Source organism: Lytechinus variegatus, chromosome 9, assembly GCF_018143015.1.
Source record: "Lytechinus variegatus isolate NC3 chromosome 9, Lvar_3.0, whole genome shotgun sequence".
Taxonomy (NCBI): Eukaryota; Metazoa; Echinodermata; class Echinoidea; order Temnopleuroida; family Toxopneustidae; genus Lytechinus; species Lytechinus variegatus.
Window position 1 is genome coordinate 7,586,373 of NC_054748.1, and position 72,089 is coordinate 7,658,461.

At 36.4% G+C, this 72,089-nt stretch overlaps 2 protein-coding genes and 1 non-coding gene across 3 annotated transcripts; 2 read left to right on the top strand and 1 right to left on the bottom strand.

Annotated features, from left to right (window-relative positions):
- Positions 1-12,058: 12,058 nt before the first annotated feature.
- Positions 12,059-38,751, bottom strand: LOC121421415. The gene is made up of 4 exons (XM_041616112.1): positions 38,548-38,751; positions 33,395-33,518; positions 31,610-31,747; positions 12,059-19,378 (listed from the first exon to the last, which is right to left on the bottom strand). Exons 2-4 carry the CDS (start codon positions 33,479-33,481, stop codon positions 15,998-16,000), a joined length of 3,606 nt encoding a protein of 1,201 aa, XP_041472046.1. The 5' UTR covers positions 33,482-33,518; positions 38,548-38,751; the 3' UTR covers positions 12,059-15,997.
- A 2,711-nt stretch (positions 38,752-41,462) lies between these two features.
- Positions 41,463-56,657, top strand: LOC121421583. The gene is made up of 4 exons (XM_041616335.1): positions 41,463-41,771; positions 47,532-47,666; positions 48,450-48,587; positions 50,815-56,657. The coding sequence occupies exons 2-4, from the start codon at positions 47,580-47,582 to the stop codon at positions 54,205-54,207; spliced, it is 3,618 nt and encodes a 1,205-aa protein (XP_041472269.1). The 5' UTR covers positions 41,463-41,771; positions 47,532-47,579; the 3' UTR covers positions 54,208-56,657.
- Positions 56,658-66,836: 10,179 nt separating this feature from the next.
- Positions 66,837-66,908, top strand: TRNAR-UCU. The gene has a single exon. It is a non-coding gene; the product is annotated as a tRNA-Arg (tRNA).
- Positions 66,909-72,089: the final 5,181 nt, after the last annotated feature.

Genomic DNA, 72,089 nt, shown 5'->3' on the forward strand with positions numbered 1-72,089 from the left:
TCTTCCGCTTGGCGACAGCACGCAAATCCAGCTATTTGCGTGCTGTCGCCAAGCGGAAGACAAAGAAATCAAGATGGCGACGTAAACACGGAAGTAAGCTCTTTCCATCTTTTCAAACCAAATCTCTCGTTTTTTTAATGAATTCTTCTTTAAAAATGAAATCAATATCGCTGAAATGTTGGAAATGAAGTTGGACCCCATGTACATGTTTTAGGGCTAGATCTTTTAGAGGGAAAGTAGAATTCTCGGGGGCGAAAGTTTCTGGTTTTGTACCCGTATGTGGGGAAGTATAGGGAGGAAACCCAGGCGTAGTGGGGAGTGACTCCATACGTACAGTATATAACTTTCACTCCCCAAAACGCCCCAGGCTACCCTCTCCCTGGCCCAGGGCCGAGGTTAGCTCATGCCAGGCCAGGCCCAACCTGCGCAGCGCAGCGCATGCCGGAACACCACACCATGGCATGCATAGGCTATGCCATAGCGATTTTTACTCACGAGTGGAGCAAGGTTTGGTTTCGCTCAAAATCTTACCAAATATTATTGAGTCTCCAATGTCCTTGCAGAATCTTGTAATTGTCACCGATGCAAAGGTGCTTCTTTGATACAGGTTATCACTGCCCAGTCGTCAGATATTCGTGGAAGAATTCAATGTGAGGTAGATAAACAAATACCTGCCGAGGCAATTTCAACACATGTACAAATGTGTTGCATAAAATCTATCACGCGCTTGATGAACGGGCATGGGGGTACACGCCTCCCTTTTTGCAGGGGCAAAGGTGTACCCCACGATATAATACAGGTGGTGGTCGGTCTCGTCTGCCCTCACGGACATGATGGAGGGCTTAAACCACTTACCAGGGATTATAAACGAAACCCAGTTTGGTCAACTATATTTACTCTTGATACTTGGTAGGATAAAATAAAACCGGGCTCCATAAGGGAGGTGTAATAACCATTCAATTGGTCTGATTCTGTCATTATTCTTTATGAGGTTTTTTTTTGCTTGTCAAAAAATATTGCCATGTATTAAATATTAAAGAATATGTTCCATCAGCCTCCACACCCTTCAAATGAAACCCTGAATAACCCACATGGGGTGGGTACCGGTAGAGCACTGCTACATTACTACTGGATAACTAACCAACAGAATTTGATAGCCCTCCTAATTAACGTCTTAAACCATAATGACTAATGATAAAATTGTTTCAACATCTCTTCAGACTAGGCCTATTTCGGTACCCCCCCCCCACGGCCCCAGCAGAGTGTATAGTCATATCGTCAATTCATTATCACTGCGAAAATTTACAGCTCCTGGGTTATGTGATTTTTATTTCTATTTTTTTAATGCTGAATTAGTGGATGACTTTTAATTATTATTCTACCGCCGTAAAACATATTTTGGTCTGAATACTCAGAGGCCACGGAGCGGGGGGGGGCTGGAGGGCTTCAGCCCCCCCCCCCCCACACACTCTTTTCCAAAACCATAAAAACGTAAAAAATTATCATACAATTGTGATTTTTTGCATGCAGCCCCCCACTTTTGGTTCAGCCCCCCTTCCCCCACTTTGAAAACCGTTCCGCAGCCCCTGATACAAACCAAAATAATATTAAAAAAGAAGTTTTCAACAGATTACACAAGCAGGGTCAGAGGTGACCATGGCATACACAGAAATTTTTCGCTGGGGGCAGCATGTGCCACTTTTTCATTAAGAAAAAAAGCGAGGGAGCGAAGTGACCATGCTTGTCATTAGGGCGTTTTTGCATTTTGTAAAGTGAAATTGAAGGATTTGGTCCATATATATACTTCTGATGAATTTTGCGAAAATTTTCAGTAAAAAAAATGCAAGTTTCAAAAATTTCAAGGGGGGAACTACCCCCGCCCCCACTGCATACGGCCATGGAGGGGTCAACCACCCGTATTCCTTTCTGTCACTCTAATATTTCCACAGTGAACAAAAAACAAGCATATAAAATATGAAAGAGGAGAAAAAAGTAAGGGCAAAAAGTTAAAAGAAAAGCATATAATCTGACAAAGAGAAAGACAAGGTTTGGTCGTCTGCAGTAGAAAATTATGTTTTCATGCATTTTTTATTTTGCCACTCCCATTGTTGAAAAGTTGAAAAAAAACAATGCATGTAAATAAATAAATAAACAGATAGATAAGTAAATTAATAGATTACTTCTCTTATTCATTTTTCTATCGGTCCATTCATTCATTTGAATGGGTAAATTGGCATTTAATTGACAATAACAAAAACAAGGTTGGTCTCTTAGAACGCGTTTGTATTTCAAGTTTTGGTGGATAAAAGAAAAATAGATAAATGACAAATTTAACACATAAGTATGATTAACAAAATGTATTTATTCATTTTGGTACTCAAATAAAATGATAAGTGAATATGAATAGATGAATGGATAATTCCCCTTCAAAATGAATAAATAGATACAGGCCGACCCGTAAGCATAAGGCCCCACTCTAAAAACACTACGGGTCAACACTAAAAAAAATTGAGTAAAAATTACACAGTAGTGGGTATAAAAGAAACAATCGTGTTTGCTGTGAAAATTTTCCCCCATATTAGACAAAATGCAAGTGTAAAGGATGAATTTCAACGCAACATTCTGTAAAACTTACAACGTACACTGTTAGAAAAAATAAAAGAAGTTCCTGCAGCAGAGTCTCGAGAACACCTGTAATCTTACCGAATTGCGTAATCTTACAGGAAATTGGTATTTGATGTATGGAATCTTACAAATTTCCTTGAATAAAACACCCTTTTCCCCTTTTTAAACAGACCTGTTCTGTTAAATTGCAGAAAAATTCTTGTTTTATGAATTTACAGAATGATTCTGTTATTGCTTTCTACAAAATCTACTGTTTATTTTCTGTAAAATCACGGGTTTTTTACCAATTTCCTGTAAGATTACGCAATTCGGTAATACAGGTGTTCTCGAGACTCTGCTGCAGGAACTTCTTTTATTTTTTCTAACAGTGTATTCGGTATCATTTTACCCAGCAAGCATAACCTGTACATGTTCCCATTTTACCCAACAGTGGGTAAAGTGTGTTTAGAGTGAAAAGGGGAGGAGGAGTAAAAGCGCCCCCCCCCCACACACACACATACCCACCTTATTGAACATGCTGTCACTGTCACTCCTCGGCCCCTTCAATACCCCCTTTCAACCTTTTTTTTTTCATTTTAGAGTGCACTATATGCCTTACAAATAAATGAATAGATATAGAGTCCAACCAACCTACTGTCTGTTATTGAAACTAACGTAATGTATTCGGTTTGTCACGTGACTCAGGCCAATGGGGGCTGAAAAGAAACTGCGAAAGTGAGGGCTGAACATGAAGAAAAATACCAATAAGATGTATAGTTTTTGTCACTAAAAACACGTTTAGGTCTATTCCGAGGTCTTTTGGGAAAAAAAGAGGGAGTAAAGCCTTCCGTTCGCACCCCCTCCCGCGGTCCACGACCCTTGTGGCTATGGGCATGGCGGGCCGGTAGAAAATTAGGCCAAGGCCCAGCCCAATAGGTAAATTGCCAATTAGTCTACTGCCAACTCGTCCATTCACAACATGGTCTACCTTTATTTAGTCTATTGCCATTCCGTCCATCAATAGGCCTATCATCAATACAACCATTTGGTTGTCTCGTCTAATCACCACTTTGTCTATGACCATTTCGTCATATAACCAGTTCATTTCGTTTATTTCCATTTTCAACAATTACTGATTGTTTTGTACATTTTGACACATAAATAACAAAACATATTTCAAGTATCCCTGTACAAAAATCATATTCAATATTATTACATATCATATTATTACGAAGGTTGCAGTTAGCAGCCGAAAATTTCGAGGTAACTCTTCGTTATTTTCTGTTTTTTGTGTTGTGAACCAAAGTTCAACAAAATCGTTATTACATATCAGGTTGGAAATGGAGGAGGCTGCTAAAAATTAAGTGGAGCTTGTAGGGTGCAGCCTATTAATAAATATTCCTGTAGTTACATTGCATATGAAAATCAAAATAACAACTTGAGCATAAACCAGTTAAATTAAAAAGAAATGGGGAAAAGGAAATACGAAAACAAAGAGATGGACAAGTGTACGTCACATGATAATCATGTTTGATTTTTTGGAAAATACAAGAATTTGAGTGATGAAGAGTTAATTCAATGGTTCTCTTGGAGAAATTGTTTGAACTTGGTCTAATATCTGCTTTATTTTCATTCACTTCTCCCAATGAACACTAATTTTTAGTCCAATTAGACCAAATGATATATGGACTAGATGGCCATTGGACCAACTGGTTATTACACGAAATGGTGAGGGGACGAAAAGGCAATTAGACCATGGGCATAGTGGACGAACTGAACAAAATCACGAGTTGGTAATTGGACGAATTGGCATTAGACCAAATGAAAATACACGTCATCATTCACCCATCCCCGAAATAAAAATCTCATCCACTTGTCCTCATCAGGTCAGCTACTTATTTACCTTCTCTGAGACCGTTATAAGCAATCCGATTACGCGTTGTTTGCTCCTGTTGTAAGTTTAACAATAGGACGAAGTGGATTAAATCTAAACGACTTCTTTCAAGGGGAGGTACTAATCAATAAGTAAATCACGTCGATTTGTAGTCTGCAGGCACAGACCCTGATTGAAACTTTGATCAACAAGTGTGTCTCCACCCAAAGACTAGCACATACAAAACTTGAGAGGACCTTCAGCACACAAGGCATGAGTAGGCTGCAATTCAGACCCTTTGCTCGAGTGAAGGGTTTGCACATCAGGCTGGTCGATTTGCATGACGTCATTTATTGACATCCTCAACGTAGTCTGCAAAAACAAACTAAAAAATGAACACTAACGAATTATACCATGACAGGGACGTAGCCGGGGGGGGTTCCTGGGCTCCACGGAACCCCCCCTCTTGTCAACAGCATCAAAAAAGGGGAGAAAAGCTAGAAACGATGGAAAGGGGAAGGAGTGGAGGAAAGGAATAAGATAAGAAAAGTAAATGAAAATCGGGGGATAAAATAATCATGTCCGCTTTTTAGTCAATTTGAAAAGATTATTTTGCTTTCGATTACAAAAAAGTGCTGAATACTAAAAAAAATGTTCAGCGGGCGCTACGCGCTCGCATTATTAGCAAGATATATTTGCAATTCCTGAATTCCAACTAACAATATCTTTGAATGAATTTTCAGGTCAGACGTTTGTTGCACACACCATTCTGCCTATATGGGAATCAGTTTTAGTGAGTGGTCACTATGGGATATCCACTCCTCACGTGATCTAACTTCATTTAGTCCAATGCCATTCCGTCCATCAACGTTTTGTCTAAAAACCATTTGGTATAATAATCATTTGGTCCAATCATCTCTTCTTCTAATCACCAGTTCCTCTATAACCAGGCGTCTCATTACCGATTGGTCTAACATACATATCATTTTCATTCACTTTTTCGCCAAATGAAAACTGAGTCCAATAGATGAACTAAATAGATATTGGTCCAACTGCTTATTAGACGAAATGATGAGTGGACGAAATGGCAATTAGACCAAATTGATAGTGAACGAATTAATGGGAGTGGTGGTAGGGGGACAATTCCTGAAAACATCATCGTTTGCAGGGTCTAGTAAATAGGGTTACGTATCTTACTAATCAAACGGTGCGAGCGCGAACTGAATATCTTTCATACTCTAACTTGAAACGATATTTTTTGAAGGAGCAATCAGAGCTGAAAATAATTTATATCTAATAGAGTAAAATTCCCCGCGCTAAACGCTGAAAATTTCATAAAAATCTAAGTCATTGAAATTTAAAGATCGGCAATAATTTGTGAAAAGGTTATATGCACGCTGTCATGAATATTTATTAAGCAGTTTGAGTATGTCATGGCCCCACTAAACTTTTCTCTTGTCCTTTCATAAAACGCTCCCCAAGTAAAACAGAGCCTTCAATACATCTCAAATAGCCCAGTCGTTTTAGGGCTAAAAGTATCAAATTATTCTCGGGACCAAATGATCTAAATTTTGGAGGAAATTCCACCCCCCCCCCCCTCACTCTATCTCTCTCTTTCTCTTTACTTTGTTATTATTATTTTGCTTGTCTATTTTTTATAAAACAAATTTGTCCCCCCCCCCCTTGTGGAAAATCCTGTCCAGGATCTCTTATATTTCGCGTTTTCATCTAGTTTTACCTTTTCAGAGTCAATCGAAGGAAGTTGTAGTAGTAGAGGAAATGATGGCGCTCTTCAATCTTTTCAGAAATAGCGAGGATATTTTGAAGGAGGAAGGTGGCGCTCTTCGAATTTCTGAGAGGAACTCATTAAATTCGAAATCCTTAACATTTTGTTACTTGAACTCCAGACCGGTCGACGATGTTTCAATTTCAGTACTCAAAATCGAATGTGCAGTGGAATGTTTAACGATCAAGTTCACCCCAGAAAATGTCGATTTGAATCAATAATGAAAAATGAAGTAAGTATAAAGCAGAAAAAAAATCATTGAAATAAGAAATGCAATTTAAAATTTCGCTTATTTTTCACAAAACAGTTATATGCACAATTAAGTCAGATATACAATTGGAGAGTCAGTTGTGTCATTCACTATTTCTTTCAACAACTTGAATGACTAAACCACAAAACAATGAAACTATGAAAAAAAAATTATAACCTTTTTTTAAATTATTTTTTTTACTTGCACTATAGTTTAGTTTTGTTCAACTGCACCAAATTTGTATTTTATTATATGAAATACTAAATATTCTAATTTTCTCCCCATTGTCCTGTGAAACAAAGTTTTATTTCTCACTGAACATGTGGAACAACTATTGCTTGACATTTTATGGTTCAGTCAAGTTTGTCCTTATTGTCAAATCTGTAAAAAGTGAAATATTGCACAATTCAAACAATAAACAAAGAGAAATAGTGAGTGAGCGACATCATTGACTCTCTCATTTGCATGTAACTGACTCGTTCATATAATTATTCTGTGAAAAATAAGCAAAACTTTAAAATGTCATCACTTTCTTATTTTACATCCGATTTTGATAAAATTTTCAGCCTTATGCTTGTCTGATTTTTTTCTATTTATTCAAATCAATATTTTTCTGAGGTGGACTTGACCTTAAATTTGTTTATACTCCTCCTTACTTTATAATTCATTGTAAAACATGTGAAGTGAGACAAATTTTTAACTAAGTCAACCATCATAATCGTTATAAAAGACTGAAGAAGCGTCTACAACTTAAAAAAAAAATCATGATTATTATAATGGGGGGGGGGGGGGGGGGGGTGGTTCCTTCATCTAGGGCCTATTTCTGTTTTGATTAAAAAAAACATGAATCAAACCAAATTATGGTGGTCAAAATTTTCTGCCCCAAGGGGCGAGAGAAAGGAGAATATATGGAAGAGTGAAATTAGAAATGCTGTAACTCCCAATTCATTCCAATGAAATTTATAGTGGGGGTAGTAGACTCGGGCTTTAAACGTAGTCTTGAATAATAATACTCATGATACATGTATGTGGGATTCCCCGGGAGGAAACGATCTAAATCCACCTTTTCGAATGATTTTTGTTTACCTGATTACCTGGAGAGGTGGCGCACTGCCCCCCCCCCCTCATAATTATGGGATTCCCAATTCGAATTGATGGAATTTCCTTGAGGCCTATTCGATGGGCCTCGAACAATAGAGCTCTGAACCGGAATATTTGACATACAAAAAATGTATTTTTTAAATTAAGACCTTATTTTGTTATCCGAAACCTATTAGGTATACCTTTAATTGAAACATTATTATAATCATAATTATGAAATATGAATATGAATAAGAGGTGGCGCACTGTCTCCCCCTCATAATTATGGGATTCACAATTAGAATAAATGGAATTTCCTTGAGGCCTGTTCGATGGGCCTCGGGAAAACAATAGAGCTCTGAACCGGAATATGTTTGGACGGGTATAAAAGGAAAGAAAAAAATAATGCTTCATTGTGAACATGGATTTGACTTTTTTTTAATCTGAGCTTAAAGTTTACCACTTGTTACCTGTGTCTGTGTTACGTAATAACAAGAATGGTTCCCTTGAAAAATCGCACCCGAAAATTATTACAAAGTGTTTAAAAATGGGAAATGTAAAGTGACCGGAAAACCCATCTTGATTTTATCACATACACTAGTAAATGATGCTAATAGTCACAGATATATTAAAGTGTTTACACGATTTTTTCTTTTCCTGAGCGGTTTTTTTTTCATCCATATGAACAATATTTAACAGAAAATTTCTGTATTTTTTTTTATTAATACCTAATTTTGTTATCCGAAATGTATTGCCTTTAATTGAAACATTTTATAATACTAATAATGAAATATGAATATACAAAGGAATAAATGTATATGTGTATGCATGTTTGTTAACATCAGCACCAAGTGATGACAGTGTGATGATTAAATTTGTGAAAAAAATGAAAAAAAAGAGAAAGAGACCCCCCCCCCCCGAAAAAACATGAAGAGAGGAGGTTTTAGAAATACATTTTTTTATCCCAATGAGAAAAAAAACCGCCATCCTGAAATCGTCCCTCTTCCTATATTTATACGCATATCCCCCCTCACCCCAAGTCAGCCACATCCTTAAAGGAATGGTCCGGGATGGAAGTATTTATAGCAAAAATAGAGTAGAATTCACATCAAAATCGGATAACATAACAAAGTTATTGAATTTTAAAGCTAAGCAATATTTTGTGAAAACAGTCGTCATGGATATTCATTAGGTGGGCTGACGATGTCACATCCCCACTTGTTCTTTTGTATTTTATTAAATGAAATTTGGTTTATTCATTTTTTTCTCCAAGAACTAGAAAAAATGGATTGACAACTGATTTAGTGCATTAGATATTTATTGCTGCAACTTATTTCATTGTAAGGGAAACATATTATTCAGACAAGTATGAAATAATGAAAAGAATATTATTTTATGTAATAACATAAGAACACGACAAGTGGGGATGTGATATCATCATCCCACCCAATAAATACGAATGTTTTCACAAAATATTGCTGAACTTTGAACTTCAATAACTTTATTATTTGTTATCTGATTTTGATGAAAATTTCGGCATTTTGCTCCGTGCATTGTCTTTCTATGTATTCAGATATAAATAAATATTTCCAGCCCGGACCATCCCTTTAATATATACATTATTCGAAATGTTGTTCGTGAAATCAAAGGAGATTAATTCGAGAGAATAATAATTATTTTGTGACATATATTATGTTGATTACTGAATTATGCCCTGTGGAAAAAAATATATCATATTGATCTTAGATAAGGGAAGCTTGTGGCCGAAGGATAAAAAAGAAAAAAAATCATAAATGTGTTTGTTATGGAACCATGTTTATTCAAATTGCTGAGCTCTCGTTAATGTTTTTATTGTGATCTTACTGGGGAATTCCACATTCTGGGAAATTTTACATCCCCCAAAATGACTTAAACTCAGGTAAGCATGGACAGCCAATTGTTACATAATCTTTAGCAGTAGAGATATCATACTTCAGCTCATTCGGCTCTCAGTCATAATTGTGTAGGAAGTATAAATAGATGATTGTCACCATCGATGAATCAGAAAAGAGCAAAGTAAACATAAGAAACATACAACTTAATACATATTTTTATACTTTTGGCTTCCCATACTTAAACCACAACTTTTAACCTGAGTTTAAGTTAAACCTGACTTCAGAATACGGGCCACAAGGTTTAAATTTTCAGTCCGAACATTATTTCGATAGAACAAATTTCGTGATCACACGTGCGAATACTTCGGGAGCGAGAAGAATAAAAAATAAAAAAAAATGTATTTATTTGAAACCAGTTTGGTTAAAGAAAAAATCTCACGCTTGGTATGATACCATTTACCTTCTCTGTAACTACAATATGTGACTATTTATCAACAACATTATTAAGAAAAAGAAAAGAATTATTGTGCCAAATTATTCTATAAAAATGATAAACGACTGACAATTCGCGTGTTCGGAATAACGGAATCTTCGAAATAACGAAACTTCGAAATAACGAACCTTCGGAATAACAATCATTCTGGATAACTAGCGTTTATGTCGAAAGTGCAAAACCCTTTCCATCGACCCACCTTACGCTATCAGTGAAAATACCAAGGCCTTCATGTACAAAAAAAAAACAATTCATACCAGCATTTACGGTCCATTGCTTAAATTTTGTGAATGTTTGCTTAATGATAGAACCTTGTTTATTCAAATTTGCGATTTGCAAATATTGCGATTTATAAGAAATGTGTTGGTTGCAATCTCACCGGGGAATTCCACTCTCTGGGAAATTTTACCGGGGAATTTTAACAATGAACATCATAACAGATGTTGTCATGTCTCTTCCATTAACGAAAATACTCAAGGCTTGAAATCAATTAGTTTTTAACATCACGTCGGAAGAACAATTTTCGTGATAACGCGCGCGGATCCATCGGGGAAGAAATCCCCCCGCCCAAACCCATCCGCAGCAAAAAAGGGGGAGAAAGATAGAGACAGAAAGGGGGTGGAAGAGGGAATACAATGAAAAGGGGTGGAAGGAAAATCATAAGAGAAAAAGAGTCAGTACCGAAGTGTAAAAAATGTAATGCCCCCTCCCTCTCTCCCACCAGCGTACCTATGGGGGGCAGACTGCCCCCCTGACGAGTCACAACCCATGCAAAGGGCGTATCCCTGCCCCCCCTCTGACGAAGTTGTAGTCATTTTTTTTCCTTTTCTTTTTTGCTTGTCAATTTTTTTATGGTACGAAATTCTTTATTTGTGGTTGAAGATCTTTTTTTTTTTGGGGGGGGGGGGCTTGTCAAATTTTTTGGCGGACGATTCCCCCCCTGTGGAAAATCCTAGGTACGCTTCTGCTCTCTCCCCTCCCCCTCTCTATTTGTGTTGTAACATAATTTGTTTCTGTATTTTAATATTTTGTTGTGATATATCCCCTGAATACTTCAAGCATTTTGCCTGCAATGTATATTATATGCAAGAGAGCGTATATCGACATGGTGGAAAGATAAGATCATGTTTTACAATCTTATTGTTGAGAGACAGGAGAGTATAATAGAGTGCCAAATTTGGTACAGTACAACATGGGCAGAAATCTGTCCCCCAAGGTAGGGGAACCAGGGACTGGAAATTTAACAAGCCCCCCCCCAAAAAAAAAAATAAATAAATAAAAAGTTATCACCTAACATGTAAAGTCAATTTATCCCCAAAAATAGCAAGCACAAAAAAGGATATCACCCAAAATGTAATGGTCATTTAATCCCAGATAATTATGTGTATTATTTCGATTGTGAATGACATATTTTTCCTCCACCATAAAAGACCAAAAATAGATGGGGGCATTTCATATTGTGCCCCCTATTTTTGGTCGGGGGATACGCACCCCCCCCCCCTGGGATTTCCGCCCATACAGTACATCATGAGAATACTCACTATAAACTATACATTAGGCTCACATCGAATAAATCAATTGCAATTTTAGTTCTCCCGTTATTAATAAAACTTGAAGAAAAAAAAATATAGTTACAGCTCCCTTTTTCCAAGACTCATTTTATTGCTTTTATAATCTGCGTAAACTTGTCGACACCAACATGAATTGCACGTGTAAATTTCACCTCAGTCACACTTCCTCCTTGGCGGAGGTTCGGCGAGTCGAAAACAGCCGTTTTAATTTTTTTTTGTCCCAGCTACAGGTGGTTTGAATAACAATGAATAAAACGACCTTTTTCACGCGCCGTACGCCGCCAAAGGGTAAATGTAACTGCATCATAAAAACGGATCATTCGTTAGTCTTACACGTTACAAGGTCTTGCAGCTATTTGCAAGTTTTGATTTAGAATTATACGCGTACATGTAACTAGCTAGTCGTTTACTTTATTTTTTTATGTAACTTGTTTACAGCCATTAAGTTCTAAGTTACCCCTACACATACATTTAACTATGAATAACAACTAGTGAGTAAACTTTGAACACAACCGTTTACTTTGATTCATACAATCACATGAACGTTTTCTTTTGAACATGCTTACAACAAAGTCAATCCTTTAGAAAATGTGTCACAAATATTCGTAGTTCTTTTCACCTTCATTAAATATATCAAAGAGAATAAAACCACAAAATACATGGTAAATATATATGAAGTATATTTACAACAACCTACTACCAAAATAATAAACCAGAAGAGATATGCCGTATACGTGTTCGTTTGCATACACATTTAAAAAAAAATGGGTATAATGTTCTTACGTTTATAAAACAAACTAATCTAAACAGATATCATTAGCTTTCTTCAATGTTTAAACCTACTACCAAAAATAATAAACCAGGAGAGATATGCCGTGTACGTGTTCGTTTGCAAACACATTTTCAACAAAATGGGTATAATGTTCTTACGTTTAAAAAACAAAATAATCTAAGCAGATATCATTAGCTTTATGCAATGTTTAAACAAAATGAAACATGATTAATCCAGAAATTGTCTGCCTCGTCTTTTGAAAAGAAAAAATAATACATGGTGCAATGGTGAAAATAACTCATTATACTGCAAAATGGAAAGTAATGATGAAAACAAGCATACTTGAAATGTTAACACGTGAAATTGTCCTCATTGGCCTCCAGTCATTTACACGCCTCTTGTTCACCATGACATGTGTACGATCTAATATTACGATACATACTTTCTCTTATTTTGTTAAAGTAAACGCTGAAATACAAAATGAACGGTAAAAGGAAAAATGCTTTAAAAACACCAGAAGAACAAATGTATACAAAGCATTGAAAGATACAAGCTTGCTTCTCTTATAATTTTACTTTTAAAACTAAAAGAAAAAGATGCACAGATAATTCGTACGGTGACAATAGGCCAACAAGCATACAATATTCATTACTGTTTTCTTTTTGTGTGAGTTGAGGTAAAGTAAAACAAAAATAAAACATCCACAATAAATGAGAACAAGATACAAAGACACTACAGGGCATGTATACATTAAATAATGAATATCAGAAGAATCTTATAATAGTTATGTTTAAAGCGACATTAGTCAGTTTATAGTACATCAGAATATTAGCTAGATAATGCAATAACAATTGCCTACAAGAATAACACAATACATTAAGTTCGTGAAGTAGTAGCTCTATACTCTCAATTATCGTAATATTTGCAAATTGCATATAAAATCACGAGGGCGATGCCAAGATATTTTTTGGGAACAAACACATTCTTGTTTCTACACTCTACATTCCAGGGGTTTAAAATAAATCGGCGATGAATAGTGACCAGGCGAATTTTGAATTCATGAACTTTTAAATCTCAAAAGATCTAAATTCAAACCTTGTTGATTTGTATTTAAATCATCAAGGTTTAAATCTAAATCTAATTTTCGGCCTGTCACTGTTCACAGCCGATCTAGATTTATTTCAAATCCTTGGAATTTAGGGTTTATGCCACTACTGTTAAATACTTCAAAGACATTCGAAGCAATATATTAAGTCATTCTTGAATTTCTGGGTACATTATATTTTGAGTAATACCTTGTTGTAAAGTGAAATGACATTTTCGACGGCCAATGAAATATAATCAAGATAACAGAATCGAATTTAACATAAGAATCCACCATATAACCTTTTTTCTAAGATTAAAAAATGATATTATAATCATTACCTCTCTTCCTATTGTGTTTAGATTATTTTTACAGAACTAATTGTATTTCTCCGACATTTTACCAACATACATTATTTTGTTTTAACATCTTTAGCTGCCAAAAGAATACAAAGCACGTTTTTCAAGAATAAAAATAGTTCAAGACAGCCTCATGGTAACATGAGTTAATTTGCAAAATCAAACTATACACAATTCTACGTAACTCTTCGATACTTGATTATCTTAATCATGTTAATGGGATCTATCCACGAGGCCCAAGATTACGTTTGTCTACAAGAAAATTATTTTCCGCGCCTGATGTTTATAAAACTTGCTTTCGGTGTCATGAACACACCCCAAGGTGTATAGATGACGTCTCAGTGTTAAAAAAATGACTGCGGTGTTTTCTAAAATAAAGATTTGTGTGTACACTGAAGATGAGGCTAATAAGCGGAAAATCTGTTGATGTAGACAATGTACGTAGCACTCAGCCTCATGGACACAATCTTTATGAATTCCCATTAGTATTTATATGGTGCCCCGCGTTAATGGTTTACACTTCCTTCTGGCTGCATGCCTAACCAATTTTACTTTTATATGATATTTAACTGCATTGTACATTTTACATATTATTATCTATATCGTTTGTCTTTGAAAATGGTTAGATCAACAAATGAAACAAGCGAAATTTTATATTTCTGGTAACTTTGTATGATATTCAATTGCAGTGTTCATATAAATATTGTTGTGAATATCTCTTGATTAAAAAAATGGTTGAATCAACAATTGAAACGGATTGAAGTTTTGGTTATGGTAATATATTTGCAAATCATCATGAAAAACTGTGGTTTTTATATTCATAATCAAAGGTGTCCCAGTAAAATATACCTTGACACGCTTTCATATTCTTAAGTGAATTCACTTACGAATTTATGCAAAGTAATGACATGACCTTGTCACACAAAATGGCATAAAATGACAAAACATTAGATGAAAATAAACCCCTATGATAACGTGTAAGCAGAATTATTCAACTTATCGTGATGAAATAAAACGTTAATTCCAGGGAGTTTGAATTCTTTTATGGCAACAATCACTGACAATCTCGAAAGTCGACACCATTTTGTGTATCTAAAACAATAAATAAGTTGACTTTTGGTGAGAAGGAATGTTTTATATATGCAATGAATATAGGTTAAGAGTATAAGTTATATCCTTTGAGAAAGAGTGCTTTAGTAATTGAACCTTTTTTAAAGTCCCACAATGATAAATCTCCAGTATTAAAACTCGATGAATATTTTCGGTCGTTGCATGCCCAAGTGAAAAAAATAAATACACATCGAAACGAAACCCCAATTTGTTTCAGAATTTCATACACCAATAATTATTGTCCATCTAAATAATACAACAACTTGACCAGGATGAAAAAATATGTATAAAACAAGGTATTGGACAAATATAATCCATGTAAATGATTTGTAATTTCACTTGTTTGCTTACTTTTAATAATGAAACTGAATATCAATACCACTTCTATTTTCCCGCGTAAGATAGTGTTCTGTGTGTACATAAAGTTGAAGGTGTGTTATCATCATAATCATGATAATTATTCGTATTTTTGTATTCGATATTGTGGAGGCACTGATTCTTGTGAAAACGAGGAGATATGAGAGAATAATTATTTCACATGTTGTCACTCTAAGTTTATCTGTTTTTTGGCAGGACTATCATAATAATCATGTCATGGGCCAACAGATCAAATCTGTGCAAAAGCCCCTGCAAGAGGAAAATGGGCAAGGACCATAAAGCTAACACGGTTGACAGAACCGTACGGGCTTTCGAAAACGACAAGGGTTACCACCAGAGAAATCGGAACAGTTCTTCATACTCTTGCTCTTTGATGGCTTTAGGGGGCTTAATGTGGTTTGGGACTTTGCGGGTCGGGCTAATGCTGTCTTTGTATCTCCAATCCTGACAACAGGTGTTGAACAAAGGGAAAGTAATTACATCCTCACTTTTCAAACTATGCTGGGAAACTACCTTCATTTCACTTTCCGCAGGTCTACGCCTTCACCTGGAAAGCCAGTGTAACATACACTAGCTTTTCGCCTCCCAGGCACAGGTGACGCCAAAGAAGTGATAATAACAATAATACAAATAACAAGACAAAGTTCAAAGGACAAAGGATTGCTAGGCTTGCCTTATATGCGTTTGGTGTCCACTACGCATAGGGTGCACGGCACCACTGATTTATTAAGGTCCTGCCCTCTCTGCATGTTGGAGCTACTTTTTAATAACGCCAAGGGGGTAGAATCTTACTTACGGAGTCTACAAGTCCTTTGGCGAAGCTTTTACCCTCTTTCCTCGGTTTAGAGGTCCTTCTTGGAGGTGGAGCATGAACAATCTTCTCTTCAAAGGGTATGTTCTTGGCTGTGTGCTCAATGGATATTTCCTCGAAAAGCTTCTTAAGAGTGGCTCCAAAATGTGGAAGCTTGAAGAGCTGCTCTTGAAGCTCTCTGACCTGTTCTGGTGTCTTGATATTTTCACTGGAACCTCCGTGAATGGCATTGTCTAGTATCTCTCGCTGTTGGTGATACTCATCTTTCATCTGCCTCAAGGTCCCCAAGAGACCCTCATCTCGAATTTCATCTGGTTTCGCTTCTTCCTGCTTGATGGACATGTCAAGGTAGTCACCCACAGCATCATTGTATGTAATCAGAGCATGTGCCTTCAGGAAAGAGCCAAACTTTGCTCCCGTTCCCATGATGATCTTTTGTTCTTCTTTCAGTTCTGCAACTTTCTTGTTGATTTCAGCTATGAATGCCTCCTTCTGTGTTCTGGTGTCGCAGATTTTATTGATTTGGTCTTGAATCTCTTGAGACAGGAACTCCTTCTCTATTACTTCTAGCTGATAGGTCATGTGCATATGTTGCATATAGCTGTGACGACAGGAACGACAGTCTCCATTGGTCATGGCCCAACATCCTTGTAGCTGTTCGTTACCTGTAGTTTCTACCGGTACACCCTCGAGATAACAGTGGTCATGACAGATCGTCTGGTACACTGTGTTCTGTACCTTTGTCTGGCCAATTGGGACATACTTGATGCACTCGGGCGCGGTACACACTGTCATTGGATGACCAAGTTCCTTTCGTTCTACGTCATATCCATTGAACTTCAGGTCTTCTTTCAACGAGTCAATCTCTGTGTCAGCTAAGCCAATTTTGGTTTTGGTTTCTCTTGCTGCATCAAGATTGTGATTGATCGTCTTGGCTACTTCTGCAAGGGGCTTGCTCATAGCCAAGATGATTCTCCGAGCTTCGTTCATTCCTAGGGTCTCCTTTACTCTGTGCGGCTTCACCCCGCTTTCAATATACTTCAAGAGACGCGCCGTTTCCTCGACAGACTTGTCCCAGCTAGCCGAGTAGGTGGCAATATCCGCATCGTCGAACGTGACACCGTTCTTTATACATGCCAGAAACCGAAAAGGTTCGTTATCAAAGCAGAAGTACTTATCCTTCGTTGCTTTGATCCCGACATTTCTCTTTTGTAGCTCCTTATTAAGGGCTGGTAGGGTATCGCCAGGCTGGTAGAAAGTCTGTCGAGCGTTTGTGAAGCAGAACACAATGTTGTTCTTAGCAGAATTGTGCAACTGTACGAGCAGCTCCTGGATGCAGAATCGGAACATTGCAGTAAGGCGAGAATTGTTCGGCTTGAGAAGTATGCATATCGCATTAATCTCAGTGTAGAACGTAAGGTGAGATAATATGTTGTGCATATTTCTTTCATCCTGCTTGATACCACCGCAATCACCTATTCCTGGTGTGTCAATCAATCGTACTCGTCTATCACCAACAGTAAAGACGTACGATCTCGGCTCTTTGGTTGCTGATTTCCCTACTTCCTGTACCTCATTGGCATCCTCGACTCCAACCTTGATCTCTTTTTGCTCACCATCTTGAGTCAAGGTGAATGAGGAAGGGATCAGAACTGGGAAATCCTGGGAATTCATGGCCTCAGCCAAGTTAGGAAAAGCCAGGTAGTTTTGAATTCCATTGATCCAGGTGGATTTACCAACACCTGTCTCGCCAAGAATCAGGATATTCACTTCCTTCATTGGCTTCAGCTGGGAAAGATCATCATTCAACAGAGCTATAGGATACTTCATGAAACACATGCCATGATTCGGGTCGTTGCAGCGGAATTTGGAATGCTCGGGGTTTGACTTTCCGCATTTGCAGTGAAAGAGCTTGGTACTGATGCAGTACTCGACGAACTGATTGCATTTCGAGCACCTCCATTTTGACGGGTCACCGGCACAACTTCCTTTTCCTGTGAGGGCATTCGGACATCTAATTTTGACAAATGTGCGGTCCCGAGGAGTGATAGTCGTAGTTTCTGGTTGAGCAACCTGAATCATGCACACCTCCAGGTTCTGGCCCTCATCCTCGTAAAAATCCTTTGAAGCACGTATGCCATTTTGGTACTTCTCGATAGTAGGCCTTGTCATTTTATTCGGCCAGACACGGTTTGACACGATCTCTTGGTCAACCATGATGAATTCACAGGTATCGTCACCTGAGAATGTGGACACAAGTCGCATGAAGAAATCTTGATTCTTCTCAAAGACCTCCCCATCGCTGCCGTTAGGGATGAAGAAAACAAAGGTGTTTTCTCTTGCATCTTTTACTACTCTTTCTCTCTTACCGATGTACTTAATCCCCTTCCTCAATATCGACCTGATGAACCTGACTTTCTTCAAGAACGGTTCAAATTCCACCTCATACTTTGAAGAAGACAACTCGTCATGCGTCATCTTGCCCAACAATTCCTCAAGGGTGCTTGAATTGTCTTTCCCCGATCGTATGCTTTCCACCTCTACCTTCAGAACTGATTTGAAACGGGATTCTTGCATAGTGACATCATGCCAGACCTCATCAATTTTCTCAAGTGCTTCATCGGAAATGAAAGCAGCATTGAGACTCATGTCGTTGTGTATATCGTATATCTTTTGAGTTATCAACCGTAATTTCTCCATGACCTCTTTACTCATCCTTAACATGCCCTCATCGACTTCCTTGTAAGTCGTTTCCTTAGCTATTTTCACCTTACACTTTTTTCTGATAGTTTCTAGGGGCATTAGATAGTATGTTACAGGGACCCCTTTGCAGTTGTTAGTACTTTTTAGAAGTGCAGGTAATGACCCCATAAACTCAACCATTCCTTTGTACGTTACTGGGATATCTTCATCTGGAGCCGAAATGTCTGTTCTACATTGGAAAGAAAACTCTCTCTTCTCATTGCCCCGCATGTCTCTGATAGGGATATCCCCCTTTTGCTTTTCACTCAGAATATCCCTAAGTTTCTCAAGCATTGCCTTCATTTCTTCCATAACAATGGCACCATCATATTGCTTAGTATTTTCATACTCACAAGTTACTAAGCACTGAACTCCCCAGTCTATACCTACTACAACGTGCGTCGCATTGAGATTTAAATCGGACAGTATGGCCTTGTCGATGATCCCTCTGTTGTGGCTTAGCATGACTTCTTCATTGACTGTCTTCACCTTGTAGATGAGACTCATACTTTGGGTCCTGGCACTCTTCCGGTCATCACCAATGTAAGCTCCTGAACCAGTCGGCTTTACCATATCAGTTAACACACTCATCTGAATGGACAGAGAGAACGGAAATAATTACATGAATGCAATGAGTTCTCAATTTAGGCCTACCATTTATCATGAGCTGAGTGTTTATGTTGGTCTCAGTTTTTACCAAAATGCTGACAAACATTGAATATTGATCACGTTCTAAACCTCCCTAAAACTCACTGAAAATGTTGACCGTATTGTATGGATCAATAATGTGTACCAATGACGATTCTAATTACTAAAATAATGACGTTTCTTCATTGAAATCATCATTAGGCTATGACTGTAAAGTTATGCAGGTGGATGTCCTGTTTAAAAGACCACATTGTCATGTAATATGAGTCAAGTAGTAAATTATATGAAAAAATATTCACACTGTTAACAAATGTTTAATTTCAATATCGTGAAGATTTTTTCACACTGTGGACACCTCGACAGTATGACTGTTCACGGCGTGTCCACATGGTCGACTTTGTGTGAACATGGGATTCACACAATACACATATCTAAGGGTATGAAGATGATTTGACATTGTGTTCCGCACAGTAGCACAAACCGTTGGACACTACTTTCCAGTAGGATGCACGCATAGGAAATGGACGCAGTCAGGGAAGCGTACTCTACCCTGCTCTCTTCAATTCAGCGTTTAAACCAATGACCTTGCATCACATGGGCCAAAGATTTGGACTGTCTCAGCTTTGCAACTTTCATTAGCAAGGTACATGAACAAAAACCCCATGAAAAACAGCTAATAAAGAGAAGTTGCCAGTAATAGTGACGATCTGAAAATGAGTTCGAATAGAAACCAATAAAATGACCACCCAAGTGTTCACTATGAATTCTGTGTTTATTTGCTCATCTGGTATGTACTGAGGAATGTAATAAGTATGTACCAAATAAGCAAAATCAACAGAATTCCATCAAATGGACATTCTCCCAGGCAATATTAGCACACTGTCCCACATAAGATCTCATGTGTTAGTGATCATAAGTGTTGTCAGTTTTCAGCTAAGATTTTATGATTTCACAAAGATAAGTTTATATTTTAGTACAGATCTAGCTCTATAAAAATATGTAGACTAATAATCTTGATTTTATAGACTTTCCAATAAATTGTTTGCTGTATCTGCATTCTTTGACCTTTAAAAGTAGAGTGTGTGGTTGTGCTTCACCCGGCGCTGCCGTCTTTATTTCCCCTACGCCCGCCGTACGGCGAGTCGAAAACGGCCGTTTTTAACATATTTGTACCAGCAGCATAAAACGGCTGTTTTCAACTCGCCTTACGACCGCCGTATAGAGGGGAAATGTTACTGCAGCATGAGCAACCGATATTCGAAGTATATCAATATATATATATTGTCAATGAGTAGAAGTGTCGTGCCTCCTGTGTTTGGTTAACATCTTAGGGTTATGAGTTTGATCAAGGCATTCAAAGACCCACACCAGATGAGATGCAAAAGCTTCAAAGCAGGTAATCAGAAGATAAAATGATGATGCTCGTGTTCCGCACATCTTGATTATCCATCATCCTTTTGTTTATTTTTCAATAAGAGAACTGCGTCCTGCCACTCCGAAAATAAAAAATAAAAAATAAGTCGCCAAAAATTGATTTTTAGTGAGATTTTTTTATTGAACATGAAAAATCCCATCCGAAGCTTTGAAATGATAGATAGCTTGTCGATACTGATGGTTACACTTCGTAATTCCGAAGCTTCGTAATTCCGAAGGTTCTTTATTCCGAAGGTTCGTAATTCCGAAACACGTAAATTGCCTATACCTCGATGTTCGTTAATCCGAAAACGAAAAAGGGTTCGTTAATCCGAACATTTGTGGCGTAATTCCGACGATTCGTTATTCCGAAGGTTCGATAATCCGAAAACGAAATAAGGTTCGTTGTTCCGAAGGTTCGTTAATCCGAAAACGAAATAAGGTTCGTTGTTCCGAAGGTTCGTTAATCCGAAAACGAAAAAAGGTTCGTTATTCCGAAGGTTCGTTGATCCGAAAACGAAATAAGGTTCGTTTTTCCGAAGGTTCGTTAATCCGAAAACGAAATAAGGTTCGTTAATCCGAAAACGAAATAAGGTTCGTTAATCCGAAAACAAAATAAGGTTCGTTAATCCGAAAACAAAATAAGGTTCGTTAATCCGAAAAATGAAAACGGGAAAGCAGAGGCAGAGGCAAGGGAGGGGGGCGGGGGGACACTGTTGCCGTTCAATTATCATATGAGGATGGGAAGGCAAGGGCGGCCGAACGAACGAAATGGGCACTTTGGTGATATTTTCACCTTAAGATTATCATCTGCTTGAAGTCATGTGTGTTTGATAGTGATTAAGAAGAGAAAAACTTTTTTGAAGTGACTTCTTATTATGGCAAAATGTATATTTAGGCTTTATTTTTCGGGAGAGAGTATAATGAGCGAGCGGCTTGGTCAAACAAATTCAAAGATGAAGTTGTATAACGTTTTTTGTGGTCAATTATTCTTAAAATGGCATTATTGCGAGGTGTTGCGAGCGTGAATCACAAGCTAAACCTTAGGTTATTTCAATAAAAAATGAAAATTAGTTTTTAAAAATCCGAGCAGATTTCTGCTGTCATTAAAAAAGATGTGCATCTAACTAAAGAATTAACACGAGCGCAAAACGCGAGCTTAAACATACTGACCAGAAAAGGAACCTGTTACAGAAAGCATTTAGTGACCTCTTTAGGATGAATATTTCACCAATCCAATGAGAGTGCGAAGCGCAAGCTGAAATTTTTCAATATTCCAGCCTGAAAACTTAACTTAACTTGTATACTTTAAAAAGAGTATTTTATTTCGAAAAAATCATGAAAAACGGCATATTTATTTTTGAAAAAGGAACTTTCCCATTTTGGAAAATATTAATTCCCCTGTTTTTTATTCCATTTTTGATGCCCCCTGCCTCCCTCCCGGTGGATCCAACTTTCGTCAAATAGAGGGGGGGGGGGGCAATTTTTTTAAGCCATATTTTCCTTGATCGGCAGTTTAAAGTTGATATTTGTTTGTTTCTTTGAAAGGGTAGTCCTAACAGTCAATAATTAGCTTTATCCTTATAAAATAAAGTAAATATGTAATAACATGATAAACCCTTTTTAAATAATGCGAGCGCGAGCTATATATTTTTGTTAATATGATGGGCAATATGTTTGTGATCTTCAAAGCGAGATGCCTATGTAACTAAAATTAGACAATAACTGCTAGCAAAAAGCGCGAAGAGAATTTTTAAATATATAAGCTCTGACCTGATCTAAAGGGGACATTTTAAGAACTTTTTGCAGTTAGCCATGAAGACGATGCGTGTTTTAGCCAATGGCGGCGGAACGTATTTTTTTTTTTTTGGGGGGGCAAAGCAAAAAAAGGGGCCAATAGGGGCAATTTGGTGCAAACGGATATTTTCACCATTAGATTATCATCTGTGTAAAGAGGTTGTGTGTTTTGTAGTAACTAAATTGAGCACAATTTTTTAAGTGATCACTAAAGTTATATATTTACGTTTCATTTCTGCGAGCGTAGAGAGCAAGCGGTTTGGGGGAAAAAGTCAAATCTGAAGATGTAAAATTCACCTTTTTGGTCAATACTGTTAAAAGGGCATCCTTGTGAGATGTTGCGAGCGAATCACGTGCTCAAACTTTTGGAAATTTCATGTGGGCCTAGAACGATAATATTGATATAGATATCATTTACCCAGGGAAGCCACTTCAGTTCTGAAAACTATTCTCCCAGCTATTATTATTTTTTTTTACAAGAATGCTTAGAATGTCCAGTTTTCAGGTTGTAAAATCGGAAAAATTTGGCTCACGTTTCTCGCTCGCATCAAGTATTGTTTATTGAGGAACTCATTCTATTCCTGGTTACAAAAAAGAAGTATGAAATGTCCAGTTTTCAGGTTGGAATATCACAAATTTTAAGCTTGCGGTTCGCGCTCTCATTATTTAGTTCGTGAGATATATATTCTATTCATGAGTCACTAAATGCAGTCCTTAAAAGATTACTTTCTGAAGCCTGTTGCATAAAACTTTTTACCTGAGAAAACTCTGGTAAAAACTGAAAACTAAGGTTAGTCTGATTTCCGCCAATGACTTTAGTACAGGGCAAAAACTCCTGTAAAAACAACCTGAGTTTTCTCAGGTAAAAAGTTTCATGCAACGGGCCCCAGGTCAGTATATAAACAAATTACAGCTCGCCCTCGCATTAATTCTTTAGAAAGATACACGATTACAAAAAATGCTCCGAATGCTCACTTCACGTCTTGTTACATGAAATGTCTACTAGTTTCATCTTGCGATTCGCGCTTTCAACATTTCACAAGGATCATTATTAGTATTATTTTTATTTTTATGACCAGCAGAAGCTGTTATTTAAAATGACATCCCCTCCAATACAAATCCTATTATCTAGAGGTTGCTCGCACGCTTCCAACACACTTGATCCCCTGCATCTTTAATTAAACCATTTGCTTATAGGCAGCAATTGCTCAGATAAAATCGAAATTAGCCTATGCTTGATCAGGGCGCCATTCTTAATGAAATACATGCTTTGGCCCCAACACACGCATGTATCATCGATCGTTATTACTATCATTGCATAATATCGTGTAATCTTGTAATGACAACATCGTGTTTGTTACCAAAATGAATTATTTTCATTTTCGGAAATACGAACCTTATTTAATTTTCGGATTAACGAACCTTATTTCGTTTTCGGATTAACGAACCTTATTTCGTTTTCGGATTAACGAACCTTCGGAATTACGAACCTTATTTCGTTTTCGGATTAACGAACCTTCGGAATTACGAACCTTATTTTGTTTTCGGATTAACGAACCTTCGGAATTACGAACCTTATTTTGTTTTCGGATTAACGAACCTTCGGAATTACGAACCTTATTTCGTTTTCGGATTGACGAACCTTCGGAATTACGAACCTTCGGAAATACGAACCTTCGGAAATACGAACCTTCGGAATAACCGAACCTTCGGAATTACGAAGCTTCGGAATTACGAATGTATACGGAAACTGATCAACAATTAATAACACGTCGAGTACTTGATTGAATGTAGGAGACATTGGGAACTTCAATGGGGGAAAGGGGTTTGAGGTTTAGTGTGCACTCAAGCATGGGACGATTACACTATCTCCGAGACACTTCCAATCACTCCAAACAAAATTGTGTCAAAAGGAGCTCTTGTATCTCACCTTTGCGATATCAAATTTTGACAGTATGAAAAAGAGGATTTACTCTTTCACATACCATAATTTTGTCATTTCCTTTTAGAAGACAACTTTACCATTTTGGCCATTTTAAAGAGAACTTTCTTTGGCGACTTATTGTTGATTCGTGGTGACTGGTCACATTTATTCTCCTTCCACCATCCCAACAGTATCTATCTGGGGCCCGTTTCAGAAAACTTGTTTTAAGAAAATGTGATAACCGTTAAAAGCTACTGAAATCCTTCAATCTGATTGGCTGATTTGTTATAGAAATCGTGCTTATGTAATTATAAACACGCTTTTATGAAACGGGTCCAGGACTACTCACAAGGTATCCTCGATGACCTGGGTCCCTTTAATACAGACTTGTTATAACAGCAAATGAACCGTTTCTATAACAAATTTACTATCAGCCAATCAGATTAAACACTGTAAAAACTGTGGTATTAAAACTGACACCAATTGGTGTTAATAGATGACCACACCCTGAGGTGTTAAAATAACAGCCTAGAGATAGAACATAATACAAAGAGTGTAAATGTAACAACCATAGGTGTTGTAATAACATATATAGGTGTTAAACTAACACCACCAATTTAACACCGGTGTAAAATAACCGGTGTGGTCCTCTATGTACACCGGTTAAGAACACAGTTTTTGCGGTGAAGGATTGCAGTAAGGACTTGGAGTGGTTCAGGAGCTACTTACTTAACAGACAACAATACGTGTTTGTTAAAGATCACAACTCCAATTTGAAATATGTTAACTGTGGAGTCCCCCAGGGTAGCTTATTGGGCCCACTTCTTTTCACAATTTATATAAATGATTTCTGTAGATCATCCAAAATATTATCCCTTATCTTGTTTGCAGATGATTCGACCTTATTTTTTTCTCATCAGAATTCACAAACTTTAGTTGATGTTATTAATTCTGAACTTATTAATGTTACTGAGTGGATAAGAGCCAATCGATTATCTTTGAACCTTAACAAAACAAAATACATGTTATTTAGTAATTCCATATACAAGTTACCGATGAACATTATGTTTGATAGTAACCCATTAGAAATGGTACCTTACACCAAATTTCTTGGAATAACAGTTGACAGTAAACTTTCTTGGAAAAATCATATTGAAAATATATCCAAAATAATTTCACGAAATATTGGTATTATTAATAGGCTAAAATTTTGCATTCCTTCCACATCATTAATCATGCTCTACTCATCCTTAATCTTGCCTTATTTAAACTATGGGATTCTTATTTGGGGTGATATCCATCAATATTTATTAGATAAATTGTTGCTTTTGCAAAAGAAAGCACTTCGTAATTATTCATAGTACATGTTTCCGTTCTCAGACGGACCCACTTTTTCTAGAAAGTAAACTGAAAGTCAAAGACCTGGATTTACTACTGTTAGGGCACTTCATGTATAGTTACAATAATAATGCACTTCCCCATATTTTTGATGCCATGTTCCCTAAAAATCAATTTTATCATAACTACCCCACGAGACACTCTGACGAACTTCACATTCCACTTTACAGAACTTTACTGGCCAAAAATACATTCCTATTCAACGATCCTAAATACAATAATAATGTTAAAGACAATGTCTCCTTGAATTCATTCAAACGTAAACTCAAACTTGTCCTGCTTAATTCCTATAATTCTTCGCAACGGAACACTTCATTATCTTGATTATAATCCTTACATTTTTCACTTTTATTTTATCTTTTTTCATCTATATTGTCCAGTCATATCTTTTGTTATTTCACCAGATCAAGCTGGTTCATAGTCAGCCCTTTCCCATTCTTAAGTTTTACTCCTTTTTAAAAAAGAGTTGTCTTGTACTGTCCTGTCTCTTGTTTTGTCTTGTCTTCTACGTCTTGTCATCCCCTCTCTCTGTTTTTTTTTCTTCTGTCTTGCGCAACATATCCTTTACAACGAAGACCTCTTTGAGTAAAAAGCTTTGTATTTGTTCAGTAATTATTTTTCCGTCAATATGATTTCTTTTTCTCTTTTTCTTTCCTGTAATACATGCATGTACGCATATAGTAAGTCGACTATAATTTCTTCATTTCCAAGGGGGATCCACAATTTTACAAGCTTTGCTTTTTAGTGGATCCCCCTCATTTCCATCTATATTATACTGTTGTTGTTTTTTTACGAACGAAGAATGCCCTTCTGTAAAATAGTATTTGATTTGTATTGTTTTATATTACTTTGTATTATGTTTTGAATGGAAATGAAACAAAAGAATTGAATTGAATTGAATAGCTTTGAACTGTTATTGCAAATTTGTAATAATAGGTTTTATGAAACAGAGACCTGGGGCCCGCTTCATAAAACTTATTACAATAACAAATTTGCAATAACAGTTAAAAGCTACTGAAACCCTACTATATGATTGGCTGATGTAAAATTTGTTACTTTAAAAAGTCTTTATGAAACGGGACCCTGGGCTCTGTCTTACAAAGAGTTACGATTGATCCAATCATTCGTAACTCTATGGAAATCCATCAGTGTCTTATTTTTTCTACAGGAAATTTGCACAATGTCCTCTGTAAACAAGGGAGAACACACCAAATTGACAAGAAATCAATGAATTTATGGATTTACATTCATATCTAGAATTTTTTTAACAAACATGCATTTTACATGTTGACTTTGCTGGCTTTCCATAGTTGCGATTGATCCAATCAATCGCAACTCTTTGTAAGACGGGCCCCAGATGTTTGGTTATTTAAATGAAAGTATATAAAAGACAACAGATTGATTAGCCTCAACTCTTAGTCCATGTACAATATATTGACCACACTTGTTAACTTATTCACATGGAAAAAAAAGTTGATTGTAGACATGTTTTTTTTTGTAACATAGTTTTCTAGAATAGATTAGTTCAAATAAAGGATATATTATTTTGAATAATGCTTTAATCAATATCTATAAAAGTTTTGTTGGAAATTGATATGAGACAAAAATAAAACTTGAACGACTAGTTCATATTTTGATTTTTCATCGTTTGGAAATAGAAAAGATTGTAAAAACAAAAGAACGTGTATCTCACTCGAGGAATGGAGGCAATAGTTAAAGCTGTAAAAAAATAAATTAAAATGAAATGTATAAAGAAGACCAGTAATGGTTGTTTCACAAAAACAAGTGGAGCCGCAGCGCCTCTGGCAGTCTCACCTGCATCACGCGATTCAATATAGCGGCAGTGCTGATTTTGAAAACTACTGTAAAATAATTATTCACAAAAAACACCATGGATTCATATAATGATACAATTACTACGTTCATTGACAATAAATGACATTTGACCTTGATCATGCGACCTAAGACTTGTCAGTGATACTTGATTACCCCTATATCCACAGTTTATAAACTATATCTATAAACTTTGAAAGTTATGACAGCAATATAATAATTACCTCCAAAATGGCCAAAGTTCAATGACCTTAAATGACCTTTGACTTTAGTCATGCATGTGACCTGAAACTCGCACAGGATGTTCAATGATACTTGATTACTCTTATGTCAAAGTTTCATGAATCATTGAATCATTTTCAGAAACTTTGAAAGTTATGATGCCAATTCAACAAATACCTCCAGCTTTGCCAAAGTTTGTCGACCTTAAATGACCTTTGACCTTGATCATGTGACGTTAAACTCACACAGGATGTTAAGTGATACTTCATTACCCTTATGTCCAAGTTTTTATGAATCAGATATATAAACTTTCAAAGTTATGATGGTAATTCAACAGATACCCCCAACTTGGCCAAAGTTCTTTGACCTTAAAATTAAATGACCTATGACCTCGGTCATGTGACTTGAAACTCAGGCAGGATGTTTAGTAATACTTGATTAACCCTATGTTTAAGTTTCATGAACTAGGTCCATATATTTTTTATGATATTTCAAAAACTTAACCTTAGGTTGTTAATTGTTACCATTTGCTTCCGATTTGAAAGATAGCTATCAAAAAGTTTTAGTGTTATTCCCCTTATCCCATATAAATTCAGTTTATTTAACAGTATGCAATGATCTAAAGTATCAAAAGCCTTTGATAAGTCCGAAAATAACCCAATCTTTATCTCTCCATTATCTATTGAATTTACAACCTTATGGATAAAGTTAACCAGTGCAGACGAAGTAGAATGACCTGCTCTAAAACCATATTGGTTACTGCTAATAATATTGCACATAGATATGAAATTGTATAGACGATTATAAATACACCTCTCAAGTATTTTTGAAAATATCGTTAAAACGGATATTGGACGATAATTAGTCATTAATTCAGGTGTACCATTTTTGAAAACCGGCGTAACTCTTGCTAATTTCATTTGATCATGAAAAATTCCCTGTTGAAAACACTGATTAAATATTGCACATAATGGGTTAACAATTAAATGTATTACACGCTTCAAAACTTTAACATTAATTCCATCAAAACCGGCACTTGTGTTAGATTTAAGTTTATCAACAATTTCAATAATTTCTTTACAAGTGATAGGTTTAAAATATGCAGTTTCACTATTCCTCTGTATATATGTATAATGGTAGTCATCTCTACAATTGTCAAACGAACGATTCAAGCCATATCCAATATTTACAAAGTATTCATTTATTTTTTCACAAATTTGTTTTTGTCTGAAAGTATCTCATTGTTATACATTATTTTTTACAGAAGGATTTTTTATATTTCTTCCCAAGGGCATGGTTTAGAACATCCCATGTTTTCTTTATATCACCATCAGAGTCATGTAACCGTTTTTCGTAATATTGTTTTTTGGCAAGAATAATTGCATTAGTAACTTTTTTACGGTGTCTCTTATAAACATCTTTCCAATATTGTGTAGGATATTTAATAAACATTTTATACATACGACATTTTTTCTTAGACATCTTTCGTAATTCATTAGTAAACCATGGTTTAACACTCCTATTAGGTTTGCTATAACTACATTTAACTGGGAAACAAATATCATAAACATCAGAGAAACCCTTAAAAAACTATTGTAGTTATTATTGACATCATCATCACAATCATATCGACCATTGTTTTGACTGCAATAGATTAACAAATTCAAACATTCTATTTTCATTTATCAATCTTTTAACATATGTAATATCAGATTCTGTACATAGGTCAGAATCAGAAATGCTATAAACTGGAAAATGAAATTTTCAGCATTTTGCTCTGTGAATTTTACTCCAATTTAGGTATAAATATTTTCAGCCCGGACCATACCTTAAAGAACTAATCTTCTCAGGATGACATCATATCAGACAGTGGCGGACCGTGACTCGGAGACAAAACATTGGAGGGGCACAGCATTTTTCGTAACAATGCTGTGCCCCTCCAATGTTTTGTCTCCTCCGGGTCACGGTCCGCCACTGATATCAGATATGGAACACGGGATTGAATAGTTTGGGGAGTTTGGCATCAAAATGAAGTTGTGTTTTATATTATAATAGTTAGTGGAAGTGGAAATGAAAGCTTGTCTTTATGTAGGTTTAACGAAAATATTATAGGCAGATACCAGTCACAAGAGCAAGACACCCATGGTCATTTCAACCATTAAATATAAACATTGGATTGCCACTACCCGTCTCCCCCCCCCCCCTCCCAGCACGCGACGGGGGCTTGTTTAATGTCACCAGCAACGTTCGGCACAATGGCATCATGGGACACTAACTTGGAACGATGTTTTGTGATAAATACGGCGAACATGTGGTTGGAAAATTTGTTATTTCTCCAGATAATGCACGTATATGCAGCTGAATTTGGTATCAGTGTAATGCATGAACTATAACAAAGACCGTCAATGTATTCATAGCGCAGCAATGGGCAGCAATTTGTAAAAGAAATGCTCATGAAAAATAAGTGGAACGCCTCTGGCAGTCTGCATTACGCAATGTGACATAGCAGCAGTGCTTCTTTTGAAAATGGCTAATGAATATTATTCACAGAAGAAAACACTAATATGATAATAAAATATTATGCCCATTAACCCAAAATGACCTTTGACCATGAGACCAAAGACATGTGCAAAACAATCATTCATACTTGATTATCCTTATGTTGATGTTTCATGAGCTAGATCCATAAACTTCTTTCGTTATACTAAAAGGGTTCATTATTGCGGACTTTGACCTTGGTCATCTGACCTGAAACTGTCACATAATTTGTAGGGATACATGGTTGCTTTTATATCCAAGATTCATGAACTAGATCCATATAGTTCGAAGTTATGACATTTCAAAAACTTAACCTTGATTAAGATCTCGATATTGATTCCCCCAACATGGTCTAAGTTCATTGACCCTTAATGACCTTTGACCTTGGTCATGTGACCTGAAACTCAGGCAGGATTACCCTTATGTTTAAGTTTCGTGAACTAGGTCCATATATTTTCTAAGTTAGGATGACATTTCAAAAACTTATCCTTGGTTAAGATTTCAATGTTGACGCCGCCGCCGCCGTCGGAAAAGCGGCGCCTATAGCTCGCTCTGCTATGCAGGCGAGACAAAAAAAATGGCTAACCCCCCATTGTCAAAATAATGGTTTCATCCAAAATTACCTCTGAAGGGATTATCATTTTATCTTGAAAATCTTCGAACACTTAAAACAATCATTCATCATAGAGCACCGCGAATTGGAAATACATTAAGCAATACGTTTTGCTAAAACATTGAAATATCTCAAACGTGTCATTTACACATGTGGTAGCCGTAAAGAGTCATTTTCCGGGATTATTGAATAAAATGGGCAACTAATATTCAATATCATAGAGAAATATTGTATGGAGACATTCTACAGGTTCTTATCTTTGCTTAGAACATGAAAAAACAAAATTTGTTTCATGTCAAAAAAACAGTTTTGGGGCACTTTTTGCTCTCTCCTGGCCCACTGTGCGCCGCCGCAGTCGGAAAAGTGGCGCCTATAGTCTCTCTCTGCTTCGCAGGTGAGACAAAAACTATATAAATTAGAGTTTGATTTTACTCACCTGAAGCTGGGGTTCTACATCGAGCGTCTTGAACTTCTCCTGGAGATCGTCAGACTTGGTAACCTCGATCACTGTTTCGTCAATGTCCATGCTTTCCACCATATCATCTTCAAGCTTAGAAACGAACAGGTTGCCTTCCTGCACAGTAAGAAAGAAACAAAATAAGTCAGAACATAAAAATTGCAAGTTAACTCATATGATCGGTAATTCTTTAACATTCACTTTGCAAATGCTGTACCCCCCCCCCCCCGACAAAGGAGGGGGGAAGGGAGAACGGCGGAAGAACGAAATGAAAACTGAAAGGAAAAGAGAATGTAAAATAAGACAGGCAAGAAGACGAAAAGAGCTGTAAAGGGGAATTTGATTCTTTCCCCCCTATTTTCTTCTATTATTTTTTTCCTTTTTTCTTACCTTCAATAAAGTCTATTTCTGAAACTTTCTTCTTTCTTTTCCCACATTTGCCCCATTGTTCTCTCTCCCATTTGCTCCTTTGTTTCCTTTTTTTTCAAAAACTGCAGTGGCATATTTTACCATCCAGAAAGCTGATCGAAAGAAAAACACCTTTTTAGCTCTTCGTATAATGAATTTGAGCACTTTTATGTAACTAATAGTATATACAACCTATTATGCCCATATTTTAGCTTATCAGCAAACTTCTTTGGTCCAACTTTCTTAGAAGGTTCTTCTTGAATGAATGTTAAAAGAAAATAAGATTAATTATATTTTTGTGTCTAAGAAAGTTACATTTCTTCAATTTAAATTATGCTTTAATGCCTCATTCGTAGCGCTCGCTTGTGTTTCAAAATCATGTCACTTGATTCGGTTTGCTATCTTGAATAATTAATGTCAGAACTTCCGAAAGAAATTTGGTGATTAAAATAACACGATTTCGAGATAATTGCCGAAAATTTAATTGTCTGACAAAAAACCGAATATTTTATTTTATTCAGGTAACAAGTCAAAGAGCAGATATCAGACATATTTAACACGAGTATTATAAAGGGAAAATATGAAATATTTCCACATTGGAGGGCATTTTTCCCATGGCCTGAGAGGCGCTGCGCGTTATTTACCATGGGCAGCACCCTGAGAAAGTAAGTAGGTATGCTAAAAAGTAGACATTTAAAGGGATCTTTTAACTTTGTGGGCAGCTGGTTTAAAACAAATTCTCAAACTGAGAAGAAACGTGCGTATGAGTGCCTGTATTTGTCCTATAAAAAAACCTGAAACCAACTACAATATTATGATAAACTCTAACTTAGATACAAGGAGCAATTTATCAGACTGATTTAGAGGTCTAGTAGACGGGTTCAGCTTATGACCAGTTTTCTCAAATTTAAGAAGTCCGTTGGCTGTGTCGACTGCCTTCTGTTGTTTGTATCTCCTATACACACGCTATTATTAGCTGCACTGTAGTATACGTTCAGTGTATATCTTGTACACACTGTATGTTGGTCATGCTGTGTTCATCTAGATTTATTGTATTGTGGTGCACAGATTCGCTGTATACACAATAGTCATTGAAACCAACCCCCAATTATTTTCACTTTGGGTTTTAAAATTGTTCCTGTAGATTGAATACTTTGAAATTTTTGGGATGGTATTTTTACATTGTAACCCTATGTTAAGCCCATTTTCAAGAAACAAATGAGAATTTTTAAAATGAGACCAAAGTGAAATGATCACTTTAACCAAAATCACCTCCCAAATCAGCACCCCTATTAAAAATAGTTCCCACGTCCGTAATTTTCCCTTGATAATGGGTATGCTTTTTGTTATTCTTACCAGAAATTTATCTGTCCTGACATCGTACAGCGCCCCCAGGTGGGCAGATCTCCCCAGGCTCGCTCTCGAGACTGTGCGTCCAGACATGACTTGTCCAAGTTATGGCGTCGACTGCGAGAACGACCTGCAAACAAAACGAATTCGAAGGCATAATGTACATAGAGTTCAGATATAGCTGGTTGAAGTTAAGCATACCAGCCGTTAGGTGTTCTCCAATCTCAAAGTTCCTCAAAGTTTATCCAAGATAATTGTTAATTGATAATCTTCATCACTCAAAGAATACTTTTGTTATTTAGATATAGCATGGATAGCAGCACAAATCATTGTCGTTTTCCTGTTGATTCATGAAATTAGCTGTGGGTGGCAGATATCTGGACTTAATCTCGCTCTTTTTTATTTTCTCTTTCTCTTTTAAAACTATCCATTAAATTCGATTTACGCTCCAATTTTCACCATGTTGTACTAGTCTTCTATGTTTATACTATCTATACGAATATTTTGATAGGAGGCTGCTTTTAGCTTTTAGAGCCCTCCTCCATTCCAAACCTGTCAATACAGTCATGACAGTGCGTCCCAGAATAAACGAAACCGAGATTTAGAGATCATTTATCATAACTTAATCATAAAAAGAATAGACAATTTTTTTCTGGGACGCAATGTATAATTAATTATCTTGATTGTAATATACGAAGATTTTTCAAGGGGCGGATCCAGCTTCACCAAATAAAGGGAAGGGTGGCGGAATATATATATATATATTAATATATATACATACATATATACATATCCACACTGCAAAAACTCCGGAATCTATATATGTCCACACCAGAGAAGTATTGAGGCAACACCAGTTTGGAATCAAACCGATGCTGTTTTCATACAAGATGCAACTTACATGCACATGAGGGGGGTAGTGGGCGACCACCCCAATGGTGTTCAAAATGACGAAACACAGGAAGAAGTGGTGCTCATGGCATCACAACACCCCCCCCCCCCCCACACACACACTTTCTTAAACATGTGTTTTTTTATTCAGGATGTCATTCAAAAAAACTCAAGATGAATACAACAAAATTTACAAATCTCATTTCATATGAGCAAGAATATACAAAAATATTTTACCAGGAAAAATTCAGGATATTATCATTGCATCCCTAATTCAATTTTTCATCGACAAACATTTATATAATTATACATACACAAATCCTAATACCCACAAACATACACATAAATATGGTCATAAATATTTGATATCACGCGAAATAGGGTACAGAAAAACAATATCGGCGGTTCGGATGGACACAAGAGAAAGGGAAATTGAAAAGAAATAGCAAACATTAATGTAGTCTGGTAAAATAGACCCGCTTATAGGTCAAGTCCACCTAAGAAATATGTTGATTTGAATCAATACAGGAAAATCAGACAAGCACAATGCTGAAAATTTCATCAAAATAGGATGCAAAATAAGAAAGTTATAACATTTCAAAGTTTCGCTTATTTTCAACAAAATAGTTACATGAACCAGCCAGTTACATCTACGTGAGAGAGTCGATGATGTCACTCACTATTTCTTTCGTTTTTTATTGTTTGAATAATACATTATTTAAATTTTTACGAATTTGACGATTAGGACCTCCTTGCCTGAAGCACAAAATGTTAAAATAATGGAATTCCACGTGTTCAGGGAGGAATGAAACTTCATTTCACATTACAATGAATAGAAAATCAAAATATTTCATATTTCATATAATCAAATACAAGAGAAATAGTGAGTGATGTCTCATTTGCATACCGACCGAGATGTGCATATAACTGTTTTGTGGAATGAAGCGAAATTTTAATATGCCATCAATTTCTTATTTTACATCCGATTTTGATGAAATTTTCAGTGTTATGCTTGTTGAATTTTTCTCTTTTTATTCAAATCAAGTTTTTGTTGGGGTGGACTTGTCCTTTAAATGATGACATGCCAATCAACTACTCAATACATTTTATACCGCAGTGATTATGTTACCAAGAAGCAAATCCATTACTTTTCCTCCCGACACATTTTAGTTTCTCTATACAAATACAATAATAGGTCCATTTATTCTCTGCATAAGTAGATATCTGAAAACGTATATTTCAAACGTATGTATTTATAACACACAGTCAATGAGAGACCACATTTTATTTTAATAACATAAGAAAAAGGAATGTGGGGATCATCAGCCCACCTAATGAATCGCCTATTTATAACGAAATGCACATATTTTGTCTTGAATATTACTTTGAATTTTCTTTTTCATTAGATCCACAAAAACAGTCCACTCGCGGCTGGTATTTCACAGTTGACCAAGTACTTTTTATACCATGCTAATGCATTCAAAGTAGAAATGTAACAAATACATGTACCTCCGCAGATTGTTCATTGGTGTGCTATTCTAGTCACTATGCAATTTCTGCATCCTGCTATGTAAGACATGCATACACAATATCTTTGCTTTGAAATTTGCTTATCATAATGTAATACATAAAAGGTAATTTTACCAAAATTGTCCATGAGGTAACTAAGAACTGGGGGTGTTTCATTAAATCGCACTTAAGTGACTTCAATGCCGAATCGTATCTGAAATGCAATACGACGCGCCCTCCTTTTTACGATCTGACAAATGAGGTTATATACCGCAAGCAACTAGGCATTTAAGTGTGACTCTAGGTCACACCCCCCCCGCGATCTATTATTTTCATTCTGGGTTGGCCTGTCCACAGGGGCGGATCCAGCCTTCGCCAATAGGGGGGGCCCGGAATTTTTTTTCAGACATATTTTCCCCGATCGGCCACTCAAATATGATATTTGCCGGGATTTTTGGTTTCTTTAAATGGGTAGTCCTAATAGTCACTTCTCATTTAGATTTATTCTTATGAATAAACATATATAATACCATAATCCTTATTTATATAATGCGAGCGCAAAGCGCGAGCTATTTTTTTTTTGGGGGGGATCTTATGTACTTTTTTCCTAAAGTTTTGAACATTCTGGGCAATGTTTGTTATTCTGATAAAAAGATGTGTATGCAAGTGAATAATTATTACAAACGTGAAGCGCGAGCAGAAATGAACTGATGGAAAAGGTACTGTTAAGGAATTGCTTGCAGTTAGCCATGATGAAGACGCTACATATTTTAAAAAATCAAACAATGCGAGTGCGAAGCGCGAGCTGAAAATTTTTGACATTTTTACCCGTAAGGAATGAAATTCTAAGCACTTTTTCTGTAACTTAACAGATTAGGTATATAATTAAACGATTGGTGCGAGCGTGAAGCGTGAGTGAAAAAATTCGAGATTTAGACCTACTGAACGAGACACTCTATTCAAGTTTTATAAATCATGAAAAGGATGAGGAAGTGGGGATCTTCTTTACATTATTAATGCGAGCGCAGAGCGCGAGCGGAAAATTTTTATATACGTTTTGAGCTATTCGAACTATACGGACTGCTTGAACTTAGCCATGAAAGACGTTGCATATTTCAACATTCAAATATTGCGAGCGCGAAGCGCGAGCTGAAAATTTTTGACATTTCTACTTGAATAATGGAAATTTTAAGCACTTTTTGTAATCGTGGAAAGGATAAGACAAAAACTTAACAGTACTGATGCAAGAGCGAAGCGCGAGCGCAAAAATTCTGGACACTTTTCATACATTAATAATGCGAGCAAAAAGCGCGAGCAGACATTTTTTTATATTGTGATCTAAAACTGGATAATTATTTAAATGGAGAACAAGCTGCGTATCTGAATAAACGTGTGTTTCAGATTTCGACCTAGAATTTGGGTATTCTAAATACCTTTTTTTATCATGAAAATCAATAAAGCGAGCGCAAAGCGCGAGCTAAAAATATATGATATTCCGATCTGAAAAGGGGTCACTTTAAGCTCTGTATTGCAAGCACTTTGTGGAAAAATTGTGAGGTGAAAAAGGATCACAGTTAAAACAGAGCTGATATTTTTCATTATTGTTACTTTGAGTTTATGACATAGGACCGGGATATTCTATAAGGACATTATGTCATCATAACAAAATGATGTCTTCCTATTTCTCTTCCTAAGCATGAGAGCGCGAAATCTATTAATATTATGGCCTGAAAACTGGACATTTAAAGCACTTTTGTAATATGCATGATGCATGAGTTTAATATCTATCAATGCGAGCGCAAATCGCGAGCAGAAATTTATGATTAATTGTCATCAAATGGTGATTTTAAGTAGTTTGTTTTAGAATTAATATTGAGATATACATAACTCACTAATCAAAATGCGAGCGTGCAGCGCTAGCTGATACGTTTTGAAAATCTGACCTAAATAGGGATATTTTGAGAACTTTATGAAATACAGGAAAATAATAGGTACCTGATAAATCAAATTTTGCGAGCGTGCAGTGCAAGCAGAAATTGTTAATATTGAGACCATTTAACAGAAATTTTTACGCTTTTAAAAATCAATTTGTAAATAAAACAGAATAATGAAAGTTCAATTTCCCAGCTGAAATATGTTTTGTATATTGACTTCAAAATTTGATATTTTAACTTTAAAGTCCATATTGAGCAAGATATCACCTAAAAGGCAACATGAAAGATTTTGTTAGAAATTATTTTCAAAGTCTTCCCCTCATCATATTTTATTCACTCATCTTCCTCCTCTTATGCTTATCTTCCTTCTTTTCTCCTCTCTTTTCCCTTCTTTTTCTTTTTTCCTTTCTTTTCCCCTTTTTTTCTTTTTTTTTGCTCCGCCAATAGGGGGGGCCCGGGCCCCTCGGGCCCCCCCCTGGATCCGCCTATGCCTGTCCCCCATGTTGTAAACAAAAAGGCGCACCTGTCTCGTGTGCTGTGCAAATCCTTCACTCGAGTTAAGGGTCTGAATGTGCAACCTAGTGCTAGTCTTTGCGTGTAGACCTACTGGTTGATCAAAGTTTTAATCAGGGTCTGTGCCTGTCAAAACCATGGTCAAAACACACTAACTTGGTCTAAATTTGAAGGAAACCAGGAGCTGAATTGAATGGCGTGGTTGTGTAGCACTTCAAGCCTCAAAATTATACAATTTGTATGTTTAATAGACGTACACCTATCGACCCGGGTCTGTAGCTGCAGACTAAGAAGGAATGTTTCTGTACTTACGTTCTATCAGGCCACGTGTTTTATTGGGAAAAAACACTCATCCACCTTGCAATTGTAGCTGGGGCGAACCTTGAAAATCAAACTTGCTTGAAAATGAGACGTTTTGCATGAAAGAGAAAATGTAGACAATTAAACCAAAACCCCGTCGACAACTTCAATGTAGCGATGCCACTACTTTGGAGGTAATCTCAAGTAGTGAGCTAAATGGTGAAATATGCCAGAGGAGAGTGTGCGAGCGGAGCTGAAGAAATTTACATCCATCTGAGCCTAGCCAATCACGAACGCGCTAGAAAACGCGGGAACAGAGGACCCGCCCACATCGAGAAAGAAAAAAAAAGATTACTCATCATCTCGCATGCCTTGTACAACCATAGGGTTTTCCCCACGTCTCTATTCAGTGAAGTTGCGAAATCTTAGCTTGTTGTTTATCCCGTTGACCCACTCCTTTCCTCAACAATTTTTTTTTCACTTCCGATATTGCGGTAGGAGGGGGGCATAAGCCCCCCCCCCCTCCCCCCACCACCACTTTCACACATTTCCAGCAGTTCCCATTTATTTTCGTTGACAAACCCGTTCTTCGCCGTTCCCAATCCATTCTCGTAGAACCCCCATTTATGGTAAATTCCTGTTCTCAACCCCCCTCCTCATTTGCAGATTGGGGCCATGTAGTTTCATAGCAACTGTAGGTTGGGTGGATGCACGCCCCCTACAGGATTTGATCCCCTAAACCCTTACAAAATGTCTATATAAAAATAAGTTTCAATTGCTTGTTTACGAGGTAGCCAGAAAACTTCGCCATTTGATATTGTAAAACGTTTATATGAATCTGTTCAAGGACATTTGGGGTGGACAAGTCCACCCCAACAAAAGTTGATTCGAATAAAAAGAGAAATTTTACATCAAAATCGGATGTAAAATAAGAAAGTTATGACATTTTAAAGTTTTGCTTAATTTCACAAAACAGTTATATTCACATCCTTGTCGGTATGCAAATTAGGAGACTGATGACATGACTCACTCACTATTTCTTTTGTATTTTCAGTATTATGTGAAATATGAAATATTCAAATTTTCTCCCTGTTGTCGTGTGAAATAACGATTAATTCCTCCCTAAACATGTGCAATTAGCATTGTTTAATGCTATATGGTTCAATCAAGTTGGTCCATATTGTCAAATCTGTAAAAGAAATGAAATATCGTATATTTCGAGCAATAAAAAACAAAAGAAATAGTGAGTGATGGACATCATCGACTGACTCACCTGGTTGTGCACATCACTTTTTTTGTGGAAAATAAGCGAAACTTTAAAATGTCATAACTTTCTTATGTTACATCCGATTTTGATGAAATTTTCAGTGTTATGTTGGTTGGATTTTTCTCTTGTTATTCAAATATTTTTTTGTTGGGGTGGACTTGACCTTTAATTCTTGGTCTGTGTACGCAGTAGCAGACACGAGAGATGGGGGAAAACCAAGATTTGTTTATCAGAATGGAAAATACGTAAAGTAGGTAAGGGTAGGCCTGGGGCGAGATGTGCTAATGTGATTTCACTCTTTATAGGGGTATGTTATAGAGTTACACAGCCCAGTTATTACAATAGTAAGTATCACGTTGCTATGAATAATTATAATTATGGTAATAGTATATTAAACAAAGTTCACTTCTTAATTCTATTTTGCAACCCCTAAAACCATTTTTACATACATACTATTCAATTACAGTCTATTAATTTACTTAGAAATCAGCGTAGCCATGGGTACAGGGGCAATGCCCATTGCCCTGTTGGTCGGTGACCAAAAAATAAATAAATAAAAATGGGAGAAATCGTTGAACAAAAAGAATAAAAAGGAAAAAGAAGAAAACATGAAAGAAAACAAAATGGAGGAATGGAGAAGGGAAACCCCGACTGAATAATCTGACCCCCTAGCCCGTGATATGAATTACTGCAGTGTACACATGATGGCCTTGGGGAATCCCCCCCCCCAAAAAAAAAGTTATATATATATATATATATATATATATAATGATGATAATGAATGAATAAACAACTAAATAAAGATAATAAATTCTAAAAAAATTCACGACCAAGTGAAAAAAGAGAAACTGAAAAAAAAGGAAAGAAAGAAGGGCAGAATGTATAATTTTCTGAATATTATGTCAACATCTACCACAATATTTGGAAATAAATGTCATAAATGATTCCTAGCCCCCTCAGAAAGTGTTTGCTCATTACGCCTCTGACAATTGTACAGGATTCGGTGTCAATATTAAGGCGCAATATTACGCTCGGTCACGATTGCTCACTCTACATACCATGTTCTGGTTAAAATTTTATGAATAATTACATTTGTTCACCAGTAGGTACTAGGTTTGAAGACAATTTCCCTCATTTTTTAATTTACCCTTTTGTTTTTTTTACTTCTCTTTATAGTTCTCTTTACTTTGATGTTTTGCTCACTTCTAAGCGCCTTGAGCATTAAATCAAAATGGAAAAGACGCTATATAAATCATATGTATTACTATTATCATTGCATACGGTAAATTTCTCTAGTGAAAAAAAATGATATGAATTGGACAAATACATATGAGGAATTGTTTTAAAATCGGGAAGCGGCGTCCCTTTAATAACAAAGCTTCAGCCTAGTTCGTCTTTATGCCCTTGGAGGCAGAAGAAGAAGAAGAAGAAGACGTTAGTACACATCAATACGAGAAAGGAAACAACATAATGATTGTGAAAACAAGATAGGGGAGTGGGCGGAGCCTACTTAAATTGCGCAACATTCCTCTCCTGAATATGCATTTTGTTTCGGATTGCAGCCGGCCCTTGAGGCGCGGGGAAAACCCATGCATGGTTGCTGTCCATAATAATCACACGTGAATTGCCAGATATGGGCGGGGTTAGGTTGGTTCCCGCGTTTCTCGCGCGCCGTGATTGGCTAGGTTCAGAGCAGAAGATGTCATGGAAACCCAAGACGAATTAGGCACGAATTTCTCGCATCATAGCAAGCCTGGCCTGACTTAAGCCTCCATAATTATAATATTCTTTGGAAAGAGAGGTATTGCCAGTATTTATCGGCAGAGTTCTGGCATTATTGGTTGAAGCAACTCGATTTTCATGGTGAAATCTCTGTTTTGGTAGGATAATGAACGACGAAATTTCCTTGGTAGTGCAAGCAGGAAAGATGTTGTAAGAAGGAGAGCGAGCAAGTGACCAGTCAAAAAACGTAAGTGTCATCATTCCATTTTCCACTGACAATGTTATAATATGTGTGGTTTGCAGTAACAGACCCTTATTTTAACCAAAACGTGGCTATTTAGACAAGTCACAAGCTCAGCTCAGCACAGTGCAGTTTATAGCTTCCACGTGAATTTTAAAAATCTCACACATTAGGCTTAAATTTCAGTCCACTTCTGGCTTTCACCCTTCAAGCATAGAGCTCAAGTAATAGCTCCATGCTTCAAGGTAATTGATGTGTATGATTATATGGGTGGAGTATCGGTTGTTTGAATATGTTATGACGGTGTAATGACGCATGCAGTCATATTTCGCCTCCGATGGCCATACACCGAGTCGAAAACAGCCGGTTTTATTTTTGTACCAACTTCTAATTCTGAAGGATAGAAATACGTAAAACGGCTGTCTTCGACTCGCTGCGCGGACACAAATTGCCAACCCCCCCCCCCGAAATTTGGCAAATGTGGGGGGGGGGGGGGGTCACTTCCATTGACGAGTGGATACCATGCGCGACCACGGGGTCTCGAAAAGCACCCTAAACCCGTATTTTCCATATTCTGAAAATGCACCCCTTAAAAAGTATTGGCGTCTTAAACCCTATCCTTAACAAATATTGGAAACAAAACTTTATTCTTGGCAAATATTCCCTGAAATGAACCCCTAAACAAGTATACAGCAATATTTTATTGGTGTGTCACGGGCCCGTCGGTCGTCGGTTTTACCTAATTTACACACCATTTGGTTTAGTACGGCCCTACCTTCCTCACCTCGCGCAAATCGGGACTCTAGTCTAAACACGTAGTGTCTGGGCAAAAAGGGAATCCTTTATACATTTTGTTTTATCATCCCACAAATTAGACCCTAAACACGTAGCTTTCCTAGCGAAATAGATACCCTTTTTTCATTATTTTTTGTGTTTTTGACACCCTAATGACATTACGTACGTAACGTCCTCTATCTTGAAAAAGACATAATTTTTACGTGTTTTTGGGGTCGCGCATGGTATCCACTCGTCAATGTAAGTGACCCCCGGGACAAATGATAAGAAATTGTAGAGAAATCTCCCCTTGCCTACCCCCCCCCCCCCGGCCCGACGTGCGTAGTCCAGATTGGACCTTGTTGCTTGGAAATGACCTTTCCCAAAAGCTAACATAGAGGGCACATGTCTCCCAATCTCTAATCAGCGACAATCCACTCATCTGTGGGGAGCGAAGACGAGTGGATTGTCGCTGATTAGAGATTGGGAGACATGTGCCCTCTATGTTAGCTTTTGGGAAAGGGCATTTCCAAGCAACAAGGTCCAATCTGGACTACGACGTGCGACGATCATGAGTGATGGTAGAGTTCCACACTATCCTCAGTCACATTTTATTTCGGGCAGATCCAGCTTTCGTCAATAGGAGGGGGAGATGGAAAAATTTTCATTCACATTTTCCCCGTCACGGACACTAAATGTCTCGACTGCATGTAACGTCTCGACTGCATAGCTGCTTGAAATCTTAACCAAGGTTATTTTTTTTAATATCATCATTACTACAAAAGTGCATGTTGCTAGCTCATAAACTTGGACATAAGAGTTATGGTGTATCACTGAAAATCATGAGTTTCAGGTCACATGACCAAGGTCAAAGACTCAAAGCCAAGGATTTAGGGTAAATGAACTTCGACCATGTTGGGGGAATCAATATCGAAGTCTTAACCAAGATTAAAGGGGTGGTCCAGGCTGAAAGTATTTATAGCTTAATATATGGAGTAGAACTCACTGAGCAAAGTACCAAAAATTTTGTCAAAATCGGACAACAATTAGCAAAGTTATTGAATTTCAAAGTTCAGTAATATTTTGTAAAAATAGTCGTCATGAATATTCATGAGGTAGTCTGATGATGTCACGTCTCCACTTGTTCTTTTGTATTTTTTTTTTTATATGAAATTAGTGCATTAGATATTTATTGCTGCAACTTATATAAGGGAGACATATTATTTACACCAGTATGAAATAATGAAAAAAATTATGATTTTATGTAATAAGAAAACGGAAAGTGGAGGTGTGACATCTTCAGCTCGCCTAATGAATATTCATGACGACTGTTTTCACAAAATATTGCAAAACTTTAAACTTCAATAACTTTATTATTTATCCGATTTTGATGAAATTTTTGGCGTTTTGCTAAGTGAAGTCTACTCTGTGTATTAAGATCTAAATATTTTCAGCCTGGATCACCCCTTCAAGTTTTTAAAATGTCATCATAACTTAGAAAGTATATAAACCTAGTTCATGAAACTTGGGGAAAAGGGGTAATGGTTTATCACTAACAATCCTGCCTGACTTTCAGGTCATATGACAAGGTTAAAGGTCATTTAGGGTCAATTAACTTTGGCCAAGTTGGGGGTCTTTGTTGAATTACCATCATAACTTTGAAAGTTTATGAATCTGGTTCATAAACTTGGACATAAGTAATCAAATATCACTGAACATCCCGTGTGAGTTTCGGGTCATGACAAAGATCAAATGTCATTTAAGGTCAATGAACTTTGGCCATGTTGGGGTATTGTTGAATTACCATCATAACTCTGAGAGAGTACGGATCTAGTTCATAAAACGAGGACATAAGATTAATCAAGTATCGAGGAACATCCAATTCGAGTTTCAGGTCAAATGACCAGAGTCAACGGTCATTTAACGCCATGAACTTTGGCCATGTTAGAGGTAATTGTTAAATTGCCGTCATAACTTTGAAAGTTTATGGATATACTTTATCTAATGTGGACATGAGGGTAATCAAGTATCACTGACAAGTCTTAGGTCACATGATCAAGGTCTGTTGTCATTTAGGGTCAATGAACATAGTATTGTATTCATTATATGAATAGTGTTTTTTGTGAATAGTTATTTTATATTAGTTTTAAAAGTCAGCACTGCTGCTATATTGAATCGCGTAATGCAGGCGAGACTGCTAGAGGCGCTCCACTTGTCTCATATCTACCCTTTCCCCAAGGGCAGCAACACTAACGTACCTACGGGGGGGGGGGGGGGGGAGGCTGACGAGTCACAACCAATACAAATGACATATCCCTGCCCCCCCCCCCTCTGACGAGCTTGAAGACCTTTTATTTTTGCTTGTCAAATTTTTTGGCGGTCGGTTTTGCCCCCTGTGGAAAATCCTAGGTATGCCACTGGTCAGTAATCAAAATATCACCCAGGTAGCATACTGTCTTATGTATCCATGAAATAAAAATATCTTTTGAAGTAAAAATTCAGAAAAAACTGACATTTTAGCCATTTTATGTATTAGAGTAAGTGGAAGAGTCACTATGACATCACAAATGCGGCCTATTTGCGGTGTCCATGTGTATATACAGTGCGTATAAAAAAAAACGGGAAAGATTTGAAAAGTCTACAACTTATTTGTTTCAAATTATGATGTCTATATTTTGGTGTTAATGTGTGCTCTGAGGTCTTATCTGTCAAATGCCATTGAAAGAAGTTAGTTTCGTTCATGCTTGAGCGAACACGGATATTTTTGTCTGGGGTTAAAAGGGAGGCTTGCGACAAAATGGCATAAAGTGATAAATATGATGATCGGGCCTCTTGCTAATCATTTCATTCCTTTTATTTTCCATTTCCAACAATCATTTACAATAAGTTTTGTTACATACATCTTGATATAATTATAATCAATAAAACAAGGAAACTTGTTATGTATAATCAAGATAACCATGTATCAGGTCAGAAATTGAGGAAGCTGCTAAAAAGCGAACCTTGTAAAATGCAGCCTCCATTTACATATTCGCATGAACAAAACACAAATACAACATGGTATAATTTTGAGCATGAACCCATTTGAATGTATATTAGTTAAAAAAAAAGGAAGAAGGAAATAGAAAATTAAAAAAGCGAGATAAAGCCTCGGCACTCACAGCGAATTATATTACGGATAATCAGCATACTTCCTCTTAACCTTTTATTATCTTTGCCATAATTTTCGAATTATGCGGTCAAAATTAATTTTCAAATCTGTTTATTTGCTCGAATTGTTTTTTGCTGTTTCTTTTTAATATGTTCTCTTTTAGCTTTGAACATTCCTTCTTTAAACAAAAACTATTTTTTCAAGCGAAGTATTGGAGACCATGTATTTTTTCCCCCTCAAATCCTTTCATTGTGTGGTACAAATGTTGTGGTGCCTTTGAACAGGGGCTCGGGGGTGCTCCCCTCCCCTAATTAAAAAAAAAGTGGAAAGGAAATAAAAGGAAAGGTATAAAATGAAATATGATTTACTTTAACTTACACATAAGAGTAATCAAGTATCACTGAACATCCTGTGCGCATTTTAGGTCACATGACCAAGGTTAAAGGTCAATGAACTTTGGCCATAATGGGGGTATCTGTTGAATTACCATTATAACTTTGCAAGTTTATTGATCTGACTTTTGAAACTTGGATATAAGAGTTATCAAGTATCACCGAATATCGTGTGCAAGATCCAGGTCACATGATCAAGGTCAAAGGTCATGTAAGGTCAATGAACTTTGGCCATATTGGGGGTATTTGTTGAATTACCATCCTATCTCTGTAAAGTGTATTAGTCTAGTTCATAAAACGTGGAAATAAGAGTAACCAAGTATCACTGAACATCATTCTTGTGCGAGTTATAGTAGTTATTCAAAGTCAGCACTGCTGCTATGTTGAATCGCGCGATGCAGGTGAGACGGCCAGAGGCATTCCACTTGTTTTCTTTTTAAGATGGAGTCAACGCATGCCATAAAATGGCGGTCTCCCACATTTCAAAATGTATATTATGTCAATATTCTTCCTGCCACATGTTTCAAAAAACAAATTTTCAAGTATAATTATATTTTAGTTAGAACACTGCTATGTTTGTATAATGGTGTTCATGCTGTTTGCATATTATGTTAATAATAATAATGGTAATATGCATTTATATAGCGCCATCTAGAAATGTTCTATTCATTATTAGTATATTATTATCACTATTAACCCTGGCTTTAGCTATGTTATGCTGAAAAAATGTTAATTTTGTTAATGGAAAAATGGAATGTGGAAATAAAATGAAATGTCATCACCACCACCATTATCATCCCATCACCTTTTTTACATTATAAATTCAAATTCAAATTGTACTCTTCGTACCATTTGGTTAGTCTCCAGGCACAGACTCTTGTTTTTCGCAATTCGCTTAGTACATAATGAGTCATAGTGAGTCTGAAGAAGTGAGACTTGAGTTACTATATACCGTGGCTAGTCTTATTTGATACAGTCAGAGGCCCGTATTCTAAAGTCAGGTTTAACTTAAACTCAGGTTTAAAGTTGTGTTGCTTAAGTATGGGAAGCCAAAAGTGTCAATATTATTATTAAGTTGTATGTTTCTTATGATTGCTGTGCTCTTTCCTGAATTAATCGATGGTGAAGACTATCATCTATTTATATTTCCTACACAATTATGAATGATTTGAGAGCCGAATGAGCTGAAAGTATGATATCTCTACTGTTAATGATTATGTAACAATTGGCTGTCCATACTTAAACCACAACTTTACACCTGAGTTTAAGTTAAACCCGACTTCAGAATACGGGCCAGAGAGTTTGGAGCCTAGTCTTCACTCTAGACATAATATTATTTGTTAAAGTGTCAAATATGAGTCTGGGCTTGCAGACTACAATTTGTTTGTGCTCATGATCAACCATAACAGAGGGCCCAATTAATCGTTATTCAAAATTGTTGATTTACAGGTCGTAGAGGTCGGATTATCACAGTGAGCTTGATACCTTGCTACGATCATGACGGGGCGCAGTGTTACAAGAGCCAGCCTCGGCAGGGAAGCCCAGCTGGGAGACCTGTACGATATCAGGACAGAGAAATTTCTGGTAAAACTATCATTATATGCTACCCCCAACAATGGACTTTTTAAACAGCTTCCGGGGTATTTTTTTATATTATGCAATGCGACCTAGAAAAAAAATGGAACCAAGAGTGATCGATGCCTTTTCATTACTTAATCACAAATGCTTGTCAAATCACATATCATTATGAAGCTCATGAGTCTCCTCTTTAACTCGATATAACCAAGGTCGACATTTACGCTTGAGTGAGAAAGACAAATACGAATACACGATGTACCTTACAAGCCAGCTGACATGCGGTATCTAAATTTAAAAAAAAAAAAATCACATATCTCGATTCTGCAAAGTACCATATATGTTATTTAGTTTGATAAATCCATTAAATGGAATGTTCATTCAGAAGATAAGTTTGTTATGATTTTGATCAAAACAGGAAAAAAATAGTGAAGGAGACTCGATAAAATTCATAAATATAACATAGTTATGAACTTGTTAAGGTTTTAATTACGACGTCATATGAAAAACTCCCCCATTTATCATGTAATAGTAGACCGGCCAAACATAAAAAGGCCTCTAGATAAGGATTTGAGAATGTTTGGCAAAAAAATGAAGAATAACGAACGGGCGGATGCCACGCCCACTTTGCGTGAAAGTGTCACTTTTAGCGTAAAATCTGAAAGAATGCCACTGCTGCTATATAGAGTCGCGTAATACAGAGACTGCGAGAGCCATTCCACCTGTTAATATTGCCATTTTTGTTAGTGTTACGGGATTAACTTTCATTTGTGTGTATGTTTCTTTCCGCAGAATGAATCATTATTCATTTCAAAACTGGAAGAGGATATGGTAGAAACCATGGACATTGCCGAGACGGAGATAGAGATAACATCGTCGGATAGTTTAGAGGAGAAGTGCAAGATACTTGATGTAGAAGACGAACTACAGGTTAGTAAAATACAGATTAACTTAGGTGTATAATATAAATCACGGAGAAGTCGGCCCCTGTTTTCCGAGGTGATGGATGTGTATAACTAAAAGATTGAGCCAATAACATTAAGATACAGCATGAAAATTGGTTATAGGCAAGAAGAGTGAGTGCAAATGGCAAAAATGGAAAAAAAGGGACACAAATGACAGTTTTCTTAGATTTTTTGTATTCATATATACACTGTTAGCAAATTTATCCTTCAAATAAAAGATGTTCCTTCAGCAGTCTCGAAAACACCTGTAATCTTACCAGATTGCGTAATCTTACAGGAAATTGGTATTTGGTGTATGAAACCTTCAAAATTTTCTTTAATAAAACACACTTTTCCCCTTTTTAAACAGACCTGTTCTGTTAAATTGCAGAAAAATTCATGTTTTATGAAAATTTACAAATTGATTCTGCTATTGCTTTCTGCAAAATCTTTTTTTCCCTATAAAATCAGGGTTTTTTAACAGTGTATATTCAATTGGCAATGCTCAAATTAAAGAGGGGGCGTCAACCGCCCCCGCCTGGATCTACCGCTGAGCTGGACTAACCCCGCCCGCCCCCCCCCCCCTCCTTTCATGCACTGTTAAAAATACCCTTATTTTACAGAAAAAAAGAAAGACTATTTTGCAAAGAGCAATCACAGAATCATTCTGTAAATTCATAAAACGTGAATTTTTCTGCAATTTAACAGATCAGGTCTGTTTAAAAAGGGGAAAAGGGTGTTTTATTAAAGGAAATATGTAAGGTTCCATACACCCAATACCAATGTCCTGTAAGATTACGCTATTTGGTAAGACATGTAAGATTACAGGTGTTCTCGAGACTCTGCTGCAGGAACTTCTTTCATTTTAAGGACAAATTTGCTAACAGTGTGTCTCCCAATCCCTCACTTTCAATTCTATTCTGCATGGCTTTCAAGTATCGCTTTTTTGTCGTAATTTTTATGTCTTTTTAACAAAATACATGTAACTCAGGGAAACCCTGATTTTTTTTAAATAAAAACTTTGTATATAAAACTAAAACTGGTTTGTTCAGGGAATATTGAGAAAATTCCACAATAAATTCACAAATTTTGATACAGGGGCGGGCTTACCGAAATGACTTTTCCCTGTCAGATTTTTAGAGAGGAAAATGTTGATTGATTCAACTTTCATAGCCTACTCGGAGGGTGTTATTTTTTTTTTCGTGGGGGGGGGGGGGTCCCTTTGTTATGTTTAAGGGGGTGAGATTCCAACATAGTTTGATATCTGTCGTTAGCCATGTTTCCCAAATTACACAAAAACATTGTACGTCCATGTTTCTAAGGAACTTGGCAGTCAAATAATTCTTCCGATCTGGGACGCTTCTTCAGTTCGTCTGAATCTGCGGAAATCGTCGCGAAAACTCCGACAACCGACGCACAATCGAATTTTTTGTCTTAGACGATTTGCCACCGATTCAGACCAGCTAAAGAAGCGTCCCCGATCGGAAATGAAACTGATCTCTGTTTCATAAAAGTAAAGCCATACACTGTTAGAAAATTTGTCCTTAAAATAAAAGAAGTTCCTGTAGCAGAGTCTCGAGAACACCTGTAATCTTACATGTCTTACCAAATTGCGTAATCTTACAGAAAATTGGTATTGGGTGTATGGAACCTTACAAATTTCCCTTAATAAAACACCCTTTTCCCCTTTTTAAACAGACCTGATCTGTTAAATTGCAGAAAGATTCCTGTTTTATGAATTTACAGAATGATTCTGTGATTGCTCTTTGCAAAATAGTCTTTTTTTCTGTAAAATCAGGGTATTTTTAACAGTGTATGAATATTTCTATTTCGTATTTTCGTTATTATTCATACATTGTACGCGCTTTCATTGGTACTTTTTGTTTTCAGCGGCTCTAAATATACATTATTATTATTATTATTTTGTAGTTTAACTTCCTAGTCAGTATTGGGCTGGTACCTTCACAGATGCATATCACTACTCATATCGTACTGAATATATAAAAGGAGGTAGAAGTAAAGGCAGCAGGGAGGGCGAAGACTTCAAGAGAGTGAGGCTTGCCCGGAAAATAATTTCCTTGAAATTCAATGAATGACCAAATCGCCTATGTATACACGCAATCCCAGTGATAAAATGTAGACGCAACTCTAAATGCAACTTGATGAAAGCAAAGTGTGTCCGTATTCTTTTCCACATTCTTTCCAAACACCAGTTAAGTGTTGCTGTCGGAATGTTGGAACTTAGTGGTTCAGGGGCTTTCCTTGGGGACGAGCGGAGGAGTGCCAGGACCGAAAGCAAGAGCCTCATCTACAAGCTGAGTACTGTCAATGAAGAGGTAATGCTTCGCCAGAACAAAGATATCATTGACAAGGAGGTGTTGTCCGGTACGAATCCCGATGCGACGCACGTCGTAGTAGGTATTGATTGGGGGGCTCAGTGTACAATCAGTTGTGAGTATGAGAATGATGAAAATGATGTTTCCGATGTAACAGAAAAAATGGATAGCGGGCTTGAAAAAATTAAAGATATCCTTAATGCAAAGGAAGGGGTAAACGTCTTAGATGATGATAGGGATACAAATGATACAGACACGGATGATCGGAAAGAGCTGTATAAGTACAGGGCCGACGTTTTAACTAGCGTTAATTTCATTCCCACCATGTATGAGGGAGCAGCTGAGCTTGCAAGGTCTTTACCCACACTTCTGAAAAATACTGAGAGTAGGAAAGGGGTCCCTATCAAGTATTATCTCACGTCCCTAGAAACTGTCAGGAAAAAGATCAGGGTCAAAGCAACTAAAGACATAACCTGCAATGATGTTGATGAATGCATCGTGCAGAAGTGTGCACAGTTCTTAGAAAAGGTAAAGGGGAAAACCCAAAAAGTGTATGACATATACCATGAGATGACTCTAAATGGAACATTCATTTCCGATGAAGCCCTTGAGAGAATTGATATTGTCTGGGAAGAGGTCACCCAGAAGGAATCCCGTTTCAAAACCGATCTACAGGAAATGATTATAAGGGTGAGATCGGGGGAAGATGCACAGAGTGTCCTCGAAGAGTTCCTGAGTAAGGTGGACTCTGAAGAAGTGTCTGCTTCAAAATACGAGAAGGAATTTGAACCATACTTGCAGAAAGTCAGATTCATTGGGTCAATGCTTAGCCAGGGAGTCCGGTGCATCGGTAAGAACGATGAACTTGTGACAGATGCAAAGGAAAACACCTTTGTTTTTTATATTCCTAGTAACAGCGATTTTGATTCTGTCGAGAAAAATCGAGAGTTTCTCCTGCGCCTCTTGTCTACATTCTCAATGGATGAGATGAATGAGTTCATTGTGGTAGACCAGGAGGTTGTTTTAAGCCATGTATGGTCAGATAAAGTGAAGAGGCCAACTATCGCCAAATACGTAGATGGCATACTTAAATCTGAAGACCTCTATGAAGAACAGGGTCAACACCTAGAGATGTGTATGATTCAACTTGCAGGTCCAATCACAAAGAATTCTGCCCCTAGACAGCGAGCAATGGTCAAACTAAGATGCCCTAATGCTATCGCCGGAAATGGAAGATGTGCTGGTGACCCGTCCAAATGGAGGTGTTTGAAATGCGGGCAGCCGGTCGAGTATGGCCCAACTTCCAAAATGTTTTACTGCAAATGCGGAGAGTCGAATCCGAAGGATTCACGGTTTCGCTGCAATGATCCACATCATGGTTTGAAATTTATGATGTACCCAAAGAACCTGCTCAGAGATGACCTTTCCCAGCTGAAGCCAATGAAAGAAGTCAACATTCTCATCCTAGGTGAGACAGGTGTTGGTAAATCAACGTGGATCAATGGGATTCAGAACTATCTGTCATTCGCCAATTTATCCGAGGCAATGAATTCTCAAGACTTCCCTGTCTTGATCCCATCATCTTTCACCTTAACACAGAATGGTGTACAAAAGAAAATCAAAATAGGGACAGATGATCCTAACGAGGTCCAGGAAACTGGAAAATCAGCAACAAAGGAACCGCGGTCATATGTCTTCACCGTGGGTGACATACGACTGCGTCTAATTGACACACCTGGAATTGGCGATTCCGGAGGAGTGGAGAAGGATGAAATCAATATGAAAAATATTTTGTCCCATCTCATGTACTACTCCGAGATTCATGCAATATGCATACTCCTGAAGCCGAACAATGCGCGGCTGACAGTCATGTTCCGATTCTGCATCCAAGAACTGCTTGTCCAATTCCACAATTCTGCCAAGAGAAACATTGTGTTCTGTTTCACGAATGCCCGCCAGACATTCTACCAGCCAGGTGATACATTACCAGCTCTTAATGAAGAGCTAGCCAAGAAGAATGTCGGAATTCAAGCTACGAAGGATACCTACTTCTGTTTTGATAACGAACCTTTTCGTTTTCTAGCATGTATAAAGAACGGTGTTACCTTCGGCGATGGAGAAATCGCCACCTACTCGTCCAGCTGGGACAAGTCTGTAGAGGAAACGAGACGTCTTCTGAAGTACATTGAATGTCACTTGAAGCCGCACAGAGTTAAAGAAACTCTAGGCATGAATGAGGCTAGAAGGATCATCATAGCCATGAGTAAACCCTTAGCAGAGGTGGGCAACGCAATCAATCACAATCTTGATGCAGCAAAAGAAATTAAAGCCAAAATTGGTCATGCAGATACTGAAATGATCTCTTTGAGGAAAGAGTTGAAATTCAAAGGATATGACCTGGAACGAAAGGAACTGGGCTATCCCAGAACAGTCTGTGCTGCCCCTGAGTGTGTCAAATACGTCCCAGTTGGACAGACAAAGGTACAGAACACGGTTTATGAGACCATTTGCCACCCGCACTGTTACCTTGAAGGTGTGCCAATCGAAACAACCGGTAATCCACAACTTGCTAAATGTTGGGCCATGACTAACCAATACTGTCGTATCTGCACGCACAGCTACCAGCAGCATATGCACTTGACATACGAAATACAATTAAAAGAGAAGGAGTTTCTGTCAACTCAAGCTCAACAACAACTCAATGCCATACACGACACAAAAACAAAGAAGGAAGCATTTATAAATGAAATCAACAAGAAAGTTGAAGAATTGAAAGCTGAACAAAAGATCATCATGGCAACTGGAGCAAAGTTTGGGTCGTTTCTGAAAGCAAATGCGCTCATTACATACAATGACGCCGTAGAGGAATACCTTGAAATGTGCATTAAGCAAGAAAAGGCAAAACCAGTCACACTTCGAAAAGAAAGTGTGCTAGAGAACATGACTAAAATGAAAGAAGAGTACAAGAAACAAATAGAGATTCTTGACAACGCTATCGCTGGGGGAGCTAACGAAAATATCAAAACACCAGAACAAGTAAAGGAATTTCAAGAAGATCTCTTTAAGCTGAAACATTTTGGTGGCACCCTGAGAAAGTTGTTTGAAGAGATTTCTCTCCTTCATACAGCCAGGGGCGTACCATACGAAGTGGTACATGCCCAAGCTCCAAAAAGAACATATCGGAAGAAGAACAGGTACAGTAGGTGGGATGCAGTTACAAACTATGTTGGTCATCTTGTGCCTTGGCGTAAGACAGTGTATAATGTATAAGAAAATGAGATCTGGTCTGTCGGATGTACTAAATGCAACACCGATCAGAAGAGCTAAAACAACATCCAAAGAAGGGACCAAAGTCGAATGGGTGATCGAACAAAGGCCTAAATGACCACGATTGTAATACTAGTTAGTCCTTCCGGAAATATCAAAGAAAGGAAATTGCAAAAATATGTTGAAGCAGAAAATCATGTATTTTTCCGTGTTCTTTCGACTGATATGTTTACATTCATTACGTTCATCAATATTTAGGCAGACCGGCGGGGGTGTGAAATCAGTTATTCATTGTGGCTGGCCCCCATAGTTTGAGGAGGAAGGGAAAGAAGAGTGCCACGCTATAAAAAAAATGAACATACAGTTACAATTCTTGCACTTCCTGGTGATAGTAACTGCCGAGAAGACCTCAATGTCAAGCAATATATGGGCTTTGCCACGATAGAGTATCATGGCTAAACCGACCCGAGTGACCTAAGTGTATTCCGCTTTGCTAGACGAAAGCTACAGACTTGCAGAATACAGTTTGCAATACTATTTGTCAACCCCAACGTCAACTTAATGGTGGCCCACTTGATACAAGTTCTTATCGCATTGTAAAGAATGGTATTTTTACGATAACGGTAACTGAAGGCTTTTTTGCAGGTGTTTCTGCATTTATTGATAATTCAATACATGAATCACACTCACAGTAATCATAATGCATATAAACAAATACAAAAATAGATGATAGAATTACAAATTGTGACAATTACATAATAGAAGAATAATTAACATAGATATACATGTAAGCAATAACAAATAAAACAAAATGTAGTGGCCAGCTATCATAAGCAAAATGCTTGAGAGAATAGCAGCCAGGGTAAGGGTAAGCGACGCAATGAACACCCCTCTGCTTAGATTGCTGGACATTATACATGTTATATCACAATTATCACATCGCTACCATTTTCAAAACCTTGCTCCAAAATCTAGGATCGGACAAAATTGGGGAGTTTGTTCCCCTGTTTTTATGTTATCAACCGACCCATATCATCAGTAGCTTTAATCAATCACCTGTGTCTGGCGATTGCAGTATTCTAAGGTCTGAACTAATTATACAAGTTTCGGTTGCGTCATTCGATCTTGTTGTGATCTCTTTGACCATGCTTTGGCTTAGAACAGGTCTTATCGTTTACACTTTTGAAACAGGTTCAATCATTTAACACTACCTGGGTCTCTCAAGTGATTTTTTTTTACTCATTCATCTTTCCATCATGTTAATTCAGTTCAGAGCCTCGTGATGTTCACGAACATGTTGTTACTGGAACAATGATTTCGAACATTTATTAAATTACAATTCCTTATAGTTCAGATTTATTTTCTTTTTCATTTTTGTGGTCGAAACTGCTAATTTGTTTTCGGTCGGTATAGAAACATGATACACGATGAATAGACTGTATTGAGATAACAACTAAGAATGTAAATCTCGAACATGCTGTGTGTGTGTATATATAAATAGTTCATCTCGTGTATTTTTGGTAACCTTTCGTTGTATTTTGCATATTTGATATTTATTAATTTTTTCGCATATGCACACAGAAGAGGTATGATGTATTTGTAGAAAATAAATCAATAAAATGTATATTCTATTGTTTTAGGTGTATTCATGATTCCACTCTTTTTTGATATGTAAATAAGTCATATTTTGTTTTGGTTTTTTATACATACAAAAATAAAGACAATGAAAATGTATCTGTAACACCAGGTTATACATGTTATAGGATATGTTCCTTTTTTATAACTTGCAAGCTTGAATTACATACCAAGATATCAAATATTGCGTATCACGGAAAGGAAAAAAGGTACATGTCACATCATTATATGACAGTTGTTTTTATTTTGTTATTAACTTAAGGAATTAGTTTTTCCGTGCTTACCCTTATTATCCCTGATGAAATAATGGTATCCATAGCAGATAATCAGAGATTGTAGAATGAAGATGTAAGTAAAAGCACGATCCGTTCTAGATGGAACCCTGAGAATAACAGAAACTTGAAAAGTTCGTCTTTCAAACAGGTTCTATTCAGGCTCCTATTTAATAGTTTTTTTTTTATTATAATAGCATAAGATATATTTGTATTCAAACGATTACTGTCACTCAATCAGGTTGAAGAATTTCAGCAGCTTTTATCTGTTATTTCATATTTGTTATTTACAAGTTTTATGAAACGGAGTCCAAGTCTATGATTTTTGTTGTATGTTCTAACATATTTTTAAGAAAGCATCAGACCTGTAGGCCTCTGTTAATGTTGACGAAATAATTGGAATATATTGATAACTGTTTATTGCAGCATATTTTTAGCAAGTTTACTAAACATGTATCACATATATCACAAGAACTAGTAAGAATTATCTTTGAGATATACAGTGCGTCCCCAAAAAAACTATACACTTTTGAAATGGTTGCCAAATAAAAAAATCTAACACTTTTGGGGAAAAGATATGGAAAGCCAATTTAGTCAACTTTCAAATGACACCAAAAAGTTGAAAAACTATTCATGCATGAGCGAGCACTGCCAACTGAAACAAAGGGTATGAAAATTAGGGTGGGCTGGAATTAGCCGTCCAATTTCTTTCAGGTTTGTTTCTTTGGTACTTGCAAAGTTGAGGGTTATTTGGTGAATTAAAGAATAGTCGTGATTAGTTTGTTGTTTGTGAAAATTTAATGCGTTATTAAATTGAAATTTAATGCATGGGTGATCATGAATGGCAATTTTTAGTGCAGCATTTTGTCTTTATCATGTGGATCTCAACAATATGCTCATGACAGTCAGGAGAAGAGGGGGTGATATGACTTAGGTAGGTGAAGTACGTTGATGAGATAAAGGTCTACAGAACATTTAGCAACCTCTCTCCATCTCAACCCCCCCCCCCCCGCTTCTCTTCTCCTGAGAGACTAAGCTCGGCTAGGCTGGGCAGAAATGAGCCTTACACTTGTTGTTTTTTGAGTGGTTAGTCCTTTGGAACTTGTTAAGCTAAATTAATGAGTGAGACTTTTGGATTCCTAGGCAAATTTCATGAGTCACTAAATTGAAATTTAATGCATGAGTGAACAGTTCTTGTAATTTTAGTGTAGCATATTCATCTTGTGGACCTCAGAAGTGTGTTCGTGAGAGTCAGAGTAATGAGTTGGTACCTGTTACAAGCAAGAGGGCGAGATATGCTAAGACTTGGGTAAAGGGCATTCCTCTTCTTTTTGCCCTTTTACAATTTAAAAGTCACATGTAGCCTCCCCTCTCCATCCTCATTTCCCAGCCCAACCTCCCTTCTCTCTGTCTCACTTCCTGGATTGTAAGTGACCGGTGGCTGCTGGTCAGTTTTTTATTAAATGATTACCAAGAAAATTAATGATTATGATGATTAATGAAACAATTCATTGAAAAAAAAAACTGAATGTCTGATTGATCACATTGCACATTGAATGACTTAATTTACTGATAAATTTTTGATTAAATGATAGGAAAAAGTTGATGCCCCAATTCAGAATTAATCATTAAATCAACATTCTGCTCTGGACTTTGCGTACATGACAATAGCCATCAGTCTCTCAACAGGAGGGGAGGGCGGGAAAGAGGGAGGGGGCGGGGGCTGAATGTTCTCTTGACCCTTATTCCATCAGTAATTCTCCCACTTAAGTCCTATCTCATCCCCTATTCTCCCGACTCCCATGAACACATTGCTGATATCCACATGATAAAGTTGAAATTCTGCAAAAAAGTATCATTTGTGTTCACTCATGCATTAAGTTCAATTTAATAATTCATAAAATTTGCTTAAGCACCCAAAACTGGTCACGGTTGATCATTAATTTATCACAACTTTGCAAGTTCGGAAGGATTCACCTCTCAAAAACTGACATAAATTGGAAGGCTAATTCCAGCCCACCCTAATTTTCTTACCCTTTGTTTCAGAGGGCAGTGCTCGCTCAAGCATGACTAGTTTTCCAACTTTTTGGTGTCAATTAAAAGTTGACTCTATTGGCTTTCCATATCTATAATTCTTTTCCCCCAAAGTGCTACATTTTTTATTTGGCAGCCATTTCAAAAGTGTATAGTTTTTTGGGGGGACGCACTGTATATATATACTGTATATACATGAAATATATACATGGAATATATACGAGAGATAACGCTGGTGAAGCAAAGTAGTATTATTTGCCATTACAAGTTTCATTTGGTTATATGAAGATTTAACAAGAGAAAATTGCCAGACAGACAAACAGATTGATTCCATAATTACACTATGATTATCTGTGCACAAATTAGGCGTCTTATGACATGTACAGAGTGATGTTGAAACTCTGAGATGAGTCATGATAAAGTTCGAATTCTTTACTTCGGATCTTATTTGGTCAATTCAGGAAGATGGTCTGAAATAAACAGAGGATCATGAATTCATACACGGTCCATCTTGTTCTGGCGTTATTTTAATCATGTTTCCATTGAAATCAAAATATTTGTGTGTTTCAGCCATTTTCTCTGAAAAAACCTACGTCTGCTGTCATGATTGTTTTCCTCAAAATAAATAAATTAATGTTTAAAAATATTCACAAAGTTATGTTGACTCTCATTTAATAGAAGTAATGTTTAGCCTCTCCCGTTCTCTCTCTCTCCTTCCTCTTTTCTATCCTCTCTCTACCTGTGTCCCTTTCTTCCTCCATAGAAATCGGGTGACCCGATCAAGTTAAATTTTCATGTAAAATCGCAAAATTTATCCAGTAAACACATTTTCATTTCATATCCTCCACATCATAACTGTTATAGGGCATATCCATTCATATTATCTAGCCATGAATTGGAATAGTGATAGGTGCATTTTGGTGGATTTACCAAAACTATACACAAGCTTTAAATATTACTCAGAATGTAACAAAGAAAATGCTTTAAGGTGGTTAAAAAAGCTCACAAGATAAACACTGGTGAAAAAACAATTAGAGGATAACAAAATAAATTGCTATTTCTTATTTAATTTTGTGACATCACGGTGAGCAGCAGCTTTTCCAAATTTCAAGTCTGAATTATACATTCTATACATTTTCATTTCAACTATTCACTTTGTTCCCTTCCTAATCGAGGATTTTATTTGTGATATTCAAAGCGTAACAAAGGCAATGATGACAAAATAATTACAACCATGATCTTTTGACGACAATGAAAACTGAACAATTACATTTTAAACTGTTCATGATAACTGACATACGTGAAATGAATAATTCATCCAATTATGTTTTGAATGAACTACGTCAAATATTTGACAAGTATATGAGCAATTGGCAAATAAATCGAAATCACTCATTCTTGACTCAGACATGTTAGAGGATACGCATGATGTCACAAATCAATCAAATAGAAAATTGTATTCTATTCTTGATGCTTTTTGCCAGACATTCATTAACTATATAATAACCTAGATAACCTAAAGGTCAGATCCACCTCAGACAAATGTCGATTTGAATCAATAGAGAAAAATCAGACAAGCACAATGCTGAAAATGTCATCAAAATAGGATGTAAAATAAGACAGTTATGACACTTCAAAGTTTCGCTTATTTTTAACCAAATAGTTATATGAACGAGCCAGTTACATCCAAATGAGAGAGTCGATGATGTCATTCACTCACTATTTCTTTTGTTTTTTATTGTTTGAATTATACAATATTTCAATTTTTACGAATTTGACGATTAGGACCTCCTTGCCTGAAGCACAAAATGTTAAAATAATGGAATTCCACGTGTTCAGGGAGGAATGAAACTTCATATCACATGACAATGACGAGAAAATAAAAATATTTCATATTTCATATAATAAAATACAAAAGAAATAGTGAGTGAGTGATGTCATCAGTTCCTCATGTGCATACCAGCCGAGATGTGCATATAACTGTTTTGTGAAATGAAGCGAAACTTTAAAAATGCCATAACTTTCTTATTCTACACCCGATTTTGATGAAATTTTCAGTGCTATGCTTGGTCAATTTTTCTCTTTTTATTCAAATGAAGTTTTTGTTGGGGTGGACTTGTCCTTTAATATTAGCATTCCCTTGGAATTCCCCGCGTCAACGAGGTACACTACTTGGTTTAAAAACCGATTTGTATTGTGTCTCATCATACATGGTCGGTGGCGTGACAGAAGGGGGAGGCTGCCCCCCCGGCGGATTTCACCGGGAAAATAAAAAAAATGAGAAAAATAAAAAATGAGAAAGAAGAAAAGAAAGAAAGAAAGAAAGAGAGATAGGGTGAAGGGAAAAGGTGAAAAAAAATAAGAAAAAACATACAAAGGGAAAACGGAAGGAAAGCGGTAAATGAAGGAAAGAAGAACATGTGATAAAGCACCATTCCGAAATACTAATGCGAGCATGATTACTAAGAAAGGGAAATAAAATAAATTTAGCAAACAAAAGTGGGAAATGAAGGGAAAATGGACTGAGCCAAAAGCTAAATAAGAAAATGAATAAAAGCATTCATTAACTATACTTTCTTAACTTATTCAAATCAATATTAAGTTTCCCTTTAAACGTGGAATTCCCCGCCGCTGAAGGCACAGACCCATAATAACGTGTGTAGTCAAAAAAGGCACTTCTGAAAGCATTTGTGAACAAACTCAATGATCGTTATATAATATCATGGAAAAACAGTCTCAACGATAACACCCAACATTCCCATGACCAATGCAATAAACTAAGAACCTATAAAACACTGAAAAAAGATTACAAGATTGAAAATTACCTACTATTGAAAAGACGCACATCACTAATTTTGCCAAGTTAAGAATAAGCAATAGTAAACTTATGATAGAACAAGGTAGATATAATAGGATTGCTGTAAACGATAGAATATGCCCTGTTTGCTCGTCATTTCTAGATGATGAATACCATTTCACTGTACACTGTAAGGCCCTCGAAGAACCCATTAAACAAGTTAAAGGAAGTAATGCCAGATTTTATGAAAATAACCAACAAAAACAAATTCCAATTAATATTAGATAGCAATGACATGGATATTAGCAGATTATGTGTTATAGGAATAAGTTATATGTACATGGAGAGACTTAGGATGCTTGAAAGAAAAATATGATATTACACTTATGTATTTGTATAGGGTGTATTAATGTTTTAGGTATATTATGTATGTGTATGTATATTGTATGCATTTATGTATCTCGCATCTAACTTTTTTTTCCAATGGTATTTTTCTTCTGTTTTTTTTTCTTTGTATTTTTAATACCTCGTTATTACTATGTTAAGTTTATGTGTTATTATTTTTTGTTATGTTTCTTTGTTTTTGATGATGATCCTTAAATGTCAGGATTTTATATCAATAAACTTTTGAATTGAATTGAATTATGTAGTTGACGAGGCAAATTAATTACTACTTGGTTTAAAAACCGATTTTTGTTTGGTCTCACCATACATGGTGAGTGGCGTAATAGGCGGGGGGGCAGGCTGAACCCCCCCCCCCTTGGCGGATTTCACCGGGAAAATAAAAAAACAACGGGAAAAGGGAAAAAGGAGAAAGAAAGAAAGAAAAAAGAAAGAAAGAAAGAAAGGAAAAGCGGGAAAGGGAAAAATAAGAAGTGAAGGGAAATAAAACAAATTTAGCAAAAAAAAGTGGGAAATGAAGGTAAAGTGAAATGAGCCAAAAGCTAAATAGCAAAATAAAAAAATACTTTGTTGACCTAGAAAACTTGATATTAAGTTTCCCTTTAAACGTGGAATTCCCCTCGATGTCAAGATAGTCTGAAGGGACAGACCCTTAATAACGCGTGTAGTCAGCGGAACAATTCATTACTACTTGATTAAAAAAAATCGATTTGTGTTTGGTCTCATCATACATGGTCAGTGGCGTAACAGGCGGGGGGTCAGCCCCCCCCCCCCCCGGCGGATTTCACAGGGGAAAAATACAGGAAAAGGAAAGAAAGAGAGGAAAGGGGAAAGGGAAAAAGTGTAAAATACGAAAAAACATACAAAGGGAAAAACGGAAGGAAAGCGGTAAATGAAGAAGAACATGTGATAAAGCACCATTCCGAAATACTAATGCGAGCATGATTACTAAGAAAGGGAAATAAAATAAATTTAGCAAACAAAAGTGGGAAATGAAGGTAAAATGGACTGAGCAAAAAGCTAAATAAGAAAATGAATGAAAGCTTTCATTAACTATACTTTGTTAACTTATTCAAATCAATATTAAGTTTCCCTTTAAACGTGGAATTCCCCGCGATAGATATCTGAAGGCACAGACATGTGTAGTAAAAAAAGGCACTTCTGAAAGCAATTATGAACAAACTCAATGATCGTTATATAATATCATGGAAAAAACAGTCTCAACGATAACACCCAACATTCCCATGACCAGTGCAATAAACTAAGAACCTATAAAACACTGAAAAAAAATTACAAGATTGGCAATTACCTACTATTAGATTTTTAAAAGACGCACCTCACTATTAAAAATAAGCAATAGTAAACTTATGATAGAACAAGGTAGATATAATAGGATTGCTGTAAAAGATAGAATATGCCCTGTTTACTCGTCATTTGTAGAGGAAGAATACTATTTCACTGTACACTGTAAGGCCCTCGAAGAACCCCGAAATAAATTATTAAACAAGTTAAAGGAAGTAATGCCAGATTTGATGAAAATAACCAACAAAAACAAATTCCAATTAATATTAGGTAGCAATGACATGGATATAAGCAAATTATGTGTTATAGGAATAAGTTATATGTACATGGAGAGACTTAGGATGCTTGAAAGAAAAATATGATATTACACTTATGTATTTGTATATGGGTGTATTAATGTTTTAGGTATATTATGTATGTGTATGTATATTGTATGCATTTATGTATCTCGCATCTAACTTTTTTTTCCAATGGTATTTTTCTTCTGTTTTTTTTTATTTTTTTAATACCTCGTTGTTACTATGTTAAGTTTATGTGTTATTATTTTTTGTTATGTTTCTTTGTTTTTGATGATGATCCTTAATTGTCAGGATTTTATATCAATAAACTTTTGAATTGAATTGAATTGTGTAGTTAACGAGGCAAATTAATTATTACTTGGTTTAAAAACCGATTTGTGTTTGGTCTCACCATACATGGTGAGTGACGTAATAGGCGGGGGGCTGGCTGACACCCCCCCCCCCTTGCCGGATTTCACCGGGAAAATAAAAAAACGGGAAAGGGGGAAAAGGGAGAAAGAAAGAAAGAAAAAAGAAAGGAAAAGGGGAAAAGGGAAAAATAAGAAGTGAAGGGGAATAAAACAAATTTAGCAAAAAAAAGAGGGAAATGAAGGTAGAATGGAATGAGCCAAAAGCTCAATAGGAAAATAAAGAAAATACTTTGTTTACCTAGTAAACTTAATATTAAGTTTCCCTTTAAACGTGGGATTCCCGCGATGTAAGATAGTCTGAAGGCACATACCCTTAATAACGTGTGTAGTCAACGGAACAATTCATTACTACTTGGTTAAAAAAAAATCGATATGTGTTTTGTCTCATCATACATGGTCAGTGGCGTAACAGGCGGAGGGGTCTGCCCCCCCCCCCTGCCCCGGCGGATTTCACCGGAGAAAAATACGGGAAAAGGAAATAAAGAGAGGAAAGGGAAAAGGTGAAAAAATACGAAAAAACATACAAAGTGAAAACGGAAGGAAAGCGCTAAATGAAGGAAAGGAGAACATGTGATAAAGCACCATTCCGAAATACTAATGCGAGCATGATTAGTAAGAAAGGGAAATAAAATAAAATTAGCAAACAAAAGTGGGAAATGAAGGTAAATGGACTGAGCCAAAAGCTAAATAAGAAAATGAATAAAATCATTAATTAACTATACTTTGTTAACTTATTCAAATCAAAAATATGTTATTACACTTATGTATTTGTATATGGGTGTATTAATGTTTTAGGTATATCATGTATATTATGTATGTGTATGTATATTGTATGCATATATGTATCTTGCATCTAACTTTTTTTTCCAATGGTATTTTTCTTCTGTTTTTTTTTCTTTGTATTTTTTTAATACCTCGTTGTTACTATGTTAAGTTTATGCTGTATTATTTTTTTTTGTTATGTTTCTTTGTTTTTGATGATGATCCTTAAATGTCAGGATTTTATATCAATAAACTTTTGAATTGAATCGAATTGTGTAGTTAACGAGGCAAATTAATTACTACTTGGTTTAAAAACCGATCTGTGTTTGGACTCACCATGCATGGTGAGTGGCATAAGAGGCGGGGGGCAGGCTTACCCCCCCCCCCCCTGGCGGATTTCAATGGAGAAAAACGGGAAAAGGGAGAAAGAAAGAAAGGACGGAAGGAAAAGGGGAAAAGGAAAAAAGTGAAAAATAAAAAAAAATACGAAGAGAAAACAGAAGGAAAGCGGGAAAAGGAAGAAAAGAAGAACATGCTTGTGAGAAATTACCATTCCCAAATACTGATACTAGCATCATAAGTAAGAAAGGGAAATAATTAAATTTAGCAAGCAAAAGTGGAAAATTAAGGTGAAAAAGAATGAGCCAAAAGCTTAATTGGAAAATGAAGAAAATGGACGGACGCAAAAACACGAAGGGCTGCCGAGGATTGGAAATAAAGAATGGGAAGAAAGATGGATGGCATATTGCATTGTGTATGAAGTCTATTATAAATAACGGATGCAATAAAGAAAAAAAGTAAGCCACGGACTATTATACGTTATCTGACCCTACGGTAGCTTCGCCAGACCCCATGAACAGAAGAAGTATGGGCTCTTCATTTGTAACCTTTAAATGGCTCTGTTAAGCTTTACGTCAATTATTGAAGCACTGGCGTGTGAAGGGTGCATGCATGGTTCCACAACCAAGGGGAAATAAAAAAAAACATAAAGGAGCTCGCAACGAAATCATCAACGAAAGACAGTGATATATATTATTGCTTGAATATAATCAGAATCTATCACATAATCTTAAGTTCATTTCAAATGGACACATTTTTTCTGGCTGGCGACTTGTAGCGAAAATTTCCCATATTTGCTATGTTGTGCCCCCTCAAAATATTTGGTTTATTACGCAACTGCGTTAAGTTAATGTTTCATGTGAAAACTAAAATCATATACCCGCAATTTGATTAAAAGAATCAGGAATTTCCCGGAACCCATTAGAATAACAATGGCATAGTGATGGAAAGGTTTGGGCTTTGGCCCCCAAAAATTATCCATCCAAGAACAAAAAAAAGAAAAGGAGGAAGAAAAAGCCAAGGAAAAGTATAAGATATGATGTTATCAAGTCAAAATCTTTCTCAAAGTTAGATTGTCATGAAAAAATGATTTTTTCCTCACTCGCTTCGCTCGGGATTTTTATCAAGCAACTTTTTGCCAAATGCGCCATACTGTGCCCCTCTTTCTTTACTCACTTATTCAATTCAATTTTTCAATTTCAATTCAATTCAATTTATTTCATTCAAAATTAAAAACAATTACAAGGTAAAAATATATATACAATAAAATAGAATGTGGAGACAGCTAGGAAGAACATTGTAGTCTTATAAAATGCTACCATCAATAATGCAAATAATTAAAACCAAGTAATATACAAACAAATGAAAAGAGAGCATATTTGAAATGAATAACAAAATGATACATTTGGATGTTGTCTTTGCTACCGACGCAAAGAGCTTCTCCATCCAAGAGAATAAAAAAGGAAAGGGGGAAAGAAAAGCAAAGGAAAAGAATAAGATATGATGTGATCAAGTCAAAATCGTTCTCAACTAGCTTTCATTCATCAAGATGTCGGAGAGGGTGGTGCCAAGCGTCATCGCCAGGTTCTACGCGACAACATCCAAGGTATCGCAAATCATGGAATGGTGATTTTTTCTCATATCAAGCAACTCTTTGCCAAATGTGCCATACTGGGCCTCTCTTTCTTTACTCACTATGCTACCGACGCAAAGCGCTTCGCCCTAATGCTCGCGAACATTCAAAAATCATGTTCCCAGTTGCGTAAACATAAAACATAAAAAAAACATAAAAGGAAAGAGAGAAGGGTGGAATATGATATCATTTTCTGAAACTTATGTAAAAAAAATCTATTACATTATTTTTTTTTAATAAAAATGTCAAAAAAAATGCTTGCTCGCAATACATATACAATACGTATCAAAAAAAGTTTACACTTTTATAAAGCCCTGGGAATTCAAAAATATACAACGTGAGGGTAATTTGGGTTTGGGTCTCTTCCATCCAGTGAAAGTAAAAGTTTTGACAGAATATTACACTTGGGTGAGCACTGTCCATTTTTGTAAAGCTCGCTGAAATCTGTTTGCGCAAAATTGCTAATTTTCACACTTCAAGGGGAAAGGGCAAAATTAAACTTACCCTGCGAAACATTTCTCATACATTTCCCTTGCACTCTGGTCAATTGAAGTAAAACGGATATATTCAAGCAATTTGTTACAATTTTGTGAACCAAATTGAAATTTCAACACTTAGTAAGCACAACCTTTACCCTTTTTGTGCCAGCTGGATCTGAGAATATAACCGACAAAGGTAATTGGTATAGTGTCGAAAATCTGTCTTTCTGACGGTCAATCGGATCTCGGTCGGCCTAGCCACTGGCCCGTCTCTGTGGTCTAGTGGTTAAGGCACCGGCGTTCTAAGCTGGGGGCCCGGGTTCGATTCCCGGCAGAGACATTTTTTTGGCATAACCAATTTTTCCAAAGGGTAGATAGCTGTGGGGAACCTTGATTTAAGCTACGTCTACCATTGTTCTCTTCGTCAATTTCTTTACAATATTTAAATAAAAGAGTTGCCAAAGCTGTTGTACATGCATAGCTTCACACATTTTTATATATATATATATATATATATATATATATAGTGCCCGATATTTTTTGGCCTCGTTATTCGTTATTCGCCACTGCCTATTCATTACCGGTAGATTGTTTTGCTCTTATCCCGCCCCCCTGGTAACCGACCCCTGTTTCGCCCCTGTACATGGGTCGTTAGACCAAATGGGTTTAAGGACAAGAAGTAATTGGACCAATCAATACATAGACCAATTAAGTTTAGCTATCATTGTATCAACCGATCTGGGAATATTAGACCATCGATCTGATTGTAGTGAGGGGAAAGATCATTGGCCAAAATACCCGAAAGAACGACAGAGTTATATCACGTAGTTATAATAGTCTTTGAAATCTACCAATTGTGATTTGCAGAGAAAAAAAAATCAACTTGCATGTGAAAACAACAGATAATTCGACAAAGGGGATCCAGCCTTAGGATTGGGGCCGGAATTTTTTCAGCGATATTTTCCCCGATTGGCCGCTCGAAGATGATTTTGGGTTTCTTTGGAGGGGTATTCCTAATCGTCACTTCTTAGCTTTATTCTTATGAATAAAGATAAGTATATACAGTTGAGGCCGAAAGTTAACATACACCCATGGAATTCAGTGAAATTGTTCACTTGCCAAACATCGTTAAATTTACTATATCTTCAGAAATATAAATACTACCATGAAGAATTTGGTATCAAATGAAAGAGCATATTGAGCTCTTCCACATGATTGGAATACTGTTGAGATCAAAGTATATTTCAGGTGGAATTTTCTTTGAAGAATAATATTAATGCCATTGTATTCTATTGTTAGTTTTTATATTTTCAAACATTGTTTCATAAAAATATATAAATGTCAAATCTATGATTTATATTACAATTTCTATCATGATATGTCACCACTGAACAAAAATGTGTAATCTGAAATGTTTGTTTTGAGCAGTAACTAGCACAAATATGAAATGTTTTTGTCAAGTTTTTATTCTTAATTTGTCTAAAATATGAAGATTTTGGGGAAAAAATTTCACCTAAATATTTTTCAGCTCCTGGTGACAAAGCGATGTGATGAAGGGGGATGACATACTCATTAATTTGATATCAAATTTGTCATGATAGCACAAATATTTTATAAGTTACAGTAAATTCTATGACGTTTGACAAATGTCAGCTTTTCTTTGAATTTCCTGGGTGTATGTAAACTTCTGGCCTCAACTGTATATCATAATCGTTATTTATTTAATGCGAGCGCGAAGCGCGTGTTTAAATTATTTTGAAATCTTATGTATTTTTTCCTAAAATTTTAGCATTCTGGGAATGTTTGTTTTCTTGAAAATGATGTGTATGCAAATTAATAATTACTACGAACGCGAAGCGCGAGCAGATATGAACTGATGGAAAATGTTCTGTTAAAGACTGCTTGCTGTTAGCCATGAAGACGTAACATATTCAAAAAATCAAATCATGCGAGCGCGAACTTAATCTTTTTGACATTTTACCTACAGAATGGAAATTCTAAGCACTTTTGAAACTCAAACAGAATAGTTATATAACCAAACAATTGATGCGAGCGCGAAGCGCGAGCGGAAAATTTTAAGATTTGGACCTACTGAACGAGACACTCTATTCCAACATGTCCAAGTTTTGTAAATCATGAAAAGGATGAGCAAGTGGGGATCTTCCTTACATTAAGAATGTGAGCGCAGAGCGCGAGCAGAAAATTCTATGTTTTGATCTGATCGAAAGGGTACCTGATAAGGACTACTTAATAGCCATGAAGACGTTATATATTAACAATCAAATAATGGCAGCGCGAAGCGCGAGCTGGAAAATTTTGACATTTCTACACTTTAAAATTTTGATCATTTTTTTAATCGTGAACAGGATAGCTTTATAACTAAGGGTCTAAGCAATTAATGCGAGTTCGAAGCGCGAGCAGAAAAAATCGAGATTTAGACCAAAAAACGGGATACTATTAATGTTTAATTTGTAAATCATGAAAAGAATTAATAGGGGATCTACATTAATAATCCGAGCACGAAGTGCGAGCAGAATATTTTGATATTGTGATCTGAAACTGGATAAAAGAAAACAAGAAGAGTATCTGAATAAACGTGCTCGCGTGTTTAGACCTAGAATCTGGGCATTCTAAAATACATCTTTTATCATGAAAATCAAAGCGAGCGCGAATCGCGAGCCTAAACTATTTGATATTTCGATCTGAAAAAGGAGTCAATTTCAGCTCTATATTTCAAGCACTTTGTAGGATAACTGAGAGGTGAATATGTATCGCACAATTATGACATTGAGTTTTAACATAGGACCGGACATCCTTAGGACAAAAGGAACAATTTAATTATTAAATTGATATCTTAATCATTAATGCCTAATGAGGTAGCGAAATCTGATGATATTATGGCCTGAAAACTGGACATTTCAAGCACTTCTGTTATAATAAATAGGATGCATCAGTTTATCACATTACGTACCTAACGTGCCCTATCTTGAAAATGACATCCTTTATACGTGGTTTTTTTTGGTCGCGCATGGTATCCACTCGTCAATGTAAGTGCCCCCCCCCCCGGGGGGGTTGTGCAATGTTGAATGGTGAGTAGGTGGAAACTTATGGAATTGCGCAATATTTCGACGCCCGGAGATTCAACTGTTGTTTTAACGTGAGTTTATATGGGTAGCCAAAAGGGACAAAATATAATATGTCGAGCGCCTGGCTAGATGACAGAGGGTCCCATTTTCAACTTTCTTTGGAATGACTCGAAAAGGGATCGAGCCTACATCACACAGGCGCTCTACCATTGAACCACCATGCCATGTTTTATTTTTATAACAATCAATTACATGATTTTCTGTTATTCTTATCATTAACAGTAAACAAAGAAATGTTTCCCATTTATACACTTTGTATAATGAACAAAGTGATACATTAATTAATAAAACTAATCTCTTTGTTTATTATAAAGAGTGTAAAAATGGGAAGCAATTATTTTGGACTGTTTGTGACAAGAGTAAAAGAAAATTATATATATTTTGTTTGCTCTTCATATGGAAAACTAGCGGACAGAAAATCCTCGCTGCACGCGCGCACCCTCATAACACGCAGAATTCCCTTGCATCACACCCCTTTTTCACGAACTAATGTGTATCAAGGACAAGTGTTGATTCAGATAGAATTTCCGTTAATAACTTCTTCTATCAGATGACCATAATTTTTTTACATTCAATTGGTGGGAAGTGTGGCACTTTATTACATTAAAATTACTAAAAAACATCAATAGTCAGGAATATGTATTGGGATAATGGTTAGGGGAACATTTTTATAGTACCCTGGTGGATTACATCCGTCGTCACATCGTTGGGTGATGGTATCAAGAATTTCCGCCCAGATTATAATAAAGGGCACATTGTAAGGCAAATACTCATGAAAGAACCATGGAGATTGGTTAATAAGAAAATAGTGCACTTTTATCATCAAATCAGAGGAGATTTTCATTGTGATACTGATGTCCGAAGAGCAACCCCACACTCGACGTGCATTCAACACACAGGGCTGGACAGAGCTTTTGTGTATGTCGGTGTGTTGTTCGAGTAACAGCGGTTTTCTAGCTCTTTCCATTGCAGTGCTGAACATTTTATTAGGAATATATAAATATATATACCTTGTCAGTCCGAACTATGGATATAAATATATCAGATACCATTATTTTTGCCAACAAAAATCAATTTTATTCTCTGAAAGTTATTGATAACATATTTTGTAACGTCATGCCGACTCCTGATTCTGAAATAATATTATCTGATCTGACTGATCACTTTCCTATTATGTCACATTTTACCCTTAAGCACTCATGTATTAATCCTTCCAAACCATCAAGGTGGAGACCTACTCCAGAGAATCTCGCAAGACTGGGTGTTTCGTTAGAATCTGTTGACTGATCACCTATTTATAACAATAATGATGTAAACATATGTTTCAATAACTTTCTGAATATTTTTATTAGTGAATTAGATAAGCATATTCCAAAAGTAAAAGATAGACAAACTAACTACAAAAGATCACCAAGACTTCCTTGGATATCTAAAGCACTTTTGCGTTCAATCAACAGAAAAAATAATTTATATTATAATTCCAAACTTAAAGGCACTCTTCAGGCAAAAACTAAATACACCACATATAAGAATACTTTAACCAAAACAATACGTTTGGCTAAGAAAAGATATTTTACTGATCAAATAATTCTGTATAAACACGACATTCAAAATACATGGAAAGTTCTTAAACAAGCCATGAATTTATCCAATAACAAGTCCGATATAACTGAAATAAGGTCTAACGGTGATATTATTGGAGATCCTGATGATATAGCTAATATTTTTAATGACTATTTTTCATCTATAGGAACTAACCTAGCTAGAGACATCCCCCCTTCAACAAAACACTTTTATGATTACCTAGGTACACCTAATTCTAGTTCAATATTTTTCACTCCCGTAGTCAAAAAAAGATATTACTGACATTGTATCTAATTTGAATAATAAAAAAGTCCTGGTTATGATGATGTCAATAACTTTATTTTAAAAGGTATAATATCTGAAATTGTCGATCCTTTAACATATATTTTTAACATTTCTCTAACCTCCGGTCAAGTCCCTGATCGCATGAAAATTGCCAAGGTCATTCCATTATACAAAAAGGGTGACAAGTTAAGTGTTAGTAATTATCGCCCAATTTCTTTATTATCATCCTTGTCAAAAATTTTAGAAAAAGTGGTTTATAGCAAAACAATTGATTTTTTTAAATCTCACAATATTTTTTCTAACTTTCAGTTTGGATTTAGAGAAAAACACAACACAGAACATGCATTATTGAATTTCGTTGATAGAGTGGCTCACGCTTTTGATAATTGCTCACATCTAGTCGGCATTTTTCTGGACTTCTCCAAGGCCTTCGACACCATTAACCATGATATCTTACTACATAAACTTTCTCATTATGGTGTACGCGGGAAGGCCTTGGAGTGGTT

What these genes read in the sequence shown, in the direction of transcription:
- LOC121421415 (XM_041616112.1), bottom strand. Translation starts at nt 33,481, where the DNA reads ATGTCTGGACGCACAGTCTCGAGAGCGAGCCTGGGGAGATCTGCCCAC. An exon ending in TCAGGACAGATAAATTTCTG is followed by an intron (nt 31,748 to 33,394) that starts GTAAGAATAACA and finishes CTTACTGTGCAG; the next exon opens with GAAGGCAACCTGTTCGTTTC. An exon ending in ATGTAGAACCCCAGCTTCAG is followed by an intron (nt 19,379 to 31,609) that starts GTGAGTAAAATC and finishes CTGTCCATTCAG; the next exon opens with ATGAGTGTGTTAACTGATAT.
- LOC121421583 (XM_041616335.1), top strand. Translation starts at nt 47,580, where the DNA reads ATGACGGGGCGCAGTGTTACAAGAGCCAGCCTCGGCAGGGAAGCCCAG. An exon ending in TCAGGACAGAGAAATTTCTG is followed by an intron (nt 47,667 to 48,449) that starts GTAAAACTATCA and finishes TTCTTTCCGCAG; the next exon opens with AATGAATCATTATTCATTTC. An exon ending in ATGTAGAAGACGAACTACAG is followed by an intron (nt 48,588 to 50,814) that starts GTTAGTAAAATA and finishes TCCAAACACCAG; the next exon opens with TTAAGTGTTGCTGTCGGAAT.